The sequence below is a fragment of the Sebastes fasciatus genome, chromosome 4, assembly GCF_043250625.1.
Source record: "Sebastes fasciatus isolate fSebFas1 chromosome 4, fSebFas1.pri, whole genome shotgun sequence".
NCBI lineage: Eukaryota > Metazoa > Chordata > Actinopteri > Perciformes > Sebastidae > Sebastes > Sebastes fasciatus.
This window is the reverse complement of record NC_133798.1, coordinates 9649348-9711533: the sequence shown is the minus strand read 5'-3', so window position 1 is coordinate 9711533 and position 62186 is coordinate 9649348. Positions and strand designations below refer to the sequence as shown.

Sequence of the window (62186 nt, the reverse complement as noted above, 5' to 3'; positions counted from 1 at the left end):
ACAATTATGCCAGCGTGTGTTCTCGCGCATATGTGTGTGTGCAGTAGTACAGATTATCCTGGTACTGTTACACTGCTTTAAAGCATCAATCTCTGATTTCATTAAGCTTCTCCATGCCACAGAGTCTCAGCATGCTGAGGAATAGATTGCATAGGTTTGTGAGCTCCTTTACTGCTTCTGTCATGCTGTTTTATCTCTGACTTCCAAGTGCTTGATAGCAGCTCATTCCTCACTGTGACCACAGCAAATGTGACTAAGAATCCAGTCTTAGGAAAAGGAATTTGGAGTTACAGGTATCTTCCTTTACATACATATTACATATAGTAGTTTTAACGAATTCCTGAAATGCATCACCAAGTCTGCCAAGGGAGTTATTGAACCGCATCATGCAAAGAACCAACTGTATAAAGGAATGAGCTTTACGATGTCTCAGACAGGAAGAGACAGCATACAGCTCCATGCACTCTCTATAGTGAACCGCGTCCTGAGCCACCGTCAAGGCCACAAAGTGCAAACGCTGCATTTACTGCATGTCACAGCGAGCCTCTGATTCACAGAGCGGAAATCATTTGATCATCTGATTATTATGGATCCTCAGTTCCTCTCAGCGTATCATTTCAAGCGTGTGATATGTGACTCTTTGCCTGTTCACTGATAGCCTCGAGTAATCAAAGAGAGGGGCAGGATGCAGACGTGACTCAGTTGGCTGGTTCTGCTTATGAATCGTCACCTTGGGTTTACTGTATGGGCCAAGGTTTTGATATATTAGACTGACATTTCTGACATCACCCCATACCAATAGAAGTGACTACTTTCTAAAGAAAAAATAGTCCCTCAGTAAACTGATGACAGCATTGCTCTGTGGATTATCTAAAAAAATAGTGACATTGTTTCATAAACTGCTGATTTTTTATGTTAATTACATATTTTTCCATTGTTAAAAGCACTACAAACAAAATGAGTCGAAATTAGCATTGGGATGGAGGCTGAAATGTCAGGGATACCGCAAAACCTGGGCACAACACAAGAAAAATATGAATATGTTATTTTGTGTATGTATATGTGTATATATATATATATATATTTATATAACTTTTTTTATTTTTTTATTTATGCATTTGACTTTCTTTACTGCATCAGATGACCTGATCTCCACTAAACCTCCAATATCTACCGATAAATGCTCCTCATCAGACCCAGTTGAACAGTCCCCTCTTGTAGGGGAGGGGGCTGTTCTAAAGCAGATCTGTCCCGCAACAGGCCAGCCCTGTCTTACGGGCCTGGGGACGGCCTAAAGCAGTTGAGAGCAAAGAGAGAGGTGAAAGAGCAAAAGAGTTGAAAGGGGAAAAAAAAGGGATTTATCAAGGAGACAAAAAGAAAGAAGTAATAAATAGATACATAAAAGTCTGCCATGGACCAGTTGTCCCAGCCACTCCCAGATCCACCCTGGCACCTCGGCCCTCAGGGAACCAACCAATGATATCTTTCAAGAGCATTGTCGCTATGTTGTTTATTTATTCACTTATTAATTACTTTAATTTTTTCTCTTCCCATTTACCTTTGATTATTGCTGTGCCCCAAACCCCTTGTGTTCTATTTTGTCACTTATTTATTGACTCATTTTGTCATCTCTCTGTACTATATCCTTCTCACACACGCGCAAGCACGCACGCATGCACACACGCACACACACACTAATTTCTTTAACACATCAACGCAATCGATCTTTCAGAGGTTGTAGCGGGCTCAGTTTTCAAAGGCGTCCCTTGACCTCTGACCTCAAGATATGTGAATGAAAACGGGTTCTATGGGTACCCACGAGTCTCCTCTTTACAGACATGCCCACTTTATGATAATCACATGCAGTTTTTTTGGGCAAGTCATAGTCAAGTCAGCACACTGACAATATATACTGTATATATTTGTGATGGTCACAGCCACACAGGGTAATATCATTCCGATTCACACTCTCTCATCTCATTAGTTTACTACCTACACAGGTTCATTTAATTTGCAGCCAACTATACCTTTACAATTAACATCACTTATTTGTTTATTTGTGTTTAACCTTATATAGTTTAGATTCACACATTAACACTGTGAGGTTACACATATTATTATTTGTTATATTAATCATTTGTTTCTTTGTTTGAGTTGGCTGTTGGTGGAGCTGACTTCCTGGTGGAGATATGGGCGTGGCTGAGGACTCAAACCAAGTGCTGCCATGAGGACTCAAACTGGGCCAAACCAAGTGCTGCAATGTTATGGGGGGGATTTGGTTGTAGTTAGTTCTGCTTGGTATTTAATTATATTTTGTGTCCATCTTGTTTACCCCTTTGTGTTCTATTTTGGTTTGGCTAAGCCCTATATATATATATGCCCTCATGTTTCATTGTGGAGGTTAGTTTTTGTTCAGTTAACATCTTGTTTAATAGTGGGAATAAGTATTGTTATATTACTTTAACCTCTTTTTTGTTAGACCTAGGTATTCAATTATTGGTTAATAATGTTTTGTTATTTTTTGGCTGAATAAAAAGCCCAAATTATTTCACAACTCCTGTTTCCTCGTTGCTTCACTGCTTGGTCCCTTACAATATTGATAAGAGAATTAAATACTTGACAAATCTCACTTTTAGGTACATTTTGAACAGATGCTCAATGTGCGATTTGCGATTAATTCGATTTGCGATTAAGCCCTATTGGAAATATAAAATAATAGAAAGTAACATCAGTGAAGATAAGTGATATTAAGTTGATTTAAGGCCATATGTAATTTCTGATTAATTATGATTTCTCCTCCATTTAGCTGCTTCGGTTTCAAGGTCCTTCTTTTGTGCATGCTGACTCACTTTCACGGCTTACTGGGACACTTGAATATAACAGAGCTATTGTTAATGATATTAGTAACATCTGTGCTTTCCTTACTCAGCCAACATGTCTGCTGTGAAAAAAACCTATTACAATATTTTCTATTTGGCATTCCAGACTGTGATGGAGCAGCATTTCTTTTAAGTTATAATATTATTCTTTTTTTACATTAAATATCAAAAATAAACTGTATTTATCTATGTTCTAAATTATTTCTGTGACGTTAAATGTGATGTATATCATCTGAAGACATGGTTAAAGATGTAGGAGACACGACCTGCTCAAAACTGCAATGAACTGCTTCTTTTTTTTTTTTTTTTCGTTGTGCTTGTGGTTTATTTCTTCAGTTGTTCCCGACGGACGGCGGTTACTTCTGCCTCAGGCTACACGCTTATTCAAGGTAGACAGCTCATCATGATGAGTGACAAACGCTGGGGCAGAAACTTGACCATCTGAGGGGGAGGAGGGCCAGGACTAAATATACCTCCCTCCTCAAAGAGAAAAGTTGCAAATCTCACATTGATAGGAACTCCACTGGCACATAAACATGGCTTTTAGCCAGCTTGTTTCTCATTACATAAATATGTAATATCCTCAAAACGGCTGAGAAAAATGAAAAGAGGAAGTCTATGGATTAAACTAGAGCAGCACTATGCATTAAGTTGCATTTGCATCTTTTGATTGGCTGTGTGATGGTATTCCAAAACACAAGAGCACACAGATGTAAACCAGAAAGTTACAAATGAGCCAATTACTGTGGTCTGCCGGTTTTACTCTGAAATATTGTTTACTTTATGTGTTTGGAAGAGGAACAAGAGCTAATTTGTTTTGTGAATAAGAATGAGGGGATTAGAAATTATGGAAAATGGATGACAAAATACTGCAAAGCTCGTGAAAGTCGATGACTCATTAAAACTTTCTTTCCGATCTTTCTTTCTAAAACTCCTCGTGTTACAGTTCTGAATGTCCTCCCCTTCTCTCGTGAACCAGCTAGCTTGCCTGCAGCACTGTGTTCCCTTCTTTAGAGTCATGCGTGACAATTAGAGAGTACAGTTGGCTTTTTCTGCATCCCAGAACAGCTCAGCCCATCCATATGTTACTGCACCGCACAACATCCCTGTGCCACTTAACAGTGTACAATGATTGTAGGTTAATTGTAGTTTAATCATTGTTGTGTGCACACTATCATTTCAGTAAATGAGCACAAGAGTGGAGTGAGCGGAAAGTGGTTAAAGAGAGAAAGGGAAAACCTAGAAAGCAAGAGAGAAGAAGGTAGAGACGGAGCGATGACATGACATTAAAGACAGAAGTGGAGGACGGATGAAAGGATTGAGTGTGATCTCACTACAGTATATTCTTCTGTAGGCTTGCCCTTGGCAGCCTATGGAATTGAAGTCATGTTTCATCGCTTTCTCTCTCTCTCTCTCTCTCTCTCTCTCTCTCTCAGACACACACGCACACACCCTTTTTTTCTGTCAAACAGCTCTGGCTAGCTTTGAACAGCTTCCAGTGCCTGAGGTCAAAAGAGCACACTTCAAACAGAAAAAATGATCATCCCCTTCGCTTATACAAGCTACTGTGATGCATATAAACACACAACTACACGGATACACTCATAAGAAAAATTCCCCAAAAGGTAAGTGTTTCAATTGAATTCAAAATGAGTTTTTGTACATTCACGTCACTGTCCAAGGAAATGTTGCCTGGCACGGCAACTGCTGGATTCTCGCAATGTCATAAGATCATGCGAGAATTGCAGGATCACATCTCACACGAAAATACATCTCGTCAGGCTGAAAGTAATGCGTTTGTGGCCGGCAAGCCAGACCGGCCAATCAGTGTCCTGTGGGAAGCTACTGGCAGCTTGGCGTGGTTTAGGTGTGATTGACAGAGAGCCAACTGTTTGTTCAAAACAACAATTGATCATCAGTTATATCAGAACTGGAGTGTATTTTTTCATTGAAAGAACAGCAAAGAACGGCACTGAAGGATTTTCTCGATGGAAAAGATGTTTACGCTCTTCTCCTGACTGGCTTCGGCAAGAGTTTGATTGACAGCAAACCATCTGGCGGGTCAGGTTAAGGAAAATGAGCATCGTCATTACAATTGAATAGTTCCATATTTTGCAAAATACGTTTATTCAGTTTCTTGCCATGAGTTAGTTGGGGAGATTGATACCACCCTCATGTGTGTATGGTAAATTTTAAGCTACAGCCAGCAGTCGGTTAGCTTAGTTTAGCACACCGAGCCAGACCAGCTGTTTCCCTGTTTCCAGTCTTTATGCTAAGCTAAGATAACCAGCTGCTGGTGGTAGCTTCATATTTACCATAAAGACATGACAGTAGTGTTGATTTGTTTTCTTTTAATCTAACTCTCAGCAAGTAAGCCAATCAACATGCTATTTCTCAAAATGTCAAACTATTCTTTTAATATCCATTTACTAAATTTAAAAATCTTATTGATAAAATTTTTATGTAGACCAATATTATTATTTTTTTAAAATTCTACATCTACAGAGCCAATAGCAAGGTGCCAAGTAAAAGTATGGCTTTTCCCGAAAAATATTATGATTGTGAATTAATCATTTTCAAAATTTTGGAGGGTCCAACATGAATGTTTTATTTATCTCTGTGGAAGATATTTGGCTTTTGATTCACACTTCTAACAAGGCTTGTTAGCCAATAATAAAACAACGTTGGTATCATGTGGTGTCTCTGGGTCGTCAGTTAGTGTGTAAAAAACAGATGGATGGTAAGTGCCTGGCAATGACTTGTTGTGAAGTAAATGCAATGGAACGGGGGGAGGGAGAATGCGAAATATAGTGACTGAATGTTATCAATGTTATCAATAGCACTAATGTTTCTATGTGATATAGGCAAGTCATGCATTTCAAAGTCAATCTGACACCCAGTCCAGACTTGAAATCCACACAGGAAAACATATACAGTAAGTAGCCTATACAGTGAACCATACAGTAGTAGCTGAGGAACATATCACAGGAATAACCTGCTTGCTCAGGCAGATTCTCGATATAGGGGGATCGATTGTTTCCGCTCTCCAGTTTCCTCTCATTGCTTTCTGTTTGCGCCATTAATGTAAATCAATTGACAAACATGGCTATAGATGCAAGGTATGATATATTATTGATGGCTTGTTCATGGGGGACTTCATAACATGCAGTCAAAAAGAAGCCTGCTGTACTAAATGAACATTACTTTTAGTGCTGCAAATGGTAAATTGTTGTCCCCGTTGCTGATGACAGGGTTTTGTGTGAGAGGCCGTCAGGGCCACAGAGAAGAATAATGGAGAGAAAGCCAGCTTCATTCTTTATTCCTTTTTTTCTGCTTCTTTTTTCTCTCGTCTCTTATTAACATGCTTGCAGCTGACACGGCTCCCCCCGCTCGCTCCACTCCACTCCTCACAACATGGTCTGGGGTGGATAGTCTAAGTAATGCTGCTGTTTGAGCTTGGGAAGGGAAGCGAGGATAGAGAGGGATCTTGGGACGCTGAGATTTGATTTGATAATGTATGGATGTGGATGTGTGAGTGTGTGTGTCTCCATTTGCTGGCATAAACAAATGCACACCTCCACTTAGGCAACTCTGAAGGCCTGTGTGTGTGTGTGACGTGGAAGATCTGAGCCTATACTTGCCAACCTTGAAACCTGAAAGATAGGGAGGATTTTGGAACCAAAGCGAGGGGTCTGGTGGACCTCCCCCAGAAAAATTTGAGTTTCAGAGACTTTGTTTCCTGCATTCTGGTGACTTTTAAAGAGTGAAAATTGCAAAAAAAATCATAAAGTACACTGCAACAGCAGTTTTATGTTAAAGGGACTACTGTATGTTCTATGTAAGAATCAGAAATTGCTTGTTAACAATGACACCTGTGGCCATTAAGTCAACGGAAGTCAGCGTCCTCTTGCTCGCACTCGCGCTTGTGCTCGCTCTACATAGACATGAACGAGCATTGATCAACACAGTGAGGCGACACACGTCAGCTAAAACCACAATATCACTCTATATTTCACCTGCTTGGCAGTAATGTTAGCTGACCAGACGAAAGTCTCTCTATGAATCGATGCTGATTCTGTGTTTCCTGCTTCAGCCTCCCGGCCGTGGTCAAAAGGCTGAGGAGCAGAGACTCTGGCCCTGGAGACCAAAGCTACGGTCTACCCTGTGTCTTCACAGGGTTGCGGTTTTGGTGCTTCCGTGTAGTTTGTGTTGGAACAGCGTAGCCACACGCGAGCTTGCATGGGACACCGACCCGCAATGATTTATAAGAGTGTAAGTGTAAGAAGTAACAAGCAGTACCTTTAAATACTTCTAATTTGATTTTAATTGGAACGAATACAGAGTAATTTGCCCCTCTAGTATGAACATCTGTCATAAATCGGGAGAAATGCGGGAGAATTGTGACTTCGAGAAGGAAATGAAAAACGTGAGTCTCCCGGAAAAATTGGGAGGGTTGGCAAGTATGCCAGTGTCCTACCTTGTGTCAAACACTCACAAACATGCTCACACTCACTTTTAATTTATCTAAATAGCTACTTTTTTTATCTTCTAGAGAAGTTCTACATTTTGGGAAATGCCGAGGGTTAGGTTAGAATGACGATATCACTCTCATATCATGTGGTAGGCCTAAATATACTGTAAAGCTGGATCCAGCAGCCGGTTAGCTAAGCTTTTCATAAAGACAATCTTAGAATAACCCCCTTTATTACACGGCTTTGTTGAATACTCGATTCTTATTGGTCAATCACTGCATTCTACGGCTATGCTATGTGCTACGGGCACAGTTCTGATGTCAGACTCTGGCGGACCGTTTTTGTGTCAAATTACAAATGGGGGAGTTGAAGGGAGCCGCAATGTCCATCGCAAATGAATGTCCATAAATCTGTTTAGAACTCATAGAAAACAGACGCTCCTTTAAATTCTATAACTTTTTTTTTTTTTTTTCAGTATGAAAGTAATCCAGTGGTAGCTGGCTGTCCATCCAGTTATATTGCAAAACTACTAATAGCTAATTTGGCATAAGCCTACTTTTAATGGTGCCAATTTGCCAAAGTGTAAACAAATATTGGCTAAAAAGAGTCGATCGGCGGTGTTGGGTGGCACAGTTGTCTCAAGGGGTAGCCCACAGAATCAGACTTTGAAGACCCTGCTTTATTACAAAATACTCAGAATAATCATTCATTCAGTGAAGCAGCAAATGCAGCAGTTAGACATAAATTGTGACACTTTCTAGACATTTCCTCTCTCCCTGAGTTCTCAAAAGGTGTTTTCACTGCTTTTGTGCCACTTTGCACACTTTTGCTGGCCAGCCGAGCCGCATCCTTGGAGAGCAGCTACAGTCTGATAATCATACTCAACACTGAGTTGTGACGCTCCATGAGGTTCAATCTACAGGTTTTGTATTTTGAGTTCTTACAGTATACCTGAGGGTTAGAGGCAGTTGTAAGTTTCTTTGCCTTTCATTTCCTTCACAACCCCTCTCTGGGGGCTTTTAGTCAACCCGCTAAAGGCTCCAGTTGTTTCTGCTGTCATCCAACCTGTGCCCCAGACTAACAAGCAGCAAACAGTCCAGGTTGAGTTCAAATGAGCGATGTGCGTACAAGCTACAACACTGCCAAGCCTAAAACACATGGAACGAGCTCCAAATTGTTTGTGTGGAAATATTTTCTCTCCTCCTTTTCCTTTTAACGGATTCCAGACGACACTGCTAAAGAGCCTAAGAATAGTTATAGGTAGATCTGACAGTAGTGACTGTAACTGAGCATCATCACCTTCATCACGACGGTGATAACGGTGATGCTGGTGGCGTTGGTGTTTCTGATGAATCACTCAATCTTTGTTGCATCCTCAGGTGATGTAGGCGTTTAATACTATCAAATAAAAATACACAAGAAGTGTTGGAGACAGGACAACAACATACTGTACATGGTTTCATTTTGACGTTATTGGGTTTGAGCAAATGAAAGCTAAATGAGCAGCAGTGGAAGGTAGACAGAGTCATTGTTGTCACAGTGAGGCAGACTCCAGGCCAGCTAATCCTTTTCAGTTGTGACTGAAACATCAAATGAGGGAGAACTAGTGGCTGGTGTGTGTGATCAGTCTCATCCTAACCAGACGTGGGCATATGCTCCACTGTAGGTCGCTGTGTAGTGATAGAGGGATCATTCAATAAGGCGAAACTGTCTCTATCCTCACCTCCTGTTAGCACATTCTCAGCGCCCTCATTCCTTCTTCTTCTTTTTCTCTGTTTCTCCCTCTGTCATAGTGACTGATTGCCTGCATACCTCTGGCAGTGATAGTATTGCTACATTCCCTCACCACCCAGAAACCCAGGGGCAGTTAGGGTAAAAAATGACCATTCCACATGTGTTATAGCATGCTGACATGTTTAGAGGGGATGCTCTGATTAACAATGAGGGCAGCTGACTCGAACACACCAGGCAGCCCAGATTAAACAGGCAAAAGTGCAAACACACCACTAGCACGACACAGCGGCACGCACTGCAGCCACTGGCCAACATGCTGGCACATTAGCATAACACAACATGTACAGACAGAGAAGTGTTTATACACGGATACATCACACTGTCGGCCACAGCAAAAAAAAGATCAATCTTCAAACAAATTAGTTATATACACTAGGGGTGGGAAGATGAACTGATATTCGTAAAAAAATTGTGTGAAACCAATAGTCAACGTTTGACTTATTTTAATTAGCTTTTTTTTTTTAACTTAACTAACGTAACCAACAAATTTTATTTTTCTGGCCACTGCCCTGGCCTTTGCAGCGATCTTAAGGTGCATTCCAGTGAAGAGCAGAGCACAGAGGTGTATGGAAGATTTAAGATTTATGAAATAAAGTGAAATATAATACACAGTGTTATATGTGTTTCCTTTTCATTAGGGCTGTCAAAGTTAACGCAAATTCATTTTATGGCCACTACTTTTTTTAACGCATTAACGCAATCGATATTTGGTATTTGTTACACGGCTGTGTTGAATACTCAATTCTAATTAATCAATCACGGCGTTCTGCGGTCTGTTATTTCTTTATAGCAGACCGTTGCTATGTACAGTATAGCAGACCGGAGTCTGGCGGACCGTTTTTGTGTCAAATTATTGATTTCTTAAGTAAGTAGCCGTGTAATAAGCGGGATAATGTACAGCTAGCGGGTCATTGTTGTGAAAGAAACCCCTTCAAGGCGATGAGAGACCCCTCCGATCGCTGTAAATGATCCCTTACATATTATAACTGGCTCAGTTAGCTAGAGTGAAAATACTGGCATAATATGAAACAAGAAAACCTAATAAATCCACTGGTACCAACCAGGTCATATTAGGAGGCGGAGGAGGAAAAGGAGGCTAAATACTGATCCTAACTTACGCTAAACTTTGGCGAGGAAACACTGCCATGGCCCTTGACCTCTGACCTCAAGATTTGTGAATGAAAATGGGTTCTATGGGTACACACGAGTCTCCCCTTTACAGACATGCCCACTTTATGATAATCACATGCAGTTTGGAGCAAGTCATAGTCAAGTCAGCACACTGACACACTGACAGCTGTTGTTGTCTGTTGGGCTGCAGTTTGCCATGTTTTGATTTGAGCATATGTTTTTATGCTAAATGCAGTACCTGTGAGGGTTTCTGGACAATATTTGTCGTTGTTTTGTGTTGTTAATTGATTTCTAATAATAAATATATGCATAAATTTGCATAAAGCAGCATATTGCCCACTCCCATGCTTATAAGAGTATTAAATTGCTGACAAATCTCCTTTTAAGGTACATTTTGAACGGATAAAAATGTGCAATTCATTTGCGATTAATTGTGATTAACTATGGACAATCGTGCGATTAATCACAATTAAATATTTTAATCGATTGACAGCCCTACTTTTTATGTATGCATTTACTATGTGCAATAATGAAAAACAATTCATACAGTTATTAAAGACAGAAAGCTTAATAGAATGGAAATTGTTCAATTTAAATACTGGTTTTGCTCTTGGCAAATAATTAATGTTTTAAGGCAGAACGTTTTCTGAGATCTTTAAAATACTCATCTCACTGCTAGATAATCATAAAAAATTACTTTGACATTCCCCCAAAATGAAAATCAAGGAAATAACTGTATTATTTCACTCCCAATTCTACTATTACAACATTTTAAATAAAAAAAATCTAATCCTATTAATATTATGTATTGTATCGTTACAAATTCACCTGTGTTGTTTGTTTGTAAGTGGACTACACATACAGAATCATCTGAGGTTGAGATACACACACACCTAATAAGCACACACATACCTGAACACACACTCACACAATCAGAGAAAATCACATGTGCAGGAATGTTGAGAAAGAAGCATGACGTGCTGCCCTGCAGAGTTGTGAAACCAACGTAATGCAGCCTGCTCCATCAAGAGAATCAATAGCTATCCAATTAATGTAACACTGATGAATCGGTGGCCACTGCAGATCACCAGGCTAGATTAGGTCCTTCTTCTTCTTGTCACTGACGCTATCACTCTATCAAGAGCTCTACTTCGATACCACGGCCCGATACCGTGTATTCTGTTACCTGTAATGACATCGAGAAGGAGAGAAGCATACCTGAGTGAGAACCTGAGAGTGTAATGAGAGTCAGCAAGGATCGTTTTTCTAACTGTTGGCTACTGTTTCCTTTGTGTTCTCATAGAAAGGAAAGTTCCAGGATCACATCAGGGCATTGAGGAGGAAAAACACTCCTGGTAACCTGTGACCAAAGGTCTGATGAAGTACACATCACGTGGGGGCTTCGAGAGACAGTCCCACCCAAAGGTGCCTGAATAAAAGCACTGACAGAAACTTCACTTTCAGATATCTTGGGCGTGGGGCTTTAGAGTTTGAGAGTTTGGGGTGCTGCTGTACACAAATCCAGTGGTTGAAGAATTCAGATCCTTTACTTAAGTTAAAATACCAATACAGCAATATAAAAGTACATAAGTATTAGCAGCAAAAAGTAGTTAAAGTATTTTAGTAAAAGTACTAGTTTGGTCCCTCTGACTGATACATCATTATATATGACATCATGAGATTATTGATACTGAAGCACCACTGTGTAAGCAGCATGTTACTGTTTTAGCTGCTGGAGGTGGAGCAAAATACTGTTTTATACACAGGGACAGCAGATATATCTGAGGGGTCGAGAGATGATTAAATTGGCAGTAAGCAGAATATTTTTGGCATCATTGGGCAAAAATTACATAATAACCTTTCAGCATATTGTAATTCAAGTGTTCTGAGAGATAGACTTCTGCACCTCATCATGGCTCTGTTTTCAGGCTTTAGAAAATCCAACCCGTGACGGGAGACTTTGACCAATCACAGGTCATTTAATTGAGAGAGCGTTCCTAGGCGAGAAATAGGCATTAACGTAACATAATATTGATTCATATTTGATCAGCGCAGCCTTGTTTCACCGTTTGCAAGTGATTGACAGCTGGCTCTCATAGACGGCAGCTGGAGAGCAGGCCTCGGATCAGCTCTTACTGCTTGTTTTCCTCCAGCATGTGAAATCTTGCAGATGCCGTTAGGAGCACCGGAGGACACCGAAGGACACCGGAGGACACCGGAGGACACCGGAGGACACCGGAGGACACAGAGGCACAGGATTTTTTTCAGGTTACCTGTTTCATGTACTACTGTTTTATAAAAATAACTTTTTTTAATCATATTTGCTCCAATCTCGCTGACTTCAGCTTTAATGGGAGAGGAAAGGAGGAAAAAAACAAAGTTTTGTTATGCAAATCTGTTTTAAGTTTTTGGACTTTTTTTTCTAATCTTAGATTTTTGGTGAAATATTGGATCATTTGAAAATTTATTGATTATTTATTGAAGTTTAGAGGGAAAAATCTCTATTTATATGGAGCTGTTAACAACGCATAGACATCTGAAATGTGACCCCTGACTACACACTGCTTTTTGTAAAACATCAGACCCCAAAAAGGTCGGAAACAACAGGTTTAGTCTTTAACAAAATGTTGTAGTTCAAAAGCTTTTTATATTATCCATTGTGTAAAATCTTCGTCTTTAAGATGACTTATAACTAAAGCTGTCAAATAAATGTAGTGGAGTAGAAAGTACAACATTTCCCTATGAAATAGTAGAGCGAAAGTATAAAGTAGCATAAAAATGAAATACTCAAGTAAAGTACAAGTACCTCAAAAATGTACTTAAGTACAGTACTTGAGTAAATGTACTTAGTTACTTTGCACCACTACACAAATCACATTTACGTGGTGAAAATAACAGAAATGGATTCCCCATCTCTTTTCATGTGATTTGTAATGATCTAAGCAGACTGGAATGTAGCAGGAACACTGTACGTAACACTGATCCGAGATATGATGAACAGGTCAAGAGTGTTTTCTCAGCATTGCCTTCTTTAGCTGAGAAATCTCTCCAGAATGAGATCATACATCTCTCTTGGTGAAGTACGGAAACTTCTCTGCATTTTTAGATCTCCTCTTTTGGGTGATGGCAGCTCCCTTCATTCCTGCATCAGTAAAGAGCTCCTCACATCTTTGAGGCTTGTACAAAATGCAGCAGCAAAGCTTTCAGCCAAAAGCTGAGACACAAATTGAGTGTTGAGTGTTTTTCGAGCGGTTGCTTGATAGTTTTGGAACAGTCTTCTTAAAGATACCTGGCCCCAGAGAGGGAAAGAGAGGGGAATGGAGGCTTGTGATGGGTTGCTTATTATATTTCCATTTATTTCTCTAAGTGGATTTAAATAGGCCAGCACCACCGTGCAGTACACTTACTGACATTAGCTGAAATTTGAATCTAATTCATTCCATAAAGAAACACATTTGAATAAATTTAAGTAAGTAAGAAATAGGGGCTGAATCCAGTAGAGGAGGGTCATAACATGAATCTTGAAATAGATGGGATCGAACTGGGATGAAAAGAAGAAATTCAAATTAATGAGAGAACTGGACAAACTGAGAGGACTGGGACGGCAGTCTGTGCTGCCCACCTGATAGCCTGCAGTATGATTCCCTTTATGCTGAGAGGGATTTTGAAGTCAGCAGGGAGCCTTGTTGATAAGCTGTGAACCTGCTTTGAATATGAATTATTTCGCCCTGAGCAGCGTTTACGACGCTGGCTCATTGGATTGATCTCGCCCATTGAAGGGTGCAGTTTTGAATATTTTACACCAACAGTACCCATTTGGATTCTGTAAATCAGACGCTCATCATTATAAAGACTGAGGTTACTTGTGATAATTTATCAGAATGCTGCTATTGTAGCTCTAGCACCCAGTCTAGTTTTATCCAGTTTAAACACAGCAATAGCCAACCCACTCTCCAGATTAAAACATCAATATTGGATAATTCTTTAAACTCAGTATTTTGTCCAATTATAATATAGTAAAAACCATGATTCATAAAGGCAGTGGCGTTTAAGTTTTCAAGAAAGTATTGTGACTGAGCCAAGGAGGAGTTCAGTCTAGCTCTGTTTTCCACGCCCCATTCAGTAATACTCAGGAGTATGCAGTCCTGCTCTACATCCTTCAACAATCTCTAATCAAACATGCCAGGACAGCATGCATACAGGAAGTATGTTGGGAAATTCCCACTGGCTGCTGGCTACATTGAACATTGAAACAGGAGTTGCATACTCTAATCATTCCTACTGACCATTAACACATTTCTTCCTATTACGCTTCCAATGTACACACAAAGTTTATTTAAACCTAATATGAAACTTCAGCTGTCAAGTGGGTATCTTCCAAAGGTAGTCTTTTTTTTACATTTTTTATTTAGGACAAATGCAAAATGGAATATGTGTACAAAGAAATGGAGGGCACACATTTTAACATTTTTACTCTTTACCTCACCCATCCCTTCAACATCCAAAGCTGGAATTGCATGCTGGTTGCATTTCAGTTGGCACACCAAAAATTGCAGTTTCAGGTGACTGGATTATGATTCTGTTAAGCACTCTGGGAAATGTGGTGAAGAATTACTCCCAGAATCTTACAAGTTTAGGACAAGACCAGTACATACAGTATGTGTGTAGAAGGGAAAACGGGTGATTAAAATGGGGTTACTAGAAGTATGGAAGACCAGTTAAACTTTTGTTTAATTTGGGCCCAGATCTTAAATGTGTGAACGGCAACTAAATTCAGTGAATATTTTGTTGGCCAACAGGAAGTTGGGCAACGTACCAAAGCTTGGAGGGCTGACGACGTGCAGGATTCTGCTTTGAGATGGTACCAACTATCCTGTCGTTCACTGAAGCACAATGGTTAGCTGCCCGATAATAACGTAAGAGGTTTGGAAGAGCGAGTCCACCACAGCTCTGTTTCCTCTGGAATATTGAGCTACCCAAACACTGTTTCAGCCAATTGAAATGGTAGATCAGATTGTTTGATTGTTAAGGCTAGCTGACTTTTTGGAAAACATTCAATTTTCTGGATATTCAATTTGTAAGATGGGATCTAGCATTTTTCACCAATATAATAGCATCTATCATCTCAGAGAGTGTTTAAGGGGCCTATATTTAGGGTTGGATATATGGAGCCTCATGTTTTGAGCAGTATTTCTTTACCTTTTGAGCCCAACACTACTGACAACTTTTCATCCCTGAAGTTCCAAAACCCCTTTAAGGAAAATAGCACTCACAATTTCTTTGAATTAAATATGACAGTACAAAAAACAAAGACTACAAAAATCCCAAAACACAAAATCCCACAACAAGACAAAATAGTACATTTTCTTTTCCATCTGTCCATCTCTCTGACTCGATTTTCTAAGATCTTTACATGCTCATCCAGATGAACAATTTTAGCAGCCTTCCACGGCCTGATGCTCAATAGGAGGCAGATGCACCCCAGGCTCAACAGTCTAAATACCATGATTTTTATGTCGACACTGTGGTCATTCAGGATTAGTCCAAAACAGGCCAATGCCACTCCCACTTTCAGCAGCCACCACAAGCACTTCAGGAAGAAGGTGACCAATAGAAAGGCAAGAGTGATCACCCCGTAGCATATGAGTAGCAGAAAAACCCACTGAGCGACAAAGATGACCCCTTCTGGTGTCACTGGGTTGACAGGAAGGCCAACTGTGGAGACATAGAAGGTGAACATATAATTAGCCGGAATGTAAAAGAGATTTGCTAAAGTAAAAAGGTGCAAGATTGTGATCTACAGTAAATCATTAACCAAAATCTACTGACATGCAGTGAAGCTGTGACTTTTAGGGTCCCTTGGGCCCCGGGGCAATTATCCATTTGTCCTGAATGGCAATGCCGCCTTGAGACCAAATGTACCTTTTGATCCACCATAAAGGTATAAAGAAACTTGAAAAGTCACTCAAGTCAGTTAAGTCAGTTAAGCACACTGTTTGTGGAGGGAAAAATTGCACACTGCAACAGATATGTGGTCCCAATCCCATCAAGCAGTTGAGCTTGTGGTGTGTCTATGTAGAACACAGTGGGACTGAGTTAGCAACACAAAGGAATACCATGCTGGTGCTTATGTAATACTTATATATTATAGATAGGGCTGTCAAAGCTAACGCGATAATGCGTTAACGCAAGTTCGTTTTAACGCCTCTAATTTCTTTAATGCATTAACGCAATCGATCTTTCAGGGGTTGTAGCAGGCTCAGTTTTAAAGCTAGAGTGGAGATACTGGTATCATATGAAACTAGAAAAACCAAAGGAATCAACTGGTAGCAACCATTGACAGAAATGTCATACTAGCTTGTCGCGAAGGAGGTTAAATATCGCTCCAAATTTGGGTGAGGAAAAACTTGAATGGCCATTTTCAAAGGGGTCCCTTGACCTCTGACCTCAAGATATGTGAATGAAAATGGGTTCTATGGATACCCACAAGTCTCCCCTTTACAGACATGACCACTTTATGATAATCACATGCCATTTGGGTCAAGTCAGCACACTGACACACTGACAGCTGTTGTTGCCTGTTGGGCTTGGATTTGCCATGTTATAATTTGAGCATATTTTTTATGCTAAATGTAGTACCTGTGAGGGTTTCTGGACAATATTTGTCATTGTTTTGTCTTTTTAAATGATTTCCAATAATAAATATATCTATACGTTTGCAAAAAGCAAGCATATTTGCCCACTCCCATGTTGATAAGGGTATTAATTACTTGACAAATCTCCCTTTAAGGTACATTTTGAACAGATGAAAAATGTGTGATCAATTTGCGATTAATCAAGATTAACTATGGATAATCATGCGATTAATTGTGATTAAATATTTTAATCAATTGACAGCCCTAATTATAGGTATTTATATTACATAATTATGATGTATAATGATATACATCACATTTCCACTATTTGTGTCACTGAAGCTTATTGTCATTTTGAATGGTTGGGGTACAAATGTTGACATGCAAGAAATGTACTTTACCTGTGAACTGCATCTGTTATGATAGAAAATTTACGCATTCTCTAAGAGGAATAATTTCTAATGAACGACATAATAAATTATTTTTACCTTGGATTCCAGTAGCCTGCAGGAAGTGTGTGACATACTGTAAGAGCACGTTCAGAGCACCGGCCACATTTCCTGCCACAACATCCAGAACCCAGGAGAAAGCCTGGAAGATGGTCTGGAGGGTCTGGGTGCACAGACATGAAAACATGATTTAATGGAGATAGCTCATACAAACTCTACAAGGCTGGGATCACATTGCTTCACCTTTAGGATTATTAGATTATACTGAACCTGAACCAGGAAGTAACTCGTCATTATTTCCCATCTTTTCACTTTCCTTTTACACTGAAATAGCTAGCTCTACCCAGACCTGCGCTGTACATATAATACCATGTGTGTCCGTATGTAGCCTCACAGCACCACAGACACATATTTTATCATTCTACTGGAAATATATCACGGTGAGTCACATTAAAAAACAACATATATGTGTGTGATAGTATGACCTATCCTAGGATAAGACACATTGAAACATACCTTGGTTTTCCTATCGTATAATTACAGTAAACTGTGCAAACTGTAAAAACTATAAAAGCATATGGAACATATGAGATGTATTCACTACCTATTGTAAAAGTATTTACATATATGTATTTTTTCTGTGTAAAAATTAGCCTATATCCATTTCTCACCTGTTTAAAGGCAAGTACCCTCTGCTTTCTTTCCTCCTCTTGTGCCTCCTCGTGTGCCTCCTTGTCAATAAACAATACGAACAGTGCAGAAATTATAAAAAGAATCAAGAGGTACAAAAACTGCAAACCAAGGTCTGGTTGTTTAGCACGTGCAGCCACGTTAGAAGCCATTATGATGATAAACTTTGCTCACAAATATATAACAAGATATTCCTCTCAATATAAAAGTAAATGATTGCACAGGCTGAATCGTAGAGTTGAGTTGCAGTTGTAAAAACTCTTCAAGTTTGACAACATGACAGAGCAAAGAATGACAGCGATTAACTTCCTCAAGGGGAGGAGCTGATTTCAGGTCCTCCACCCAGTCATTTTCTCCACCTCTCTGTGGAGGAAAGCTGAGGGCTGGATATTCACTTAATTCACACAAAGCTGAGTGTGTTGTGTAGTAGTTTGATTTGAGCCGTCTGCCGAGACTAGTTGTATTCCACATCAGTCACAGCAAATCCATGTAAACAGATGTATGAGCATAAGCCCCCCCAATTTGTCACTCGGCAGGCACCTTGGACCATAGAGGGGTATAAAACATATATCAACTCAGAGTGCATAAAAATAAGAGCAGTAACATGTTGAGCGTGGGAGGCAAGCTGTCAGCTGACACAGCTGAAAGAAGTATAAAGTGTTCTGAAAGTCACTATACTAGGCTGAATATAATACAATAGGTTAAACATTGCTTAAGCAAAGAAACTGGTGAATGCAATTAACCACATCATATGCCGTACACTGCCCTGGCACACCTGGGCAACGGGAGAGGAGAGGGGACTTATGTTAAAATGCTGTTTGTGGACTACAACTCAGCATTTAACATAATTATCACCCTCAGACTCATCATGAAGCTTGAAGACCTGGGACGCAACCAAAGAGTAGAAGCAAAGAGTCAAAACTGGTGCTTTTTGACAGGCACTAGATGGCGCTGAAAATGTCAATGAGTGGATGTGGCCGTGGATGTAAAGAGATGTCTGTAAATCAGAGGATTTTTTTTTTTTTTAAGATAAATCAGCTTCTTTAGAGGACTTAATAGCCCTCGTTATGTTCTAAAAGTTGCAAAATTAACTAATAGCCGAATCCAGAGTTGTTTTCCTTGACATAATGAACGTGCATCAGACCCACTGAATCGCCCTGCACGCTCATATGACATATCCGGTTCTGCCGGCTTCCTGCTAGCTGTATGCGGCTGTAATAATGGATATATTGGCTGCAATTCATCACTTTTATTATCTTATAATACACCCATGGGCTGTATGCTGTAAGCCTGTACCGTGGTGGATGTATTAACGTCTCTGTTCCCAAACAACCGGCTATCGGCCAGTAGCTAGTAGTGCTAGTAGCGCGACATGCACAGAATTTAATGTAGTTGTAGGCTATTAACAATCAAATTGTACATCTACTTTGGAGGTCCTTGACATGAAAAAGTTTGAGATTGCTCTCAAAATCTTTGTGCGGGATTTTTCTAACTTCCATTTATGTCCATCGCTCACTTTGTGCTCCTCTAGGAAGCGGCCAGGAAAAAAGTTGAATAAATAAATAGGTTAGTAAGGAAATAGCGATAATAGTATGCATACTTATATTTTTATTGTTCAACACAGGCCATTTCAGTAGAGACATTAAATATATTACAATAGAATAGATATAAATTTGTTCTACTTTTGTACGGTACTTTGTAGGCAGATGTTTTACTGGCGTCCGGTAGTCGCTTTTTAGTCCAAAATGGCGGAAGCGTAGCTTTGATGCTGGGCGCTGACGTTGCAATAGGACAACCAATTAGCTTTCACTTCTTATCAATATACGTTCTTTGCCTCAACTCCACCATGTGCAGCTAAATCTTCAACTTCACGACGGGTAGACCTCAGGTTTGCTGGTGGGCAGCAACACCTCATCCCTGCTTACGTCTCTACCACCTCAGACGCTTCAGGGACTCTCAGGCTGCCCCTCGAGGTGCTAGAGTCTTTCTACACCTGCACCGTAGAGAGCATCCTGACAGCCTGGTTTGGGGAACAGCACCAAGAGGGATCCCCTGGCCCTGCAGAGGGTGGTGTGGTCAGCTGAACATACCATCCAATGTGAACTGCGAGGGCGAGGACTGAGAGGATCATAAAAGACCTCCATCACCGCAGCAACAACTCTTCTCTCTGCTGCGGTCAGGGTGGCGCTAACGCTGCCTCAAGGCCAAAACAAAGAGGATAAGGAGTTTCTTCCCTCAGGCCATCCGGGTCCCGAACCACTGATTTCCACTTATCTATAACTCACTACATATAATTTATAACCCATAAATATAATCCATCCATCTGTCATTCATTGCATATGTTATATGCACCGGTTATATTATTTAAATTTTCTTTCATTCTGTTTTCATTGTTTCACTCTTTCCTTTCATTTCTCTTTTTGTTTTTCTTTTGTAAAATATTTTATTTTATTTGGTTATTTTATATTTCATTTGGATATTCTATTCTATGGTATTTTGTTATTTGTATTAGTATTAGTTTTTAGTATTTTTTTTTTTTACTATTTGTTAGTTGCTTACTGGAGCTAGGCACAAATTAATTTCACTGCACGTTGTACTATGCATGATTGTGTTAATGACAAATAAATATGATTTGATTTGAATGACCACATCTCCTTTGCTTTATATTATTGGCCATATTAGCCATGTTGATCAGTCCACCACTTTGGTCCAGACTGAAACATCTGAAGTATAGTATTGGATGGATTGCCATGACTGTTTGAACAGACATTCATGGTCCCCAGAAATTTCACTTATGCTGTGACATATCTCGACATCTACTGATTGACACAAAATCTGACGCAGATATCCATGGTGCCCTGACAATGTATCCTATTGATGTTGGTGATCCCTGACTTTCCATCCATAGCACCACCATGAACTTGATTTTTTTTTTTTTTTATAAAGAGGACCTATTATGCTTTAGTGCTTTTTCCCTTTCCCTTTAGTGTGTTATATCGTTTTTTTGTGCAAGTAAAAGGTCTGCAAAGTTACAATACCCAAAGTCCATGCCAAATTGAGTTACACTCCCCCACAGAAACACTGCTCCTGAATTGCCTGAAACGCCTGAAGTCCTGCCTTTTCTTCTGTAACTTGCAGATGTCACCAAGTAAAACATTAGCATAATACCTGTCTGGCAGCTAGTTTGGCACGACCTCAAACAAAGCAAGTTAGAGCGGAGCTGGAGCTGAGTCCAAAGAGTTTGTTTCGGTTGACCAATCACAACAGTGGGACAGCTGACCAATCAGAGCAGACTGGGAGGGGGTTGGCGGGGGGGAGGTGCAAACATAATCTAGTAGAAACCTAAAATACAAATATGCACCTGGAAATAAGCATAATAGGTCCTCTATAAAATATCGCAACAGCAGCTGGATGAAATTTGGTACACACCTCCATGAACTGAATGAATTGTGGTCACTTTGATCCCCTAGTGTTTCATTTAGCACCATCATCTGGTCACAATTTCAGTTGTACCAATGCTAACTAGCAAATGTTAGCATGTGAACACTCACTGAACTAAGATGGTGAACATGGTAAACATTAAACCCGCCTAACATCAGTATGTTGCATCATCATTGTGCCCATGTTAGTATATAGCTCAACTATACAACCTCACAGAGCCACAAGGATGGCTGTATAGACTCCTATTTTTCTCTGCAATCCTGTTTCAATTCCAGTAAGGTGATGATTAGAGCAGCTCTAAACATCATTGAAACATTTAATTATTAATCTGTCTGTATATCCATTATAGCAAAGCCCATTATGCCCAGACCTGCCAGTTACACTGCGTCTTCGAGCAATTTGTCAAGGTCATCGTGGCTAAACTGTGTCAAAAGGTGTGTATGTGTCACTGTTGCTGTGAATCCTCGTCGGTTCAGCCTCAAATATACTGTGTGTGTGAGTGTGTGTGAGTGTGTGTGCGTGTGTGTGTGTGTGTGAATGTTTACTCTCACAGTTTTGCCTGGCAGTGTACCAGATGTGTCTCACATAAACCAAGGAATTTGTTTTTGCGCTTAAATTTTCGGTCTACAGTGACAGTTTCAGGCAAAACACAACGGATCAGACAGCGTCTGGATGTTTAATTCATATGAAAAGAAAACAACAACATTATCTCCGGATCACATGAACCTTGTTGTCAGAGACGCTAATTGAAACAGACCTGATGTAGCCGCTGTCTACCTGTATCAGCCTGGTGTTTCATCAACCTGTCCTCTCTTTTTAATTCCACTCCCGTGTTCCCACTTCACCGTCCCTTTTCCTGCCCTCTACGAGATGTTTCCCCGCTGTCAACATCTCCTCCTCTCTTTTTCCCCATCAAATGTCTTCCCTCATCTTCTTCACCTCCTCTTATTCATTATGCTGACTCTGTCCATTGACTCTGCTCTCTTATTCACTCAGTTTGCTCTTTATTCCATCCTGGGTGCTGGGTGTTAATCTGTCTATTCACACTGTCCTCTGAGAGGGCAATTAACCTGATCAAAACTTGCAAGTGCTGAGATCAAACACATTTCAGCAGGGGATGATAGTAAGAAAATCATAGAGAGGGGAAAGAGACTGGGAAATCAGAGGAGAGGCAGAAAAGAGAGAAAAAAAGTTGGACAGGACCATCAGGTGGGACCTTCAGGTGCGAAAGTGTGTGTTCAAATAGCTGAGTGACTCACTGCTCCTCTCCTGCACACCACTGCTCATCAGACCTGGCTGCACACCGGCTGCTGCGATCTCATCTCAGCTCCTCTTGCCTGTGAGGGATTAAACTCTTAATCCGCCAGACTGAGGCTCGCTATTAGTACGGACAGGGCTGTGGTTGTCTTTGTGTTTTCTGCTGCATGTGTGTGCTGGCTTCTTGTGTATCGCACGGTGGTTTGTGTGTGAGATGGCAGCTGCAGGTATATGGTCGTGTGTGAGATTAATAAAAAAAAAATGAGGCAGGGACATAGAGAGGGTGCTGGGGGTGGTGCAACACATAAACCAGTTAGCCGGTTCAATGTTGGAGGACCAGGGTGTTCTCTATCTACCACCTGTGCAAAATCTGGACTGCGGGGGTGTGAGTGTTTCTCTCTGTCTGTATGTGTGTGTGTGTGTGTGTGTGTGTGTGTGTGTGTGTGTGTGTGTGTGTGTGTGACAAAGCATAAGAAAATGACAGACAGAATTAAAAAGTAATATTGCATTACTGTCTCAATGGGGCAGATTGCAGGGCGTCTAATCCATTCAGCTGTGACTGAAACGTCGTCTCCTTTGTCAGAAAAAAAAAGGCTGACTGAGAACTAATAGCCCAGCGTGTGTGATCAGTCTCATGTTGCATACACTAACCAGCCCGGGGCATATGCTGCACTGTAGGTTAATGAGTAGTGATGGAGGGATTCAATAAGCCCAATGTCGCTGTTTGTAGCACACACACAAACACACACACACACATACACATACATACATACAGAGGCCCCCACCTCTTCAGTCTCCTTCTTCACCCCTTACTAATGTGTTGTCTGCTCCCTTAGCAGCCATAAGGGCCTGGACAAAGTGTTTGCTTGTTTTAGCAGTTCCCTCAGGCCTATGCAACCTAATGAGCTGCCTCTCAAGGACAAAGTGGGTGTGTGAGGCCAGCGACGCAGATAAATCTGCAAGCATATTGATATTATTCTTCCTCTGAACTTTAACCTTGAGCAAATTCGGTCCCGGTGTTGCAGAGGTTGGCGCGATACAGCAGGTGCTGCTCTGGAACAGTCAGTGTTTTCAAAGACAGCAGTGAGCACTGATGTCTATTTACTTAGGACACAGCCAAAAGTTTGGCCAGCTGTTCAGTGTCACTTAGATTTATCACTGCCCTTCCTACTACTGTGGGACAGAGACTTGTGATTGTATCTGTGGCATTCAGTTCGTTTTTATAACTGTTTCATACCAATCCAGACTGTATATAGATGGACGACATGACAGTTCCCCAAAAGTGAAGGTTGTGTCTTGAAGGTAACCCCCAAATTAGGAAAACTTGCAAAAACTCTTGCGAGCCTTGCTGGCAACAACCAATCCTAACCTGAAACTATTCAAGTTCAATGCCTAATCTTAACCATCTTGCGGGGGTTTCGCAATTTGTACTTTAGAGACACGACAAAAAGCGAAGCCAAAACATTTTGATCACCCCCTGGTGGCTGGCTGCAGTATAGGTCATAAACCCCGCCCCTCCATGTTAGTGGATGGGACATGGGCCAAACTAAAAAGTACACGTTAAATAAATTTTTCCGAAAGATGGTTTCTGTCATTTTAGGTAGTTCATGCTGATGTATGTTCAAGTGTTAATTTTTTTTTAATAGGTTTGGTTTTAATTACTTATTTGATGCTATAAAAAGGGGGTGAGACGTCACGATTGACAGTTTCTCTGAGTGAAGTAGTCGCGGAAATGTACGAGGAGAAGTGACTTTAACTTTCCATAAGAGCCTCGAGACTGTGTATTATAACATGTGTCAATTTGATCATAAATGTAGTTATAGAGATATTATGGTTGTCTTTCTAGCCAAACAGTTACCGTAGGGCTAACGTAGAAGCTTGGTGGCTCCCGCTAACAAGCCGCGGCCGGGCTAGGCTCGTGAATGGCCAGGGCAGGTGCGTGGGTGGGGCCTTGAGCTCCCGATCACTACTGTGCAGACTCTGGCTCCAAATGACGTCAAAATCTCAAGATGGCAGTTCCCGTATTCGGGATACTTTGGCTTCACTTTTGTAAAGTGGGAGGAAGTGAATCATCCAATAATACAGAAACAAAAGAACAAAAAAGAGCATCAGTTAAACATTAAAGGTATTTCTATGCTTTCAAATAACATTTATGTGGAAAATTCCCCGATGAACTACACCGTAAAGAGCTGCTTTAAGCCGGAAGTTTATCCTGATGAAGGATTTTTTTCCGCCCTCATCTTTAAGGCTTTCTCCAAGTAAGATCAGATCAGATCAGATAAGCCTTTATTGATCCCCAGAGAGGAAATCCAGGTGTTGCAGCAGCACGAGGACAAAAATAAGTAGAGATATAGAGAAAAGTAGAGAAAATACATAATTAAGTATATGAAGTAAAAATAAAAAAATATATACATGAGCTCAACCCCCCCCCAACCCCCGAAAAAAAAATTACAAGACAGTTGTAATTTTAAATGCTGAAACTCTTTGTGCATCATTCATATTGACAAAATCAATCAATCAATTTCTGCATTTATTGTGCAGTCCCCAGTGAAAAGGACAATAGGAAAAAAATAAAATGTCATATTCTGTATCATTCAGACAGCTCATTGAACAAATCTGCTTCTAGTTTATGTGTCCTGCAGTTTCATCATCAGTGGTGACATTACCAGACCCCAGTTGGGCACATAAAGATTTTTTTTCTCTATAGATGCAATGAGTGGTATTATCCTACTTTATGGTGTTTTTTTCTGTAATGATATGATTTCATTATTTTTCTGCCTCTTTTTCTTTGTTTTGGTGTTAATTGTGATAGTGGTGTTATTGGGTTCGAACTGTATATGTAACATTTTGACTCTAAGTTGGTGCTTCAGCTCCCACACTGTTAAGAATTTCCCAGTAAAATAACAGTGAAGAACTGGCAGCAGGGTTGCCTTTATGTTACTGTAAAATTAACATTATTATACTGTCGCTGAAATTTACAGCTTTGTACTGTTAATGAAAAATACAGTTTGAACTTTATTAATTTCACAGTATTTTACAGTTGATTTACTGTTTAAAGATACATTATAAAGCTGTTTTTCACCTTTCTTTTACATTATCTTACTGATTTTTAATGCACTATTTAGGTTGTATTTTTTACATACATTTTAATAAACATTATTTTTTGCCTAGATGAATAGACAGGTTACAGACATAGGAATAGTCACACCAAATACAATTAAAGGCACTTTAAAAAGGCTATTATAGACTTGTTGACACTTTTCCCAAAATGTCTGATAGCTGGCTACAAGCACAGAATGCAAACCATAACAACATGTGAGTGAAGAACAGAGCTAATTCACAGATTTTACAATCATGTACAATGTACAAGCCTCACATGTGCAGATCAGGTCCCAGAATTAAAAAAATACTGTATGAAACTCTTATTGATGATACTTTAGACAGTTGATCAGCAGTAAAGTGCTGTTTTAAAGAATTCATTATAATTCAGTAAAGCACTGTTTTTAGCAATAACAGGTTAATACTGTTGAAATCCTGCTGTAAATTAACAGCAATTGTTTACAGTGCAGCAGATTGGGAAAGCAACCTTTTAGTGAAGGTAATCTGGGAGGTAACCGCGCCCCCTGTTGCGCGTCGTAAAGCGATCAGGGCAGGAAACATGGTTGAGAGCATCTCCTCGGTGTCCTTGAATTTCATACCATCTGAAAGAGAAGGTGGAGATATCGAGTGAACACTGAAAGCCACACTCCCTGGTAAAAACAAATGCCATCTTTGTCTTGTCTGGAGATCACATCACTCCGCCTGTCGTCACCTTTACGCACACATGAACTTGGGAACTTGAAGTCTCCTCTGTTTCGCACCACAGCTCCGACTCCCCCCTCCCATCCCTCACCCTCCTCCTCCTCCTCCTCCTCCTGCAGCACCACTAACCGAGCTGTAACGGGACACTTTCAGCGCACCAAAACCTTCACCCGCCGCTTTACCATCTCTGGTATGTTCAGACTCTCTGCTGCGCGCCTTCATCCGGCTTGGATGATGCTGCGGACGCTGGAGGAGAGCTATTCCTGTTATTATTACAACATGTGGCGGCTGGGAATGATCGTTGACACCCCGATTTGGTGTTGAATGATCGGAGGGGACTGACTGCAAGGCGGCAAAAAGGGATTTCACAGCGAGCTGGTGATCTGGCCGTCTGGAGATGATGAGTGCTGGGCTCAGGATGGTAAGCTGCACTTCACAAGTTACTGTACATACTGATGCCTGCAGGCTGGGGGTTGTGTGCTTGCAGCTGGATATTTGTCTGAAGTTGTGATGCTGTCACAATACTTAAAAAAAGAGGATTGCTGGTGTCGTTTCATCTCACCAACGCTGCAACATATACTGTATAGGACAAGACAAATAGTCACAGATTTAGCCAGTGTATTTGATTCAGTGGGTGTTTGCTAAAATGTGAAAGCAAAGTTGTTCCCTTTTTTCAAATGATTTGTAAAATAAGAAAGGGATGTAATGTTGCCCTCTAAACAACATCTGACTTTGACTCTAAGGCGTCCCATTATTTGTTTTTCTCTCCACCACATCATCATCATCATTTGGTAACGAGAATCTAATTAATCGCTCAATTTAAACAATCTTAATGAATGGTCTGAGATGAATATAGTTCTGTTAGTTGAGAGAGAGAGAGAGAGAGAGTTGTCCATATGCTACATTGAAGCATGCCAATCTATATGAAACGTTTGGCCCTCCACCAGCATCTGCTTCAGCTTCAAATGCAGTCACTGTTGACTTGCCCATGAATATGATATAAGCTCTCTGACTTAATGCGGAATTACGGTAGAGAAAAAAAAAACAAGTAAAAAGTATTGATATGACTTTTTTTACATGCCCAAATTTTCATATAACTTAAAGTTTGGTTTAGGTCAATAGTAGGGGAGAGCGGGGTCGGTCGGTACACTTTTGTACCAAACATCAAATAACCCTCCATTACTCACATACTGCTTGAACAGTGATGAAAATAATTTGATCCCTGAACACCTGTCTGCTAACAATTTATCTGTTTTTTTTAGAGCCCAACCCAAAACTGAAAGGTCCAATTTTGTTAAATGCGCAAGGAGTGCATTTTTCCTAAAATTCGGCCTCCCCGGGACGGTCGAGACAGTGGGTCGGGTCAGTTGGGACACCTTGTCCTGGGCTAAAAAAATATCATCTAAATTGACAAAATTTGCACTCTAAATTTGAAGACCTTATATTTACAATGTAACTTGTTTACACATTTCTTTGAGAAAAAGAAAATATTTGTAAAATTATTATATTTTCATAAATTACTGAGATATGGAATTTGGCAATAAAATAAAAATAAAATGTTTCTGGCCGGCTGCCACTTGAGTAAAAACATTCACTTAGTGGGTCTTATTCAATTAGGAAAAGCCATTATCATGTTTTGTCTGTTTTTTGTTGATTTGTAACAAGTTAGGAACTAAACAATACTGTCCCAACCGCCCCAGTGAGAGCAGGCACGCTCTGGACTACTGCACCAGTTACCAACAAAAATTCAGACAGCTAACACTAGCATCAACTGATAGGCCAGTAAATAAGCTTTCCAACAATATGGTTTTTGTATATGGCATAACTAAAAACTGTACGGCAGAAGAAAAATAACAAAAGAGCCCAAAATGTACTTACACGCTGTATATTTAAAAACTATGAATACATTGTGAGTAATAGTCTGAGGGTCTACTCTTTAAGGTTGAAAGTGAAGAGAGTGTGGATGAGTATGAGCATGGTGAATAGCGTAGGCATAGTTACTTTCTAACATGCTAAAAAAGGCTCTGTGCTGAACGACCCAGCTCTCCCCTACTTTGCATAATGTCTACAGAAAAAACACTTCCTCTGATATCCTTTCCTCTCCTGTTTGTCATCTGTGTCCAGCGGAGAACCCAAAGAGGTCGAGCAGAGCTGATAACACCAGCGTGCTGCTAAAAACACCTCCTTCAATTAACTTTCCACCGAGAAGAAAAACCGGCCACATCCACGGGGAATACAAATCGATTAATAAATAGTTTATCATGCTCTCCTCCCCTTGTAGGGTGGAAATGAAACACCAGCATTCGTGACAGAAATGATTTATTGGGTTCCTCCAGAACAGGATCCTAACTCCCTGGATCTGAATTAGTGACGCATGTTGGTGCGGTCCAATGCTTCAAACTGTCTCCGCTGTCCAGTCACACGTTTAGTGAGCCTGTGGGTACTGTAGATAGACACTGAGCAGAATAATCTCGATCCTGATGATATTCTTATTCTGTAGTGAGCAAAATATGTAGTGCTACTGTACCTCTGACAAACAGGCCTGTAAGACTGCAGATCTGTATTAGTCTTACAGGACACCATCAGGGCTGGTAGTCAGGGCTAGTCGCAGTGACAGATGAGTGTTGCATGTGTGCATGTGTTGCACCTATGTGTGTTTAGAAATTATTAGAGTCTGGAGTTGCCCTCGGAGATTCTGGCTTATTAAATTGCAGTGGCATGTGTAGAAAATCCATTATAGTTTCATATTCGCAACAAAAGCTGGCAGGAGAAAAGTGCAGGGCAGCCACCCAAATGTAAGTCATCTTTATTGTTAGCAGCTGGATACGAGAAGCGATGGAACAATGAGTCTCTGAGGATGATTCCAGCTGTTTCAAACTATGCCTTATTCTTTCATCATTTGCCACCATAGCACTCAATACTAAAACCATTCTCACCGACTGCCTGGCTTTTATCTCGAAAGGTTGTGGAGCTGGTTGAATGTACGCCTATCTGTCACTCGTCAAAGGTGTAAAATATCTATATATCAAAACACACCTTCAAAATTTCAGAATTGTGCAATTATTAGACATACAAGAGTGTAATAGACCTTTTTCATGCACACATTTTGACATGTCATAGTGTAATTGATTGCATTAAACCTGCAGTAGGCAGAATGTTTTTGGCATCATTGGGCAAAAGTCCCATAATAACCTTTCAGCATATTGTAATTCAAGTGTTATGAGAGAAAACTAGACTTCTGCGCCTCCTCTTGGCTCTGTTTTCAGGCTTTAAAAAATGTGAAAAAACATGATGGGAGACTTTGGCCAATCACAGGTCATTTCAGAGAGAGAGCGTTCCTATTGGCTGTTCATCACGCTGATCACATATGAATCAATATTCTGTTACTCTAATGCCTATTTCTCACCTCAAATGTTTTCAGCAACATCTTGTAGTGTACTGTTTAGCTGTAAAATTAGAAAGTTTGCTCCGGCTGGTGGGCGGTGCTTGGTATTTCCTCAACTGATATCAACATGGCTGTCGGGTCACAAACTTTCTCATTTTACAGCTAAACAGTACACTACAAGATGTTTCTGAAAACATTTGAGGCGAGAAATAGGCATTACTGTACAGTAGCAGAATATTGATTCATAATTGATCAGCGCTGCCTAGTTTGACCGTTTGATCGGAGTTTGCGAGTGATTGACAGCTGCTCAGAGACGGGAAGGCTCCAGCTCGGCTCTGATTGGTTGTTTTCCTCCGGTCTGTGAAATCTTGCAGATGCCATTAGGAGCACCGGATGACACAGAGACACATGTTTTTTTATCAGATTACCTATCTAATGCACTACTGTCAGGATATAGTGACCGTTTTTTAAAAAATACTTTTTTTAAATCATATTTTCTTCAATTCTACCCACTGCTGCTCTAACGATGGCTAACTGAATTGCAGCCTGTGCTTTTACTGCTATGACCATCCAAAAAGTCCAAGTGTCAACTGTGAAAAAGGTCTATTGACAATATTTTTAAGTCGTTCTGACTTCTATCTGCCGACAGCTGGTAACTCTACAGTAGGGAAATAGATGAACTATAAGTTAGTCACAGTGCATAAATGACAAATAAATAACAAATAATGTGATAATAGGACCCAGTTTGAAATTAACACAACTATTTAAGGCTTTGATACACAGCGAACCATTCTGGGCAACTGTAACGCCTGACTGTGCCAATAAGTTTCAGGGCAATTGCATTGCCAAGAAAAACATTTTGGACCCTGCATTTCAGTGTCTGTTGCTACGTAGGATCGCTGCCCATCTACAGCAGCCAGTAACTCACTCTGAGTGTGAATAACACCACGGACCTGAAACGTTCTTTTCTACTTATTCCTTGAATTTTCCAACACCCGTACTAAGTAAAACCAACCAGGCCGTCCTCATTGGATGTTGATGTGAGTATAACATTCCTTTGCTATCCGGTCAAGTACTGTGTTGACCACACTGACGGGCCATTTATAGCAGCAGAGAGAGGAGGTGAAAGAGGAGGGTTGATCCTACAGCACTGCAGTCTGGTTGAGGTGCGCTGTCTCCGTCTCCTCCTCACCCTTTTCTGTCTTCACACGTCTCTTTCAAAGTCTTTGCCTATTCGTTCTCGGTATTGTGAAACCCGCCTAAATCTCAGTCCATCCTGGCTCCCTTCTGACATTTCTCTCTCTCTCTCTTTCAGTGCCTGCATGATGCCACCGCGGCTCTATAGCCCTCCCTAATCCTGCTGCGGCGACACAGAGGATCCCCCTCCGTCCCAGGACACCTCCATGACTCATCCAGCTCATCCTCTGCAGCTATCAGCCACTGATCAATCCTAACCCACGCTCTATTGGGGGCTTTCCTTTGCAAGACTCTCCCCTCAGACCCGGATTACCCTCTGATCTGATGCTGAATCCTGATACGTCAACTATAGAGTCTATTGTGGACCTCTGACGGATATGTCAGAACTCACCCACATTCAAATGTGACAGCAGGATTCCTCATTCCTCCCCTTCCTGGGTTTTCCCTTGTTGGAAGCCAAAGCCATAGATCCTCTGTCGTTGAGAAAGAACTCCTTGTTATGAGGGGTTCTGAGGCTAAAAAGACTGAAAGCTACAGCCATATGTATGCTCAGCTTGTCTACAATAGACCTGGGCTGTGGCAGGAAAGCTTTTCTCATGTGCAAGCTTCAACATAAGCTGTTGGAGGCTGTGATAAAGTAAGGACTGCTGTGTCCCGAGACAAACAAGTTGTATCTGTAGACTTTTTCTTGCCTTCATTACCTGGTCTGAGCTGCCCAGTCCGGAGCAGCGTGCTTTCCAGATGCTGCCATGCCCATCATCAGCAACGCCAACCATGACTTCAGCAATCTGTCCGTCAGCGATGACAGCAGTCTCGACCGCATTTTCACAGAGATCCCTGAGACTGAGACCATCAAGGTATGAATAAGATTCTCACTAAAGTAAAATAAAAAGGAATAAAAGAATTATCTCAAACAAGTGATCAAGTTGTTAAGGCATATTTCAGATGCGCATCTCCTGAAGCTTTTCATTGTTCACTCTCCAGGGTGTGTACTACCAGAGGGCTCAGTTCATCCGTCGGCCAGAAGACCTGGTGTCCATTGACCATGCCTTGCTGGCGGTGATCAACGTCGGAGGAAACAGGTACACCTTCCCCTGGAGCACCCTGGAGCAGTTCCCCCTCACACGACTTGGCCGCCTCTGTGGCTGCCGGTCCCCCGAGGACATCGCCCGCGTCTGCGACGACTACGACGAAGCCCACAAGGAGTTCTTCTTCGACCGCTCGCCGTCCGCCTTCAGGGTCATCCTCAACTACCTGGCCGCGGGGAAACTGCGCATGCTGCGGGAGATGTGCGTCCTCTCCCTGCACGACGAGCTCACCTACTGGGGCGTGGAGATGACGTACATGGAGCGCTGCTGCAAAAGGAAGATGTACACGCGCATCGAGGAGGTGAACGAGCTGGAGCGGCGCGAGGAGGAGCGCAGGCAGAGGAACGCCATGCAGCGCGTGCCGGTGGAGGAGACTAGGTATCGGAAGGTGATGAACTGGCTGAGAGATATGGTGGAGAACCCGCAGTCTGGCGTACCGGGGAAGATCTTCGCCTGCCTGTCGGTGATCATGGTGGCGGTGACTGTCATCAGCTTGTGCATCAGCACCATGCCAGACCTCAGAGAGGAAGAGGACAGGGTGAGTGAACTAGTGTGTTTGCATGTTGTGAATGTAGCTGTCAGCAGGGCCCTGAACCGAAGTCAAACTGATACTAAATAATCAATTACAATACCTGAATGGGGCCTATAAATTCAAGTTTTGTAGTAAGATGCCTGCAGCGACTGTCAGTGAGATTTATCATGAGCGGTGTGAGTGATTACAGCTGTCTCTTCTCACAGTTCCTCCCTGCTCAAAGACACGGTCACCATGAAGTACCAGAGCTGCTCATCATAACTTAACATGACAAACTGGATGCTCATTATCTCCAATGCTAAATTTGTTTCCTGGAAACTAACGTTGAATTTTATCACCTTGTGTGCCTACAGTATGTCAGTGTATGTCAGCGTTATCAGTATGTCAGAAAACCCCCCCAAATGTGTGAGTCTTCTTTTATTCATTTCAGATCAAGGCAGACACTGTGATGCTGCAAAAAGTCAGGCTTCAAAATTCTCAAATATGAGAACTCCCTGTCGTCACACCCTCTTAAATATCCCCATGGGATGCTGCTGGGTGTGTGTGTGTGTGTGTGTGTGTTGTCGTGCATGTCCTGTGATCTGTGTCTACCCATAGCAGCATGGGATAATGAAGCCAGAGCTGCTCACTGAGGCCTGTCCAGTATCTGTCAGTAAACACTGGGGAATAATGAAATGGGCTTACTGTATCTCACAAAAAAGACATAACGCACGTGCACAAATGTGCACGTGCGTTAGACACTTTGTTTGTGAGACAGACACTCACAAACTTGCACATGGAAAAACACACACATACATGCACTGGCAGTCACGTGCCTACACATACACACACATACACACACACAGTCACATGCACATACAATAGTAATGAACTCATCCACTGTAACGGATACGGCTCTCTCTGAATTTTGCACACATTTAGTCTTGAGTCTTCTGTTCCCTTCGAACTAAAATCTTACAGCAGCAAATCCGCTTTTCATTTATGATCGGTTTTCTGGTTACATATACATTTCGCCTGCAGCCGAAGATTTCATCCTTCTTTATATTTTCATCAACTTTCCCCTGTCTTTTAACCCCTGCATCAGGAAAAAGGTTGCCCTTTTTAATCCCAAGGTGCCCTTAAATGAAAAATAGATTCAAGATGTTTAAAAGAAAGAAAATAAATAGTAACCATAAAAAGACATATAAAATATAAGAAGCAATAAAAAATATCCATTTAAGAAAAAACAATAAAGAGGTTGCATATTGCACAGGAGTGGGATTGCACATTGTGTGTGCATCATAGACTGTATAAAAGAAGGCACGTCACCGTGATGTCACCCAATGGTTTGTGGTTTTGAAGCCTCACATTCGCCATTATGTCGTCGCCAACTTGGTTTTTGGCTGTCGCCATTTTGTTTTTTTGCAACCAGAAGTGACATGAGACAGTGGAAATAAGTACAACCGAACGCTGAATAAGACGTTTTTAGTCGACCAAAATGTTAATATTAAAGTTCATGAATTGAAAACACACTGTGAAAGGGTTAAAGTTATAAGAGGAAAATACAGACAACTCCCAGACAGGGTAGTGGCTAGAAGGGAGCCCCCAAACCGGGGAAAACTCTTGCGAGATTGTAGGTCGTTGGGCACCAAGTCTCGCGAATGTTTTTGAAAGTTTTTGCAGATCTCAGATCAGATTTCTCGATTTGCGGGCTTCCTTCTAGACACGATCCCCAGACAGGACAACGCCGTGGTAGCAACCAGTCAATCACGAGTTAGCTACACCCTAAAGCATCCCCTGCTTTATGGTCTATTTGACTCTAAATGGGGACAATAATTTGCTAAATGAACATCATGCTGTATTGAAGAAGATTTGAAACTAGTGATTGAGACCAAAAACTCATGTTTACAATGTTTACTGAGGTAATAAATCACGTGAGAAGTAGGCTCATTTTCTCAGACACGTCTATACAATCACACTTCTTTTTGCAAACAGAGGAGTCTGCTGGCTATTAGATAGAATGCAAGTTTAAGGCACTTCTGCATTGGTTTCACTTTTCAGAGCCGGAGGTTGCCCACTGGTGTGTATGTTTATATGTGGTGTGCGTGTGTATGTGTTATTTATTTAGTAATGTTAAGGCCTTAGGGGCAAAAAGCTGGTCTGCTGGTGCGTGCTTTGGGAGTCCGGTACCTCCTACCTGAAGGCAGCAGGGAGAACAGACTGTTGTGTGGGTGTGTTGGGTCCTCAGTGACCTTCGGGGTCTTCCTGAGGCACCGCTGGGTGTACAGCTCCTGCAGGCTGGGAAGTATACGGTATATAGTAGTATATGTATATATATATAGTATATGTAATATATGTCCTGTGTGGGCAGGGACTAGTTGCTGCAAGAAAACTCTAAACACCTGTTCAACAGCTGTTGAGGAGTTGTCAACAGCAGCGCCCCTGTATTGATTTTGATATGAGCAGTCACAGGCAGACAAAGGATCAAGTGCAGGAGGGTGTGATACTGGAGAATTTAGGGAGGCGGAGGAGAGCGTCGGTTGCAGAATGCTCGATGAGTTGAGAAGGCTCCCTGCCAGGAGGAGTCCGGTAGTCGGTGATAGTCATAGGAACACAGATGGACAGGATTGGCCAGAGTCCCCAGGTCTGATTCATTGAGTGCTGTAAACCTCTATGACTGGGCGGTGCCGTATGATAGGTCAAATCTTTAAGAATTAGCCTATAGGTAAAAAGCACAGTGGAGTCAGATGCTATTTAATTTCTGTACACTGACAGCGGTGACAAGGTTCACAACAAAAGAAGCAGATATACAGCATAAATGCAGAAAGCAAGCAGATATTCAGGCAGCGGAAGCACGGACACAGTACAAGTGTTGCTGAATGCAAAGAGATTGTATTTCCTGATGTGAAGTTATTACAATTGCATTTGAGATGCTGACAGGAAATTGGGCTTTCCTGCTTGTAAATCTCTCAGGTAAACAGAGTAGCAGTGATGGGCGCGGTTCTCAGGGGCCTGTACACTAGCACAAACTCCTCGCACACCCAACCTTCACACACATACACACACTCGCCATTGTCATACGTATTGATTCCTCCTGATAAGAGCGTTTCAGAATAAAAAAGCAGTTTTTTCTGAAACTTTATACTGCTGTTTGTATGTGTATGCGTGTTTGATTGGTTGTGTCTGACATCTCCATGCCTTGTGAGGACATTGTCGTGTGCGTGTTGTTTGTACGGTTGTGTCTGACATGTCACGACCTTGTGAGGACATCGTGGGTTGTAAGGACATCTTAGGTGACAGTTCACTGCCGTGTGAGGACATTGTGGGTTGTAAGGACATCTTTGGTGACAGTTCACTGCTGTGTGAATACATTGTGGGTTGTAAGGACATCTTAGGTGTGTGTGTGTGTTTGTATAGTTGTGTAAGACGTCTCCATGCCTCGTGAGAACATTGTAGGTTGTAAGGACATCTTAGGTGTATGTGTGTTTGTATGGTTGTGTCTGACGTCCGCATGCCTTGTGAGGACATTGTGGGTTGTAAGGACATTTTACTGTAACTCTAAGAAAAACAAATCCATCTGCTGCTTTCATGTTTTCGCTCTGCATGCTCTTGAGTTTCAAACTAGTCTTGGGTGTTTGGCTACTGATCTCCATCCGCACCGTCCGGCTAGCCTGCCCAGGCAGGAGCAGCAGGACTCCTGTCATCTTTAATTCACATGGCCCCACTGTTTGTCTCTGTCTCTGGTCTGCTTTGTGTTGGAGTGGGCCAAAATTCCCTCGTCCACTCATCATTCATCCTGTTTTTCTGCCTGCCTCGGTTTGGGTTAGGAGTGTGAAAGGAGAGAGAGAATAAGTGGAAGATGGAGGAGGAGAACAAATACAGGATGTGTCAGAGAGAGAGATGGAGTGCAAGAATGTGCTTTGGAGAGAGAATTAAAAAGGGAGAATGGATGAGAGTGAGGAAAAAAAGCAAGAGATAAACAGTGCTTCATTTTTCCTTTCTCCTGCTCCCCTCTGTCTATATCTATGTAATGTGTTTCTGTCTGTCCTCAGTTGATCCCTTCTATCAAACAGTATATCACCATGAATTAAATGCTTTAGGGGGGGGCCTTTATCTCACTGCTCAGTTTCAAGACCCCTGATAATAACCACTCCGTCATTCCTCCATCCCCTGCTGTGGGTGTGTATCTCTCCACTGTGTAAGTGCTCTGCTCTTTATGTAAAAAACTCTCCATATAATTCTGGAGCCACTATTATTCCATCCGGCTGTGTACAGTTGCAACATTTAGACGGGAAGCACAACTTCCCTTGATGTGTTTCAGAAATGCAAATCGATGCATGAAATATTGATATAAAGTTAGAGGGTCAAAACGGTAGTGGCTTTTTAGACCCAGCTGATAGAAAAGTTCAACTGCCTCAGAAGTTTTTTAGGGCTGTAGTGTTTCAAGTTAGTCTTTGATCATTGTGGATATACTGTATATGAACATATTTTTAAAGTAAGAAAGTGGACTAGAGTCGTACTTGAATATCTGGAAGTTTGTTACCAAAACTAAAATGTCGAAGGTCGTTGTGCACAGCATGATTTGGACGTTTTTAGTTTTTTCACTGTTTAGCAGGTGAAATACTGGTTTCAAGTTAAGTGCACAGAACAGAAGACAGCTCAGATTTGTTCAGATTTGTTTGTTGATGCTGTGTTTATTGACAGCTTGTTTGTTGGCAGGATTTAATGCCTTTACACACCGGGGGCGTGACAAATAAATAATACGGAAATGCAAAATACTCGCCTGCGAATATTATATGTGTAGGGCTTTTATTGTGAAAGGTAAGGGTCTGCACTGCCTTTGTCAAAGTTGGAAGGAGTAATAAAGTTTTCCATTTTGGTTCAAACTACAGAGCTTCCATATTGTTGATTCATAAATATAGCCACAACTCAACCGGTTCCGCAAAACGTGATTGGTTGATGCAGTTCACGGTGTGAAAAGCTCAGAAAAATCAATCTTGTTCCGGAAAAGCAGTATATTGCTTTTTTGCTGCATAATATTCACGTTCTGTGTGAAAGTATTTATGACAAAAACAAAAGTTTGGAAAAATATATTGACGTGTGAATTAATTGCACAGAAAAAACAAGAAACAAAAAATGCCCTTGGTGTGTAAAGACCTTAAGAATGGGGACGTCACCTTCCTGCATAGTTAGTTAGCTACCTGGCTATATTTGTGAAAAATAGCGACAGTATAGCAACAAGGATCAATGAGATTAACGCAACAATGCAGGTTGTCGTAAGTCCACATACAGAAGTAACATCTTTTCATAGTTTTTGATCAGTGAGGAAAAAAGTTAACTGCTCTTAGCAACCGCTACCGCTGCTTCCTGTTGACTGAAAATGACATCGCAGAATAAATAGGACAAAACAAAATGACCCCGCCCCCCTTCTGACAAGGAATCGGCTAACATGGAACACAATGTCAGGCTGAATGAATTAAGTGAAACGAAATTAAAAATGTATGTGTTGCATCAGCAACCAAGATGAGCAGAGTCCACCAAACCAACAATCCACTGCTGTGAAGACAACAACCTGGATTTCACTATTTCAATGTCAACTTAGACTAAACTATTCTCTTTCAAGTCATGACTCCTCAATTTAATCCTTCCACAGTGGGTGCATGTATGTTTCATGAGACACATTTCCCTTGTGACTACTGTCCTAACCCAGCACTGACCCACTTAATCTCTAGCAGGATAGCATCAGTGTTTAGATTGAAAAGAACAGGGTGTGTGCCGTTTTTTTAAATCTCTCTGGGAAGCAGCAGGTCTCAGCACACACTGATAACCTGCCTGAGTTTACAGTTTGTTCAAATGTCAAAAACCCACCAAAGACACTGACTTGCTTTGCACATATTTCTGAGAAAAACTTTTCAGCAAAGGGAGCAACTTCCTCTGCATTCATTTCTATGCATTTACCGCATATACGTCAAAGTGTTTTACTCTCAGCGAGTGTCGCTCAGATTCATGCCTTTAATATTCTCGCCGAATGATGGAGTGTTTTCAGACAGCCCCGTCAGATTTGCTCTCCTTATCCTAATTCAGTCGTATTCTAGCCTGGGGAGTAATTGAAGTGGCTGTTTTATGTCCTTAATGCCATAAATTGGAGAGGGATTTGCTGTTCAATAATTACGTCCCAGGGCATCAATCACAAGTATCTGGAGAGAGAGAGAGAGAGAGAGAGAGAAAGACAGCCGACGGGCAGACTGGATGACTTAAGCTTCAGACTGTGGGTTTTGACACGTTTTCTGATTGACTATCCCCTTGTTCTCAAGCAGAGACTTGTCAATAATCTGATTGAACCATCGAACCTGTCTGAACAAGTGATTATAGAGAGAGCAGACGGGTGTATTAAGAGACAAAAAAAGAAAGAGAAACAGAGTGAGACGGTGATAATGTGTCTCGTGACGTCTGAAGCGATGATAAGGGGATTCTTTATGTATTCGAGTGGAGGGAGGAAACAGAGGAGTATGGGTCATGGAGAAGGAGTGGAAGATAACAAGAGTACTCAGTAAGAAGAGAGGATGTAAACACTAACCCCGCCGTGAAGCCTCCTTTCTCTCCTTCCTGTCCCTCCCTCATCTTTCCTCCCAAACGAGCTGTATCACCTGGACACATACGGAAGAGGGGACACACATAAGCAGAGCACACACACTCCCAGGACATATTTAATTAAAATATTTAATCGCGATTAACTACATGATTGCCCATGATTAATCGTGATTAATCGAAAATTAATTGCACATTTTCTATCTGTTCAAAATGTACTTTTAAGGGAGATTTGTGAATTATTTAATGCACTTATCAACATGGGAGTGGACAAATATGCTGCTTTATGTAAATGTATGTATGTATGTATTATTGGAAATCAATTAACAACACAAAACAATGATAAATATTGACCAGAAACCCTCACAGGTACTGCAATTAGCATAAAACTAAATGCTCAAATCATAGCATGGCAAACTGCAGCCCAACGGGCAACAACAGCTGTCAGTGTGTCAGTGTGCTGACTTGACTATGACTTGCTCCAAACTGCATGTGATTATCATAAAGTGGGCATGTCTGTAAAGGGGAGACTCGTGGGTACCCGTCTTATTTTATTGTCTTTTCTTCTTCTTCTTTTATATAGGACTGAATATACCAAAGAATTTCACTTCAACACATGAAGTAACCTATAGACTGTTAAATCTGCAGTATGCAGAATATTTTTGGCATCATTGGGCAATAATTCCATAATAACCTTTCAGCATATTGTAATTCAAGTGTTCTGAGAGAAAACTAGACTTCTGCTCCTCCTCATGGCTCTGTTTTCAGGCTTTAAAAAATCTATGGCCAATCACAGGTCATTTCAGAGAGAGAGCGTTTCTATTGCCTCTATTCAACACCCAACTCTATCATTTGCCACCATAGCACTCAATACTAAAAACCATTCTCCCCCACTGCCTTTTACAGAGTGGCTTTTATCTCGAGGTTGTGGAGCTGGTTGAATGTACGCCTATCTGTCACTCGTAAAAGGTGTAAAATATCTATATATCAAAACACACCTTAAAAAATTCAGAATTGTGCAATTATTAGACATACAAGAGTGTAATAGACCTTTTTCATGCACACATTTTGACATGTCATAGGAGCAAAGTGTAATTGATTGCATTAAACCTGCATTAGGCAGAATGTTTTTGGCATCATTGGGCAAAAATCCCATAATAACCTTTCAGTATATTGTATTTCAAGGGTTCTGAGAGAAAACTAGACTTCTGCGCTTCCTCTTGGCTTTGGCCTTTTTCAGGCTTTAAAAAATATGAAAAAACATGACGGGAGACTTTGGCCAATCACAGGTCATTTCAGAGAGAGAGCGTTCCTATTGGCTGTTCATTCAACAGAGGCAACTGTCAATCACTTGGAAACTCCAAACTAGGCAGCGCTGATCACATATGAATTCATATTCTGTTACTGTAATGCCTATTTTTCCCCTCAAATGTTTTCAGAAACATCTTGTTGTGTACTGTACAGCTAAAAAAATAAGAAAGCTTGCTCCGTCCGGTGGGCGGTGCTTGGTATTTCCTCAACTGATCTCAACATGGCTTACAGGTCATGAACATTCTCATTTTACAGCTAAACAGTACACAACAAGATGTTTCTGAAAACATTTTATGCGGAAATGGGTATTACAGTAACAGAATTTTGATTCATATTTGATCAGCGCTGCCCAGTTTGACCATTTGATCGGCATTCGCGAGTGATTGACAGCTGCTCAGAGGTGGCAAGGCTGCAGATCAGCTCTGACTGGTTGTTTTCCTCCGGTCTGTGAAATCTTGCAGATGCCATTAGGAACACTGGAGGACACAGACTCACATGATTTTTTTCAGATAACCTGTCTCATACACTACTGTCAGGATATAGTAACCGTTTTATAAAAATAACTTTTTTAAAATCATATTTGCTCCATTTCTACTCACTACTGCTTTAAGTGGGCATAAGGAATAATAGATTCATTTGTGGTCTCTTGGGAAGAACAAACTGTCATAAAAAAAAATGAGCAATGTAATACAAGGTCAGAGAGATCAAAAGTGGAGATGATTGTTTTCAGATTTCTAATAATCATGTTTTTTTCTGATCTGAAGGAATGAATAAAATGTTCTCTCTTAATCATGAGGACAAAAGTTGAATTCTGTGATCTTAACAAGCTGCAAAAACTGCAAAAAACAACCTCTGTTGTGGTCACATATTTTCACGATCACTAGAAAACAACATTTGTTATGTCAAGATCAAACACAGCATGAGATTCTACATGCATGTCTTCTGCGGCTGTCTGTGCTACAATAACATGGGGAAGGTTGAAAGTGATTTGTGACAGTGACAGCACATGTGCTGCAGAGGAGAGGAGAAGATAAATTTCCCATGGCATAGCATACACTGTTTTACATTACAAACGCTAATGTCATTAAGATGAAGTCGGTTTGTGTAATAGTGTGGAATCACACTGGGTCTGTTAAAAGACCTCCTATTCTCGTCATGTTCAACAGAGCTGCAGTGATGGAATACAAATGTTACAGCCAAGAATAATAACCTGGAACCAAATCACTGCCGGGAATCCTTTTCTTATGTAATTGACATGAAGGTTAGTCATTCATAATATGATTGCCGAGCTTCTTTTAAGAATGGTAACTCTAATTTTTCAGGGTGTCTGACTAGTGAGGAAGATCATTTTTTATGTGAAGCGTAGTATCATGGTGATCTAACCTTGTTAGGCCCCATGTTAGGTCACTTACAGGCTGTAGAGCTGTTTAATGAGTACAGTAACCAGTGCCTGAATTGGACCAAAAAAGGGGCCAGTACCCTAATTCAGCAGTTGCATGACATGATCATTGCATGTGTCTTGGATATATTTATATTAATACTTGGGCTGTCAAACGATTAACATATTTAATTGCGATTGATCGCATGATTGTCCATAGTTAATCACAATTAAATGCAAATCAATCACACATTTTTTTATCTAACATGACAGTGGGCCAATATGCTAACTTAATGCAAATGTATGTATATTATTGTAAATCAATTAACAACACAACACCATGACAAATATTGTCCAGATACTGCATTTAGTACAAAAAAATATGCTCAGGTCATAACATGGCAAACTAAAGCCCAAGAGGCAACAACAGCTGTCAGTTTGTCAGTGTGCTGACTTGACTATGACTTGCCAAAAACTGTATGGGATTATCATTAAGTGGGCATGTCTGTAAAGGGGAGACTCCTGAGTACCCATAGTACCCATTTACATTCATATATCTTGAGCTGAGAAGTCAAGGGCCTCTTTTGAAAGTGGCCATGACAGTTTGGAGCCTTATTTAACCTCCTTCACGACAAGCTAGTATGACATGGTTGGTACCAATGGATTCCTTAGATTTTCTAGTTTTACATGTGAGTATCTTCACTCTAGCTTTAAAACTGAGCCCGCTACAATCTAAAAATTGTAAGTTGCGTTAAAGAAATTAGTGGCCTTAAAATTAATTTACATAACATTAACTTTGACAGCCCTGACACAAATGTAATATTTCATATATGCTAATAAATAATATAAAACCAATTTAAAATATGACCTATATGACCTACAGATTAAATTGGATAATGAGAAGGAATACCAAAGCGCAGTGGAGTTTTCTCAGCATTAGACTAGCTATGTGTTTACACAGAGACACAGTTACGCAGGTGTTTAGGGGTGTGCACCTAGACTCACCAGGATGTGGCGATAAGAAGTCAGGGTACTCATGGATAAAAATCAGAAGTGCCGGTACTCAGTACTGGTGAGCACTGGCCCATTTGTAACCCAGGGAGTTTTCTGATTTGCAGTAAGGTCTGTATACAATATACAGTATTCTGATTAAGCACAATACAAATGAAAAAAGAAGAAAATTGACCAGGAGGGACTTTATCTTTTGCTATAGTATGATAGTTCTGCTTGTAATATCTCCCAACAGCCAGAAACACCCAGAGTTTGTTCTCTTATCTGTCATTTTGCACCAATGTCTGACTCCATTTCGAATCATTTTGACAAGATTAAAGTGTTGGCTGTGATTAAATCTCAGAAGAATTTCTGCTTATGTGTGTACGCCTCCTGCTTCTGAACCGTGCAGCATTGCATTATGTGAATCAACAAAACCAGTTTCCAAATGTATTGTCCCTGAGGGGGAGTTGTGATTCGGTATCCAACATTTTTCACTGTCTGGACTTGAAAGCATGAATGAATTTCCCCTGCAGCTCAAAGCAACACAGCCAACAGTCTGATGTGCAAAAAAAACCCAATTGTGAATTCTGTTTCAGCTTAATTCTATTGTAGGCCTTCCCAGCATATCATTTTATTTAAGGTAATTCAATTTCACACCTGAGATGTGAAACACATACTGTAACAGGAGATGCAAAGAAGTAACAGTAAGGCTTTAAATGACTCAAACTCTTTGTGTGTGTACTCTCTTTGTCTTTCTATACACAGAGTCTGCTTGCTACACCTGCTTAGCCGAGAAGACAAAGCACCGCCATCTATTGATGAGCCTCGTTCGAGTGTGTAACAACAGGGGCACAAAATTAAGAATGCATTCTTCACGTGCCGCATTGTTTATCTCCCCGTCCCTGTAATTTCAACCTCCATTAAATGAGCACGAAGAGAGCATTAATAGATGTCCGAGTCTGTAAACTTTGTTGGCTCAGCAGGCTGGCAGTCAGTCAGAGCGACTATAGGTCAAAGAAAGTAAATAAGACTTTAGGCATGCTGGTGGCTGGAGAGAGAGTATAGAGGAAACAGAAGAGGAAACAAAAATAAAGCAGATGCAGAAAAGAAGAGAGGGATGGTAAACCCATCGGATGCTGCAGGGGTATTAATAATGTCTCACACACACATACATAGTCAGAAGGAGCTGACTTTACAGTAACTGCAGATGACCTTATCATCAGAACTGAGATAATGTGAAATAGTGTCCCACAACTTTAAAATTCTGCTCAGGTTTTGACTGTATAGCAGAGATGTCGTCCGTCTCAATCTCAAACATCCTCAAACCACAACAGTATCTGTGAATATTTGTATGATTGAACTAATTACCAAACTTCATTAAAACACTTACATGTGTGTGAATGCGCACATGCACTAATATTAATCATGCACATGCATTTCATGCATGCAGTTTATGTCTGCGGGCCGTTTGACAGTATCAGTGTGGAGCAGAATCCATTCCTGTTTATGAGCTGTATTCCCTTCGTCTGATGTGCTGCATGGCTGCCAAGTGGGATTATTTGATAGAACAGTAAAGTATGAGGTGTTTATCCGGTCCGTGCCAGGACAGGATTGTATAGCACAATAGACACAGCATAGAGGAGAACAACACAATGGAGTATCTGAATGTTTTAGTGCTGGAGATTGTTGAGAGATTGTTGTTGGCAGTTAATGGTACAGTGAAATAGTGATTTGACAATTAACATTTTCCTATTTTATGTGCTTGACGGATTCAATTTATGACTTTTAAACAAAATGGACATATCCAGATATTCGCAATTTGTCATTTTTTTAAGTTACTTTTTGCTTTTTCATGTGATGATCTTAACCTTATGATGATCATTTTTTTTTTTAAATACATATTTATCAAGGGCATAAAGTTCCATTAATGTCAGGCATCCTTCACAGTTGTGCAGTACTGATAAAAAGGAGACGTTAAAGATGTTCATTGACATGGTCTACGAAAAGTGTGTCCTACTAAGGACTGAAGGCCAGCAGACTGAATCTGTGCCTTAAAGCCGTTTCACACCAAGCACGGATTTTCGCCCGAAAAATTCACGTGGAAATTTATGAAAAATAATTTTGTGGTTTCTTATAAATACTTTTCGCATCATACTGGTGAGAAACTGCTTTCAATGGTGGCCCAAATAATACTCATCAGACCAAAACTACAGTAATGTTGTATTTGCTAACAAGTCAAATCCGAAATTTCAATACTAACTTACAAAGTCAATAACCATTGTGTATCTTGTAAATATAACCTGGTTTCCTGATTTACCAGATGATGACAAACACCTGAATGCACCATTACAGCTGGATTGTGGGAAAGGACATATAGTTAATGTCCTCCAAATTTTCTATCAAAGAAGGCTGCAGAGTTCTTGGAGGAGCCTTTGGATTGTGACGACAAGCTTGTTGACTCATTACAAATGTATTTTCTCTTGAAATGCAGACATTGAGGAAAAGAGCTCATCTGAATTGGGAAACACACACCTAGTTCAGTAAGTATGTAGACCATAGAAATAAAATAGGAGTTAAACAGATATTACCGTTCAAATCAACGTGGCAGGATAATCAAGGTGGCATTTTTACGTGTACAGTCTCATTGTCTTGAATGCCTTCGTTGGCTGGATTGGTTGGTTCGGTTCGGCATGAGGAGTGAGATTAGTTCGGTTTAGGATAAGAATATCAGTGTAAGACAACCAGAGGCAGAATAGGGCGGGTCACGCCTTCGCCATAGTAAGAGAAAAATATTGCGATTGGGAAGGTCCGATGAATATCATTTTGCTTCTGTTCAGGATAACGGGCTGTCCGGACATTTTTCAGTCTATTGGGGATTTTGAATTCTGGGCCATCAGATTCATTCAAGAAATGCAGCTCCATGTATCCTGTCCAATAACATTTTGCAAACCATTTCTCCTTTGAGGAGCAGTTTATACTGCAAAATAGAAGTGGATTGAGCAAAACAGCCAATAAGCCCCCTTTCTTGGGCTCTCCGGCTCAATCAAGATTATTTGTCCATGTCGCCAATTCTTGTGTCAAAGGATTTGGTTCGCCCCCGGCCCGCGATTGAATACACTAATTGCAGCAATTCCTTTGAAATGAACTGATTTGACCACAAAACTTTGCTGTTATAAATGCTGACGTGGCTGGTCCTTTTAGGAGCAGAGAGAAATGTTGCAGCAAGGCAACAGACAATCTGACAACCAAGCAACTAACAAAAAGAGCTCTCTCAATCAGACACTACTTGGTGATAAGGAGCAGCTGTGAAGGCAGCAGCAGAGCAGGGCTGATGAACGATGAACCTTAGGTGTGCAGGACAGAAGAGCACACTGAGGACACCAATAGGACAGGTGAGGAGTGACCCAGGCAGGGAGACCAGAAACATCATGGAAAGAGAAGAATTTAGGGCAGAGGAGGGTGGAGAGGAAAAACAGCTGTGGCCAACGCAAACACACACATGTAAACACAAAAAAACACACCAGCAGCTCTATTCCCCCGAGATTATATAGTGAGCAGCAGCGGCCTGTACTACGAAGCAGGATTTGGGGTTAACTGGTAACTTCAGGGTTAACCCTTTAGGGTTTTCAGTCCTACGGCGGTGGTTCACTTCTTACCGGGGTAAATCGCCACGGTAACTGCTCCGGAAAAGGTTATGTTGGAGATAAGATATCAACTCGTATAAAAGCACCGACTACTGACCAATCAAAGCTCGGTGCACAGATTGTGCGATAATATTACACAAAGACGAAGAAATTAGTCATAATCCTACAAGCAACACAGTTTAAAATGACACAGGAAGCACAGCTGGCTGTATGCTGTGGGTGCTTACCACTTTCAATTATGTTTTTATATATATATTTTTTTACTTGACCTCAAGTCTGTTTCACACCGCCGGATGTCAGGGACGCAGCTGAAAGAAGGCTTAAATAGTCACACACACCACAACTTTGTTAAATGCCATATTGTGATAAGTGTAATCTACTCATCCTGTATACTCTGGAAGCTATTTATATATCACTGCCCCATCTAGACGACTATGTCTGACTTTTGAGTATTCCGTTAAATTATTAAATCTATAAAGCAATTTTTTCTTTTGCCAGTTGTCCTTCCTTGATGTGGCAGCTTCAGCTGTGTTACTTTTAGTCTGGATTATGTGTTTAACTTCTTTGTATTTGTCTAATATTATAGTTCGCTCTGCATTTGAAAAATGTGCCACTCTGCTGACACATGATTGGTCACATGCTACAAACACCGCCCCTTTCATGTGGACGTGCTCATAGCCAGAATAAGAAACCCTGGGTTGATTTACCGAGTTGATAACCACCTTCGTAGGACCGCTTAGCTGGATCATGTTTGTTAGGGTTAGTTAAGCCAGAACTCGCTTCGTAGTACAGGCCTCTGATGTTTACCTCTGCACAGTTGCCCTCCCTGATCACTGCAGGGCATCAGATTCTTATTCTGTCCGGAGCTACCGCAAATCAAACACCCCCATCACACTGCAGCTCCATGCCGTCATGACTGAAGTCAAACGCACCCTTTGCACTGTGCCTCTGCATTACTACGTGCAGCCTGCAGAGCCAGCAGCAGTGTGTGTGTGTGTGTGTGTGTTTCTTTTTAATCTAATTTTCTGGTATGCTTATTGATGCAACAAATTGATGGAACACTTTCAATGTAGATGAAAAATAATAAAAAAATGTAGTTTATTGCTTGCACAGCGTTGTGATAATAAAAATACATGGCTCATTTTCTGTGTGTGTTTGTGTGTGTGTGTACTCAAGTCTCTTTTGCGAGCACATTGCTGACGCACCTATAACATCTTCAATTTGATGAGACACTAAATGTTTAAGAATATTGGATGAGAAAGTAACATGACAACACTGAATTACTTTTACAGCATTTTGCAGAGAAAACTCTTTTTAAAGATGCACACCCTTCATCTTCATCCTATATACGATGAAACAATCCAGGAAGATAGACCCTAATAAACTGGAAAGCGTGTGTGTGTGTGTGTGTGTGCAGCATCCTGGCAGACCGAGAATAGAGACTTATGGGGTGTGAAGGGAACCCTATGCTTCAGATGTCAGCTCATCTTTCCCTCATCAACTGATCTTGTAATCCCTTTCTCCTGCATCCTTCTACACCGCTTAGCCACCTACGCTTCCTCCATCTATTGTCCTCTATCCTCTGTTCTATCCATCTATCTATACCCCCCACCATTCCTCTGTCATTTTTCTCCATTAGAGTGTTTGTGCGCGAACAAGCTGTTGGTCTTTGTCAGCAATAGGACACTCGGCAGCCTGTACAGCAGCTTCATATTGAGATGAAACTGTTTTACACTCCGCTCAGCGCACAGAGTGTCACTAGAATCAGTGGACAGTGTGTCTTGGGAGACTGGGTGGCTGTTTGTTGCTCTTTTATCATAATACATATCGAGGATTCTTGCAAATTAATGGGTGCAAACACAACTCTTAACATGCACCCTGTGTGCATTTGTGCGTACATGCAGCTATCAGGTTACAGGAAATGATGGATGTAGGTGTCATATGATACTACCCCCTTTAATAACCCATGACGAGTGAACACGGTGCTGGATGTGCAGTATTCAGTGGTGTGGCGTTCGACCACACGCCCTAATTCCTTCTCTGTGTCTGTCTGCCTCTGTCGTCGCCGTCCGTCCGTCCCATCCCACCTCCCTTCTCCCCTTCTTTCTAGAAGCTTTAAAAGTGAGTGCAAGGTCAGTGCAGCGGCATTGAGAAACAGCGTTCAGTGGTGCAGAGGAAGGTCTCCTGCAAGGTAAAGCTGATTGATGGGCAGAATCTTTTCTTTTGTTCCCTTCTCCGCCCAAACCCCTTGGATTCGGTAGGATCATCATGGGGGGCTTTTACTGCAGGATTGGGAGAGAGATGAGTAGACAGCTGTGGAGTTAGAGACATGCTGTGACAGAGGCAGAGAATGAAATTAAAAGTTAGAATAAAACACCAGGGAGCACTCCCTCACCAAAGTTTAAACAAACCGCAGTTTATAGTCATGCAGTAGTTAGAATAGCACACGTCTCTATATCATTCATGGAACAGTATGGCAGCCGCGTATAGCGAGAGTCGTCCTAATTACCGGCGGAAGACAGTGAAATGTGGAGCTGATCCACAAGTAGAAAAAAACACATTCATAATTCAAAGCTATAGAAGCTTTTTCTTGTCTAACAATAAAGAGACACATTTACACTTCAAACCCGCGGTACACAGAGTGACCCTGTGGAAGCAACCGGCAGCTGTCTCAATGCACAGTGATGGGGTCACTCACAGAGGGTGGACGGGAGGCTGTCAACAAGACTGTAAAACAAAAATGTAAATCTCAATTGGGGCTGGCAAAACAGCAGCAAGATCAAGCCAGTAGCAGTCATGTTATGCTTGAATATAAGACAACCCAAAGTAAGACTTACTATTACACATCATGTGCTTTTCTCCCTTCACAAAGATGGAGGAGCGTGATGTGTGAGTACGTGTGTGTTTTCTGTGTTGAGACTTATTCATATTTAACTGCCACATCAGTGAAAGTCAGTTGTGTGTGTGTTTGTGTGGGAAAGGCAAGTATACTACAGTATATTGCACCAATTTTGTCTCCGTGACCATCTGCCCAGCTATTAACACAGACATCAATATAACACCCTGGAAATTATAATATTCATGCAATAAATCCCAGAGAGACTGCAAAAAGCAACCAATTACACTGCAGAGACAACATTAACTTGTCAATTTAAGGCTCATTCAGTATTGGCTGCAATAGGACAAACTGTCTTTATTTTCTAAGACATTAGATACTGAGACCATTTCCTCTAAAACCAGAATCGATAATCACATTGCACCCAGCTCCTCGACTTTTTTCTCCCCCCAAGAACAAAAAAATGTCAAGGTCACATAAAGATCTGGAGTAAGTTTAAACACAGTTTGGGATTTTAGTCCATTTTCTGCTCAAATTGCCTCAAATCAACTATTTCCACTCATCTGATAGTGAATGATTGTGAATTTTCAGTGTGGCCAAATGTTGGTCTCAAAAACAAAAGAATGTTTTCTACTTGTTTCAGCAAATAGTAGAAAAGTCCCACCATCCAAGATATCACCACTTCAGAAACCTATAAGTTAAGATCAAGTTTCAGGTGTTTTCTTCTCAATGACTTAACACACAGCATCACAATTCAAAATGTAGACACAAAGACAGCAGGTGTGATTAGATATCACACTGTAAGGAAGAGTGGGGGCATACAGTTTGAATGAAGAGGCCAAAAGAGGTTAGATACAGACAGGTGCCGGTTTAATCACAGTTAAGTCCCAGACACACCAGAAAGCAGCACAGCAAAGTTCACCCGTGTGTTATTGCGAAGTGCTATAAGCTGGGTTTACTGTTCGCAGGGCTAGTTGGTGAATTACTGTACCTGGCGAGCAGGAACATGCTTATTATTATTATTAGTCAGTCCTAATCAGCCTCATGATACATCTTTAGATTGTCTTTTTAAATTGCTTCATGCACTAAAGGGCATAACTTCAATAATATGTTATCAGCATTCCCTTTGAAATTATCGTCATTTAGTCAATTCAAGGAAATCATGTTGCAGTGTGTGAGTAGGTCACCAATAAGGCTACATGTATCAGGATTTTGAAGACTGTAAGAGAATCTCACACACACTTGACCTCCATGGCAAAAAGAAAAAGGAACTCTCTGCTGAGACCAATGATGCTTCCCACCTGTTTCTGTAAGAAATGGTTCATGAGTTATGAAAGAGGGCGTGGTGGTTTAAGTATAGGAGGCAGGGCTAATCCCCGCCATTGAAACAGGAACTCTCTGCTGAGTGCAATGATGCCTCTTACAAGAGTTTACGACCAACGCTTCATGAGTTTGGCCATGGTATGTGAATCCGTTTGGAAGATATATGCCTTTTTGATAAAGGCCACTCTCACTGCCACACACATATAGACTGTATATAAGAAGTGGATGTAGTCACCATGATATCACCCATTGGTTATGTGGACTGCCATTTTGAAGCCTTGAGTTTGGCATTTTGGCCGTCGCCATCTTGTTTTTTTGCAACCAGAAGTGACACAGAAGTGGAGAAAGGGTGGAGCTAAGTACATGCTGATTAAGACATTTTTACGCGACTTAAATGGTGCAATTAACTTTCATGAACAGAAAACACACTGTGAAAGGATTAAAGTTGTAGGAAGAAAAAACGGAAAACTCCCAGACCGGACAACACTGTGTTAGTGACCTGTTAATCTAAAGGTAACCATGCCCTAAAGCATACCCTGCTTTATGGTCTGTTTGACTCTAAATGGGACCATAATTTACTAAATGAACATCATGTTGTATTGAAGAAGACTTGAAACTATTGATTTAGACCATGTTTACAATGTTTACTGATATTGATATACAACCAGACTTCTTTTTGCAACCAGAGGAGTCGCCCCCTGCTGGCTATTACAAAGAATGCAAGTTTACGGCACTTAAGCATTGGCTTCACTTTTCAGACCCAGAGGTTTCCCGCTGACCACACCCCCTTTTTACCAGTTGACAGGAACACTAACACACTCACACTCCTTTCCAAATTTCAGCCTCCTATAGGTGAAAACTGTGGATGCCAAGAGGCCAGAGGGAGCTATAGAGCCGCTGGCCTCAGCTGAAAATCACCCAGCTTTATTCAAGTATTCAGAGGTATTGGCTAACCACTGTGAAGTTGACAAAGCTATGTGAGATCTACTTCTTTTGTTTTCGATTTTGTGTGTGTGAGTTGTCCTATATGGTCTCCCTTAGTTACCTATTTTTATAATATTTTGGTCAGCCTGTTACTTGAGCTTGAGGTTCTACAGAAAGGCATGTGCTTCAGTTTATTGTAGACCGACCACCTTCCTCTCTGTGGGATTCTGTGGCAGTGGTTTTTGGCTTGTGGTCACTTCAAATGTCCCTGTCCCTAGAATGCCCTGTCCAATGATTCCACCCTTGCTACGCTCTTTGTCTTAATATGACATTGAGACGTGGTAATGAGGACAGTAATGTGGAACACTGGACAGCTGCTGGGGTGAACAGTGTCTGTGCTGAAATGAGCTGTCACTGACTTCAGTCCCAGCGAGAGTCGTCCAAAGGAGATAAGGTCAGGGAGATAATGTGTATTGTGGGAGGTATTGTGTGTGCAAGTGTGTATCTGTGTGTTCGGAATAGAGAGAGAGACAGAAGAGGAAAGCTGTAACAAATGGCCTATCAAGCAGAGGGTGAGGACGGTGTCGCAAAGCCCTGATGGGCCTAGTGTCAGCACAAGAGAAAGAAAGAGCAGCGAGGAAGGGAATAAATGAGAGTTGGAGAGTGCACGTGAGAGACATAACATGTGAGCTGTGGGGATAAAGTGTCTGAAAGATTGATACAGGACGGACCGCCAGCCAGACATCTCAGCAGGACTGGACATCAGACAGAGAAAATATGAGGAACGCAGGCCAGATTAAGGCAGAAGAGAGATGTAAAGGTTAATATTTAGTTAGCGATTTATTTAATTGGAAATTATCAGGGAGAAACCCTTTAAACAGTCAAATGTGGCTTTTCCTTTTGTAAATGTCCTCTGCTTGAAGAACAAATGTCCCCCAGTCGGCCTTTCAGATTCTCTGGCTAAAGCTGGACTGCTGCTCTGGAGCCACATTCAGTGAGGAGTGAATGATGAATTCGGTAAAAATGGATATTTAATCTTTTAGTAATATGTGGAACTAAATGGTGGATCTTAAGAAATTGATTTGTCTTTTAGTTTTAAAGCTGTGCTAATCAATATTTTTTATATATTTTATATATACTGTATATGACTACTTGTAATGTGAAAGGTCCCCACAGAGAATTATCTGCAGTTCCGCTCAGCTTTATGTTTAGTCATTTTTAGCTCATTGTTCTGATGTTATAAACCTTGTTTCCAGTGAAAAATCCCTGTTAAACCCACTGTATATGTTACCTGCCCTGCCCCAAATGGCAGACAGATAAAGCGACTAGATGGTGGACATTGTGGAGCATAGCAACTAAACAACAAGATATTTCCCTCACGAGTCGGTGGATTTCAAAACTCAAAGAGTTAAAGGAGAGTGAACGTGAGTGGATTGGTGTTCAGATGGCAGGTGGTCAGAAACAAAACTCCAAAGGAATGCTAATGTTGCTTTGTGTCTGCTGAATCGGCAAATGTGCAACTGTTCACTAACAACTTAATGAAGTGATAATTTGTCAATGCTTCCGTCAAGTGTAATGTTCTGTAGCCACACAGGCCAGGATTATTTTTGCATAAAATGGTACTTTTAAATGAAGCCGTTTATCATTTGCAAACATTCAGAGCGTAAGAATAAGCCATTTACATGTGTTCAGTTTTGTTTGAGTATGCTGTAATCATGTTCAGAAATGTTTGAATTATTGTTGATTCATGAAACATTTTGTAGTGTCTTGTAACAAAACTAAACTCTAGATGTTAGATGTTAAGCCAAGTTGTTGGTTAATTAAAATCCATTGGGATGGGGGAAGTTAAGAGTTCAGTAGATGAATGGAGACAGGTACAAAACTAGGTTGTAATAGGTATTGAGGTTGTGTGTAGTGTCTTCAGCAATTTATGATGCCTTCTTTACTGTCCATTTTTATGCCTCTGCACTGGCGATAGCCGTGCCCGGAGGCATTATGTTTTCAGTCCGTATACGTATGTCCGGTCCATTCTTGTGAACGACGCAATCTCAGGATTGCCTGGAGGTAATTTCTTCAAATTTGTCACAAACGTCTACTTGGACTCAAGGATGAACTGATTCGATTTTGGTGGTCAAAGGTCAAAGGTCAAGGTAGCTGTGATCTCACGTCCCTCCCATTCTCGTGAACACGATATCTAAGGAACGCCTTGAGGGAATTTCTTCAAATTTGGTACAAACGTCCACTTGGATTTAAGGCTAAACTGATTCGATTTTGGTGGTCAAAGGTCAAGGTAACTACAAACTAACGTAACTCAAGAATGTATTTCCTAATTATGACAATTTCACACAAATGTCTAATAGTGTAAAATGATGAAGTGATGACATTTTGGACAGACATGGCTGTAAACTGCAACTTGACAGGTTGGCGGAGGCATACAACCGCAAGGTGGTAATTCTAGTTTATGGATGATGTGATGATGAGTGGCGGCTCCTGTTCCCACCCAGTGATCTTGCTGCTGATCTTTACAATCCTGTTTAAGGGGTTCAGCTGTTGATTGTGCTCATTCCTCCAAACCATGGCTTAATATTGAAGATTAATGTGGATTCCACAAATCTGTAGAACACCTGCCGGATTGATGGCTGGGAGAGTATCAACTCACCATTGGTCTTAAAGGGGAGCTTGTGATCAATGCGCCATGGAATTTAAACTCCTCAACACCATTTACCTCCAGGGTCGGGGCAGTGGGTTGGTCCCTCCTGAAATCTACCAGCATTTCTTCGGTTTTTGCTTTGATTTAGGTCCAGGTAGTTGGGGTGGGTAGATACACCACCCTGCAAAACTGTGGATTTCCTTGCTGATGTGGTTGTTGGAGTTAGTGGTGTCAATGATAACTGTGTCATCAGAGTAGCTTTTGTGCAACATCTCAGGATCTGAGCTCCTGCAGACGTCTGTGTACAGTGCAGAGTGAACAGGAGTGGAGAGATGACAGAACCTTGTGGTGGATGTGGTTCTGTTGGAGCTGTTGAATTTGACCGTTTGGTGTCTGTCTGTGAGGAAGGAGAGGATGAGGAGTGTGAGGTGGGGGTTGACATTCATGTCCCATGAGGTGAGGTTGCACGGTGTTCAATGCACCTGAGAAATTCACAAAAAAAACATCCTCACCCAAATGATTCGGGCTTCCCCAGATGTGTGTGGGTGTGGTGCAGTATAGAGACAGATGGATAGACTAAAAGATGGATGCAGAATAGATACAGCCCAGGACTTCTGCTATTATCACTATCACCAGTATCACTGTACATTGTAAAAAAAGGAAAAGATTTCAGAGTGAATGCATGAAGGTAAATGTTGTTAATGTTCTAAAGTCAATAATGTATTTTCCAATTCGATAATAGCAGTGCATATACTGTACAACACTATAAATTACGCACATATATGTCACTCTGTAGGAATGAAGTTAAAGACTACTGGGAGGAGAATCAGGGAGGAAGGCAGAGAGGATACGAGTGATAAATGAGAGCGGGAGGAATGGGACACGTGTGTGAAGGATGCATCATGCATAGAGGAACAGTGGAGGGAGTTGTGTTTCACTTAGAGAGGAGCGCTGAATGAATGGAGGAATTTAAGCAGAAGGAGAGCGGTGTGAGAGGAACAGAGAATGAAGGATGAGAGGGAGGGAGTCCGGAGAGGGTAATGGAGGAGGAATCAGGATGAGCGATGAGAAGGTGGAGACAGAGGCAGGAAGAGAACAGAAAGGGTGGCAGAAAGCAGAGAGTGAAGGATGAGAAAATGGGGAGAAGCTAATGACAGAAGAGGCAGAGCAAACGTACAAATAATGTGCACCTTGATGATATATATCTGACCAATTCTTAAGCATTCTGGTGTCGGATCAGAAAACGCTTTTGTTTGCAGTGAAGGTAACAGTTTAACAAGGCACTAACAGAGCCATACTGCTGATTGGGGCATCAGATTATAAAGCGCTTATACGTACTGTATGTGTTGTTCTGGAGGCAATTGGAAACAACGTTGTTTAATTTGGAGGACTTTTTGAGTGTCCCTGAGGCAGGACGAAGAAGTGGCAACCACCATGGCTAACTGACGTATGCTTCAAAGTGCTTGCTGGATTGTTGAACAACTATTGAAACCCCACATTTTCGACAGTGGAATAGGGGGAGGGAGCTGCATGCAACTATTTTAAACACACAATCAATCCGATTGGCCAGTGTGTAGATGAGAAAGTATTTGAACTTCTCTCTTAAGCTATCTTTTTTTCTCTCCACACTATAGACTGCATATAGAAAGTGGACGTAGACACTGTGACATTTGTGGACTACCGTTTTGAAGCCTCGTGTTTGGCATTTTGGCAGTCGCCATCTTGTTTTTTTGCAGCCAGAAGTGACACAAGGGGGTGGAGCTAAGTACAATCGAATGCTGAATAAGACATTTTTAGGCGTCCAAAATGTTACAATTAACTATTATGAACTGGAAACACACTGTGAAAGAGTTAAAGTTCTAAGAAGAAAACACGGACAACGCCATGGTAGCGACCTGTCAATCAAAAGGTAGCCCTGCCCTAAAGCATCCCCTGCTTTATGGTCTATTTGACTCTAAATGGGACTTCTATACAATCAGACTTCTTTTTGCAACCAGAGGAGTCGCTGGCTATTAGAAAGAATGCAAGTTTAAGGCACTTCCGCATAGGCTTCACTTTTCAGACCCGGAGGTTGCCCGCTGCTCCACACACCTACTTCTGTTACTTTTTGTGCGTGCCATCGTAAATGCCTTTGAAGAGAAACAGTCCAAAAATACGCACCATTATCCCCACATGTACAATTCATCGCCTCCCGTCCCTCTTCATGATGGCAGGCTTTTAGCCCAGCCCGTCCATTCAGGCCATTTGGAACAGCTACAAACACTTTTGCTTTCAGGTGCTGTCCAACGACAAGCCAGAGACCAGTTCACTTTGAAAACAAACACTTTATCCGATAAACTTTCTCTTCTTCTAAGGTTTAGTATTCCTTTAATGGAATACAAATTAAATATGGCCAACAATACACACATTAGACGCATTAGATTAGTAAACACGTTGCGGAAATCCGATTATTTGTGGTGAAGGGTATTTCCCCACTGAATTTAACACACTCCTTTTTGTGGCCATTATTAGTGGAAATGTATCTTAAAGCATTTTGTATTGGCGCCAGTGCCAGTTTCCAGTAGTGGTTGCTCAATAATACATTGAGTGATTGCACATAATATTCTGTGGTGAAATTTGGAAATTTGAGGAGGTGGAATAAAGGCTGATTTGTAGAAAAAGGGAAAGTGACAGAGATAGCTGTTAACAGCAGGCATCTCTCTGTATCTTCACACAGGGTTTGTATTAGTGCATTGCTTTTCCTTGATATTGTAGTAGAGGGCATGCTAACCTGATTGCTCTCTGTCACCGCTCCCACTGAGTGTCACATGAATCTTTGAAACCTGCCCTAATAACATAATTGATTATGTCATTGTATTATCTATCAGTGCTGCTGCAGTACAGTAGTTTCAGTCTACTGAGGGACTGTAGCTCATGATTTATGAATGATTACACAGGGTGATTATCTGACCTCAGGATTTTTGTCTTCTCTCCATCTCACCCCATCTGTCTCGCTCCCTGCCAAACTCCTGCTCCTCTCATCCTCAATCTCTCTGTCTCTCGGTCTCTCTCTCTCTCTTGCTCCCTCCAATCCCTCATCTCCCCTCTCTACCTCAGGGCGAGTGTTCCGCTAAGTGCCAAAACATGTTCATCATAGAGACGGTGTGTGTGGCCTGGTTCTCCCTGGAGTTCCTCCTGCGGTTCATTCAGGCCCCCAGCAAGCTGGAGTTCCTCCGCGGGCCGCTCAACATCATCGACGCCATGGCCATCCTTCCCTACTATGTCTCCCTGGTGGTGTCAGAGGAGGACCCAAACCTGGATCATGAGAGGCCAGGAGGAGGTAAGGGCTACTTGGACAAGCTGGGCCTGGTGTTGAGGATCCTGCGGGCGCTGAGGATTCTCTACGTGATGCGGCTGGCTCGCCACTCTCTTGGCCTGCAGACGCTGGGGCTGACGGTCAGGCGCAGCACCCGGGAGTTTGGCCTCCTCTTGCTTTTCCTCTGCGTGGCCGTCACCCTCTTCTCCCCGCTGGTCCACTTGGCCGAGAGCGAGCTCACAGGGACCCACGACTTCAGCAGCATCCCCGCCTCCTACTGGTGGGCCATCATCTCCATGACGACCGTGGGCTACGGCGACATGGTGCCCAGGTCCATACCGGGACAGGTCGTAGCGCTGAGCAGCATCCTCAGCGGGATCCTCATCATGGCTTTCCCCGCTACCTCTATCTTCCACATGTTCTCCCGCTCCTACCAAGAGCTCAAGATGGAGCACGACCGGCTGTTCAAAGAGGAGTGTGCGGAAGCCGCGGCCGCCGCTGCTGCCCTTGTGGAACTGCAGGAGGCGGTAGGTGAAGGAGGTGGGGAGAACTCAGCTCCGCCCGGGCTGGGATTACGTCTAGGCAAGGACAGTGTGCACTCGCTGGAGTCCCTTGCTCTCTTAGGGAAAGGCGGTGAAGCTGCAGGAAATAACAATCACAGCCTGCCACCAGCAGCTTTCTGAACAGTGACTCCCACTGACTGACTCAATCCAAAAACTTCCAAGAAGATACCAGTCCACTAATCTCTGTGTTGCATACAATGACTATTGCTCCAAAAGCCTCACCTCCCATAAGGTTGTGAAGGTAACTGTGCTGCATCGGATAAAAGGAGATTAAGATTAAACAGACAGCATTTCTTTTGCTCTTTGGTCTGCTGAGAAGTGTGCACATTGTAGACTGCACGGAAACTGAAAGACTTTAAACCCTTTAAATTGGACGGTGCAGTTTGTCTGACCAGAAAGCCTCTGCAGCAATATTAGTAACCAGCTGCTTCCATAAACATGCAATATTCAATCCAAAGTTGCTTTTCCTTCCACTGTGAAAATACTTAACCCAACTGCAACTTTTAGTTTTATTCTACTTTTCAATATATTGCCTACAGTATGACCTCATACTGAATACTTTTCTGTCATGAATTCAAAGAAGTGCTCCTCTTAGTTTATTTTTTGAGAAGCTTGAAGCCATGTTCTGATAAGAAATATAAACAAACTGTTGGCCCATATATGATATATGATATATATCCACATTTATCCCTCTCATGTATGTTTGATTGCTTGGACTCAAAAGAGGTGATGGTTTCTCCATTCTCTCCCATGAACTCTAGGTAAACTGTTGCAAAAGTGAATTGGTTTTTTTTCTAATCAGATGACGAGGAAGTGAAAGGATGGAGAGAAAGAAAGAGTGTTTGTGTTGGAAAGAGAGGGTGTGCGAGTGAAAGAGAATGAGCGCTAACAACCATGACGTGTACTTTGCAACGCTCTGAATAAAAGCTCTCCTAGTAATCTGAGAGAAATCCATTTTCTGGGCTGCAGTTTTTTGGTTTGTTCTGAGTATGACAGTCTAATCTCCTTGGCTAGCCCGGGATGCTCAATCAGAGTCCTGCCGCTGAACATTTCTGAGAGAAGAAGAAACCGAAACAGCTGTCCGAGCCAAACGCACAGATAAGTAAACAACGATTCTGTGACAATCCCCTTCTTACATCACCTCCTTGTTGTCATGTACACAGTTACACCACTCTGGCAGGGAGCCCTCTACAAATCTTAGTAATGGAAACTCTGCTTAACGTTACATCTTCAGGTCTGGGATAAACCGATCCTCTCATCCTCTCAATCCTGGGGTTGCCTCCAAAAACGGGTGGGCTCATGCTCCCTTTTCTGAGAAGAGACGCTTGGGGTCCAAGAAGCATGTGGAGGCTCGCAGGGACATGCCAGATGTGGATGTAATCTAGATTAAAGTTGGGATTAAATGCCCCACAAGCAAACGGGTTGCTGCCTGAAACTAAACTTCATCCAGTTGAATTTGGTTTTGATTTTTTTTTCTTCTCTTTTCCCAGAATCCCAGGGATTCAAGTGCAATCACGTTTGGCGTATTGTGGCATCCCTCTCCCATATGGCATCCCATTTCATAGCTCTAGTGAGATGTAGAGAAACAGTGGAATTTGTAATTGGAGCTGCTGCAGTAACATATGGCCCAATCTGAATCTGAGGCAATCCAACTTTGCATGATGAGATATGATGGATTATACGGACTAAGGCTATTATCCATCTGTATACTCAATAGTCTAAGAGACATCAATACCATAAGCAACAGTATGTTCATGATATTCCACAGGACTGATCATATCTCATATGGATCATACCTCTAAAAACAGTTATGGGGATAATGTGCCCTCATATGAGCAATAAAGATAGAATACATATGTTTTAGCCATTCAGATGGTTAAATGGGGCTCAGTAGGTTAATTGATGAAACTCCACATTTAGAAAAAGGTCAGTCACACGATGCATCCCTCATACTGATGTAAAAGGAAGTGAACTCCACCCCAAAACACGCTCTGAAGTGGCACAAAGAATAATATATTATAGCCTATGGCATTTTTAGAACTCCCACATTTACCTTTTAACAGCAATAATTTACTAAGTTTAATTAACTATCAATTTACCATTTACAAATGATGGTTATTATAAAGTGTTACCAAGGGTCTATCTCAATTAAAATATCTCAATTATGGACCATCATTACAAATAAAGCAACAAATTCTCTAAATACAGAATAACTCAATACAATTTTTCTTATATATTGTTATTCCTAATTCCTTGAACGACACATTTTCTGTGAGGGCAGCAGAAAAATGATGTAGCTTTATCTGAAATATTTTTTTGTATTTCAGTATTTGATCGCCTATCCTGTTGTGAATCCGATAAGTGTAGCCTAATGTAAACTTAAATTCCTAGTGCATACGTGATATTTGTGTCACCTCAAAAAGTTACAGTTAACAAGCACCTCATCATGTGGGAAACTATAGACTGCTGTGATCAAACCAAACCAAATCAAATCATTCACATATTTTTACCAGACATCATACCTGATTTAAAAGATGTACATGCCATTTCACAAACCTTTCCTAAGTAAGTCAAAAGGGTGGATGCCATCTTTAACGATTTAATCGTTTCCTTACAAACCTCTCATTATATTTAGGCTTGATAAATGACTCACATTACTTCTGTTAATTGACTATCCTCGAACTGCAGCCACTTGAAATACATTGAGATAAGTGTTTTTAAAGCATTTGTTCGGTCTCTTGTGGCTCTCTCCAAACAAATGAGGGTGATATCAGTGAAGAGGCTGTTAAGCAACATCACTGGATTTAATTGGCAAGAATTATGTAACTGCGTGTTAGACCACCAGGAGCAGCTGGTAAATGTTTTTCACTTTTAAATGAAACTAGGATAACTCAAGTTTATTTTAATGAAGATTAATGATCATATATATTATAAATTAAGCTTTTACACACATTCATTATTTTTCTCTGGTACTCGCACTGACTCTCTTCTCAGTATTTTGCACAAAACACACACAAACAGAGGCAGGTGAGGAAGAGGTTGTTTCTTGGTGTCTTATTGGGATGGATCTCCTGTCTAGTCCCTCTTTCAGCGTTCTCTTGGGATCTTGTCTGCAGGCTCGTCACATACATTGTTGCTGCCAGAGACATCTGCACTCCTCTGCTGAATGCACAATGTCACGGCTCCCTCCCATCCTTGTGGTGTCAGCACAGTTTCATTCTTTATCTTTGTTTCTTATCTTTCTTTTTTAATTTTTTTTTTCTTAACTGCTGAAAGGTGCTAAATATGGTATTGGGATTTCTATTGCCTCTCAACGGCTCTCAACGTGGCAATGGCAAGCCAACGGCTGGTGACCAGACGTCCCTGTTTGTCCGGGATTGTCCCGGTTTGTCCGGGATTGTCCCGGTTTCAAACTAGGTTTCCTGAGTCCCGACAAATATCTGTAAAACACTCAAATGTCCCGGTTTTCAACAGTCACTACCAAATTGTCCCGTTTTCACCACAATTAAATAAAATATGATATAATGACAATATTATACTTATGTAGACATTTATCATGTTCTGTCCCACTCAATTGGGGCGCACAAGATATATATTCGTACAGAGAGCCAGACCAGTGCACCCCACTGCAGTCTCTAACTAGTGTATGTTGCACGCTGTCAAGCCACAATTACGCACTGACACGGCAAATCTGTTGGTTCCATTTTGTGCAACCAGCATTAGACTGTTGAACCACAGAACCCCCCGTGCTTATGTGAACATCAAATGTGTTGTTTTGATTAATTATTCTACAAAGTTCGTTCTGCGCATCAACAGGCATGTAAGGTGAAAAATTGTGAATCACTTTCGCTCTGCTTATAACTCCCTCAGGACCGTCCGTTCCTTAGTCTTTCAACCGGTGTCTCCATCCTGGCCAAAATGTCGTCTGAGCTCCAAAGAGATTGTTCGGGT

At 41.4% G+C, this 62186-nt stretch overlaps 2 protein-coding genes across 3 annotated transcripts; one reads left to right on the top strand and one right to left on the bottom strand.

The window, feature by feature from the left end:
* Nucleotides 1–15400: 15400 nt before the first annotated feature.
* On the bottom strand, nucleotides 15401–18346 carry LOC141765704 (uncharacterized). The gene is made up of 3 exons (XM_074631896.1): nucleotides 18032–18346; nucleotides 17400–17514; nucleotides 15401–15991 (listed from the first exon to the last, which is right to left on the bottom strand). Exons 1-3 carry the CDS (start codon nucleotides 18200–18202, stop codon nucleotides 15546–15548), a joined length of 732 nt encoding a protein of 243 aa, XP_074487997.1. The 5' UTR covers nucleotides 18203–18346; the 3' UTR covers nucleotides 15401–15545.
* An 8123-nt stretch (nucleotides 18347–26469) lies between these two features.
* Nucleotides 26470–59189, top strand: kcng4a (potassium voltage-gated channel, subfamily G, member 4a). 2 transcript variants are annotated; one of them, XM_074631894.1, is made up of 5 exons: nucleotides 26470–26970; nucleotides 31250–31988; nucleotides 32116–32757; nucleotides 57474–58553; nucleotides 58588–59189. In XM_074631894.1, the coding sequence occupies exons 2-4, from the start codon at nucleotides 31881–31883 to the stop codon at nucleotides 58353–58355; spliced, it is 1632 nt and encodes a 543-aa protein (XP_074487995.1). In that variant the 5' UTR covers nucleotides 26470–26970; nucleotides 31250–31880; the 3' UTR covers nucleotides 58356–58553; nucleotides 58588–59189. The 2 variants fall into 2 exon arrangements, with proteins under 2 accessions (XP_074487995.1, XP_074487996.1); XM_074631895.1 differs by having other exon boundaries at nucleotides 26470–26994.
* Nucleotides 59190–62186: the final 2997 nt, after the last annotated feature.

What these genes read in the sequence shown, in the direction of transcription:
- LOC141765704 (XM_074631896.1), bottom strand. Translation starts at nt 18,202, where the DNA reads ATGGCTTCTAACGTGGCTGCACGTGCTAAACAACCAGACCTTGGTTTG. An exon ending in GGGTACTTGCCTTTAAACAG is followed by an intron (nt 17,515 to 18,031) that starts GTGAGAAATGGA and finishes CAGACCCTCCAG; the next exon opens with ACCATCTTCCAGGCTTTCTC. An exon ending in GCAGGCTACTGGAATCCAAG is followed by an intron (nt 15,992 to 17,399) that starts GTAAAAATAATT and finishes ATGTCTCCACAG; the next exon opens with TTGGCCTTCCTGTCAACCCA.
- kcng4a (XM_074631894.1), top strand. Translation starts at nt 31,881, where the DNA reads ATGCCCATCATCAGCAACGCCAACCATGACTTCAGCAATCTGTCCGTC. An exon ending in CTGAGACTGAGACCATCAAG is followed by an intron (nt 31,989 to 32,115) that starts GTATGAATAAGA and finishes TTCACTCTCCAG; the next exon opens with GGTGTGTACTACCAGAGGGC. An exon ending in TCAGAGAGGAAGAGGACAGG is followed by an intron (nt 32,758 to 57,473) that starts GTGAGTGAACTA and finishes TCTCTACCTCAG; the next exon opens with GGCGAGTGTTCCGCTAAGTG.